The sequence below is a fragment of the Mercenaria mercenaria genome, chromosome 7 (assembly GCF_021730395.1).
Source record: "Mercenaria mercenaria strain notata chromosome 7, MADL_Memer_1, whole genome shotgun sequence".
Classification (NCBI taxonomy): domain Eukaryota; kingdom Metazoa; phylum Mollusca; class Bivalvia; order Venerida; family Veneridae; genus Mercenaria; species Mercenaria mercenaria.
In genome coordinates, this window is record NC_069367.1 from 87,097,939 (window position 1) to 87,170,027 (window position 72,089).

Here is a 72,089-nt window from a genome sequence, read left to right on the forward strand (position 1 = left end):
GTTCCCCATCAATAACTTGAGAACCTCTTGACCCAGAATGTTAAAAACTTCATAGGATAATTGGACATGCAGAGTAAATGACCCCAATTAATTTTGGGGTCACAATTTAAGGTCAAGGTCACAAGAGCCTGACCATGGAAAACTGTTTCCGGTCAGTAACTCGAGAACCACTCAACCCAGAATGTTGAAACTTCATAGGATGATTGTTTATGCAGAGTAAATGAGCCATATTGTTTTTGGGGTCACTCGGTTAAAGGTCAAGGTCACAGGGGCCATTTCCGATCAATAACTTGAGAACATCTTGATCCAGAATGTTGAAACTTCATAGGATGACTGAACATGCAGAGTAGACGACCCCTATCGATTTTTGGGTCACTCTGTTAAAAGTCAAGGTCACAGGAGCCTGAACATGGAAAACAAATTCCGATCAATAACTTGAGAACCACTTGACTTAGAATGTTGAACCTTAATAGGATGATTGGACATGCAGAGTAGATGACCCCTATTTATTTTGAAGTCACTTGATCAAAGGTCAATGTCACAGGAGCCTGAACAGTGAATTGAGAACCACTAGGCCAAGAGTGTTGAAACTTAGCGGGATGACTGGACATGCCAAGTAGATGATCCCTATTGCAGCCAACCATCAGTGTCTCTTTGACTTTCGCTCCTGACCCCTATTGACTTCTTGCCTATTTTCTGGTTCAAAGTTGTTTTTGACCGGATTTTTATGCCCCCGAAGGGAAGCATATAGTTTTTTAACCATCTGTCGGTCTGTCAGTCTGTCGGTCTGTCAGTCTGTCCGCAATTTTCATGTCCGGTCCACATCTTCGTCATCGATGGATGGATTTTCAAATAACTTGGCATGAATGTGTACCACAGTAAGACGACGTGTCATGCGCAAGACCCAGGTCCGTAGCTCAAAGGTCAAGGTCACACTTAGACATTAAAGGATAGTGCATTGATGGGCGTGCCCGGTCCATCTTTGTCACGATGGATGGATTTTCAAATAACTTGGCGTGAATGTGTACCACAGTAAGACGACGTGTCGCGCGCAAGACCCAGGTCCGTAGCTCAAAGGTCAAGGTCACACTTAGACATTAAAGGATAGTGCATTGATGGGCGTTTCCGGACCATATCTTTGTCATCGATGGATGGATTTTCAAATAACTTGGCATGAATGTGTACCACAGTAAGACGATGTGTCGCGTGCAAGACCCAGGTCCGTAGCTCAAAGGTCAAGGTCACACTTAGACGTTAAAGGATAGTGGATTGATGGGCGTGTCCGGTCCATATCTTTGTCATCGATGGATGGATTTTCAAATAACTTGGCATGAATGTGTACCACAGTAAGACGAAGTGTCGCGCGCAAGACCCAGGTCAGTAGCTCAAAGGTCAAGGTCACACTTAGACGTTAAAGGATAGTGCATTGATGGGCGTGTCCGGTCCATATCTTTGTCATCGATGGATGGATTTTTAAATAACTTGGCATGAATGTGTACCACAGTAAGACGACGTGTCGCACGCAAGACCCAGGTCCGTAGCTCAAAGGTCAAGGTCACACTTAGACATTAAAGGTCATTTTTCATGATAGTGCATTGATGGGCGTGTCCGGTCCATATCATTGTCATTCATGCATGGATTTTAAAATAACTACGCATGAATGTGTGACACAGTAAGACGACGTGTCGTGCGAAAGACCCAGCTCCGTAGGTCAAAGGTCTTAAACTCTAAAATCAGCCATAACTATTCATTCAAAGTGCCATCGGGGGCATGTGTCATCCTATGGAGACAGCTCTTGTTTTTTTTAACCGCGAGATAACTTTGACCTATTAGCATCAAGAACAACTGGAGATCCAGCTATTGACTGGAAATAGTTTTCAGATTATACCACAAAAATCATTGCCAGCTTTCATAGCCAAATCGCTGGCTTATCGATGAAATTGTCTCCCTTGAAAATACGCTATCGGCGTTATCGATTTCTCGATCCGATTGATTTTGTTACTATAGATATATATAGGAAATGATTTTTTAAATTGTAATAACTTTTTCATTTTTTAAGCCACATAATTTATCCACATATGAGCACAAACTTTAATCTTTCATTATTATAATGATGTAAAAACTTTTGTGATTTAATAGCATCTTAATGCTTCCCTGCTCGTTATAAAATTGATACTATCACTCCCTATTCCCATAATAGAAAACACGAGGAAAAGAGCCATTTTTCATAAATAACCATTTTTAAAATAGAAATTTCGTATTTTTATAATTTAAGTACAAAATTTATCCACATCTGTGCACAAACTACAAAGTATAAGGATTAAAATGCTGTTTTTAAAAATGAAATTTATTTTGATCTTAATGCTTCCCTGATCAATTTAAATCAGTCATGGAGAAAATGTTCAGATATCATAACATTTATATAGGTCTGTCCCTATATAGGCCCTATCCCAGTGTATGTAACGACCAGCAACAACGTGACATCCTGCTGGTCTCGACTGATTCTGCCTTTGCGGCCAGTGCAGATCATACGTGCATTCTGATCATGATCTGCACTGTACGCCATTCAATCAGTATGTTTTTTGTAAGCACCCCTTTAAACAGTTCCTGGTACTGTCCAAACTGAAGGAAGGACAAGTTCATTATAGAAATGTAGCAGGGTAAGATCTACTTCAGCTTCTAAATTCTAATTGGCTGTTTGACTCACACTACATGAAAATAACATTGAAATCTCCATCAAACTTACGCGTCAAAAATGTTATAAGGTTTTACCTGGTGAAAGATTCTTGTTCCGATTATGGAATTTATTTTGTGAAAATCTTCAATGTTTTTTTTCTATTTGTTACAATAATCTATATTGACATTCACCGTATTCTTTTCATTTGAACAGCAAAACGAAAGGGGCGGATGGTTACGTAAACGCTGCTTAGTGGTAACATACCGCTGTTTTGACGACGTCTGCGTTTAGTCAGGGAGAACGTTCTTGATCCTTAATTTGCTATGAGAATGATCATATAGCAAATAAATTTAAAGCTTTCGTCCTACATCTGTTTCCGTAGAATCACAAGCGATCGGAGACCTTGAAATGTGCGCATTTATAATCAATGACTAGATGAGTCGAAACAAACTGAAAATGAACACTTCCAAAACTGAATTTATTATGTTTGGTAGCAGACCTCAACTGAATAAATGGTTTACAAATTCCATTAACATTGCTGGTGATGATATGTCAAACGTGAAAGCACAATTTTTTTATATATCTCGGTGCATACCTTGAACTTTAAAGATCATTTAAATCGCACATGCCGTTGAATTACCTGCAAATTAAGAACTTCCGAAAATACGTAACAAAAGCAGCCGCTGAAATTTTAGTTTTGTGTCTAGATATTTCACATTTGGATTATTGCAATGTCATACTATATGGTGTAGCTTAGACTGTGAGGTGAGTAAGATGTAACGTATTCAAATCATGTGAACAAAACTTGTCCTTAACAGGAGGAAATTTGACAGTCTTAAACAAACAGTGTAGGCTACCACTTACATTCGTTGCCGGTGGAAGCAAGAACTGAGTTCAAGATACTCTAGCTCTTTCATTTATAGCTGTCACACTGGCAGAGCACCTCTGTACTTAACAGAATTGCTTAGAGTATATTCCTAGAATACAATTACTTGAATGTCGGTAAATTTATAGAGCTAAATATTATGTCGGTAACTTATGTTTTCTGTTTATATATGCACCAACTTTAAATGAGTCGCGCCATGAGAAAACCAACATAATGCGTAAACTTGCGACCAGCATGGATCAAGACCAGCCTGTGCTCCCGCACTATTGTCAGGACCCATGTTGTTCGCTTTCAAAGCCTATATGAATTAGAGATACTAGCGGACAGCATGGATCCTCGCAGGCTGGTTTGGATTCATGCTGTCGCAAATTACGCCCCCAAATTGAAAGCGTCCAAAGGAGAGCCGCTTGTTGGATCAAGACTGACTACGACCGTACTTCCAGTGTAACAGATATGCTACACTCCCTAAACCTTCGTCGACTGGATTTAAGGCGTATAGATTCTAGGTTATCACGCTTCTATAAGATTCATCATGATCTGGTTGCTATCCCAATCGTAGATTACCATCCCCAATGACCCGTTGTGTCCGCTATGGCCATTCCCTAAGTTATAGGTTAATTACTGCAACCACCAACTATTACAAGTTCTCTTATTTTCCGAGAACTGTGTACCATTGGAACCAACTTCCCACCAGTGTCGCCCACCTCCCTACCCTAGAGCAGTTCAGTGCCGCAGTTTGCAGCCTTGAACATGTCTCGCCCTAGTTATCCTGCAAACTCAAATTTTAACCTTTTTATTTCACTAAAGTTATTTTTTAGTTTCTTCAACTCTAAATTTTTATCACTATATTCTTTCTCTTTATGATTTTGACGCGCAAAACGTCTATGTCCCCGCAAGGGGTTCGGCGGTTACGGAAGATAAGATAGATAGAATTACTCTGTTGGTTTTCACATGGCGCGGCTCAAATAAAATTTGCATAGCCGCACGTGAAAGCTGGTATGACGTCACGTCCGGATAAACCAATGCGCTGAAGGTCCGCACGTATATTTTGTAGCTTAATTTCTATGTTAAACATGCTATATGGAAAGGTGACAGCGATTGAAACGAATAAAATTCAATCCATACTTATTAACAAAACCGACGATTCGGGTTGACAATGAGAAGTATAAGTAAAAGCGATACAACTAGCTGGAGTCAATCTGGGTCGCAAGACGCACATAAAAGGTATCAAAGCTGTCAATCTAGCTTCCACTTGAACAAACGTCGATGAAACGAGTGTCACAAAAGATATTTTTTGTTAATTTTACCGCAACAATTCGAAGAAAGGTTAGAGCTGTTGAAGTGTCTAGGGCTACGGATCTTAGTCCAAATAATAAGATGTTTCGGGACAGCATGATAACTTTTTACTAGATCTACAGACTGTACAGTACAGCCCGATATGGGTAGCCAAATTCAGAGCTCTGTGTATAGATCAAAGCTGAGGGATGACTGCTAGAAAATCAGTCTTTATCAGATCATAAAATATGTCATCCCAATAAGCCAAATGAGTAAGACTGTGGTAGCCTGGGAATCCAGTCTGACAATTTCTAACTTTTTTTTCTACCTTGCTGCAAATTGACAGCATGGGGAAGCCTCTTTTCCGACCGCAGCGCCACCTAAATTTGCGTCATTGCAGGAAGGTCTAATACGGGGAGTAGAAACTCCGTATAAATCAATACATTTATCTGTATGATGCGGTCGTCCAAACCTGTAAATATCGACCAGTCGTTAGCGATCGATATTTTGTTTCCGCCACTATCGATTAGCGTGTAATTAGCATATGACCTCATGTTAATCATGGAGCTATAACACTTATTGTTCAAAGGGTTTACCAGTCACATGTTAAGTGGCGATAATTAGATGATCAGAGATTGATCTAAAGGGATTCTGAAGCAAAAACAGCATGCAACTGTATGTGGTGATATGCTTAATTATTATGAATTAACTCGAGCTCACTTCCCTGAAGAAATATTTTACCACGTAACTTCAAACCTTTATCAAAGGGCCGATTTTTGTTGGATATGAATAAAAAAAAATGGAAAATAACAGAAAGCTGACACTTTTCTTAATCTTGTAGAGCCATAATGTTTATAATGTCAGATTTCTACATACAGAAACATTCTTCTTGAACGTACGGAATGTTTCAAACGAAATTGTTGTTTAAACTCCAAAAATTAGTTTAATAAATTTAATCTTAAAACTGATGTGTGAAAAATACAATGTATTTAAATTAGGGCTGTCATTGATTGGGTCTTTGGCATATCGACGATACCGATATATCGGAAGACAAATATCGACGATACATCGATATATCGATTATTAAGTTAGATTAAAAACCTGTTTGTTCATGGGCATGCTATATACCTTCTTGTTAATGTTATGTTTAGTTTTATTGCCTACTTTTTATATTACTGTTTGATTGTGTTGTATTTGTATCTGTGAAATAAATAAAATAAATGAAAATTAATGAAATCTTTTATAGATCTTCATTGTGCCTTCACTCCTCTTTTGCATTTATCCTACTTTACAACCTAGTGAACTATAATACCAGGCACTGGAGTCGGGTTTCAAACAGCTAAAATTCTGCATTTTTCTTCCACAGATATCTATTTATTTATTAAATTTATTAATTTATTTATTTACCATGTTTTTATTTATTTTTAGCCTGTTTCATACCCTGTCTAATTTTTACCTTGCACTTACATTCGGTACTGGCATCGCGTGTTTTTGTTTTTTGTTTTGTTTTTTAGCTCACCTGTCACAAAGTGACAAGGTGAGCTTTTGTGATCGCGCGGTGTCCGTCGTCCGTGCGTGCGTCAGTCCGTAAACTTTTGCTTGTGACCACTCTAGAGGTCACATTCTTCATGGGATCTTTATGAAAGTTGGTCAGAATGTTCACCTTGATGATATCTAGGTCAAGTTCGAAACTGGGTCACGTGCCATCAAAAACTAGGTCAGTAGGTCTAAAAATAGAAAAACCTTGTGACCTCTCTAGAGGCCATATATTTCACAAGATCTTCATGAAAATTGGTCAGAATGTTCACCTTGATGATATCTAGGTCAAGTTCGAAACTGGGTCACGTGCCATCAAAAACTAGGTCAGTAGGTCAAATAATAGAAAAACCTTGTGACCTCTCTAAAGGCCATATTTTTCATGGGATCTGTATGAAAGTTGGTCTGAATGTTCATCTTGATGATATCTAGATCAAGTTCGAAACTGGGTCACGTGCGGTCAAAAACTAGGTCAGTAGGTCTAAAAATAGAAAAACCTTGTGACCTCTCTAGAGGCCATATATTTCATGAGATCTTCATGAAAATTGGTCAGAATGTTCACCTTGATGATATCTAGGTCAAGTTCAAAAGTGGGTCACGTGCCTTCAAAAACTAGGTCAGTAGGTCAAATAATAGAAAAACCTTGTGACCTCTCTATAGGCCATATTTTTCATGGGATCTATATGAAAGTCGGTCTGAATGTTCATCTTGATGATATCTAGGTCGAGTTCGAAAGTGGGTCACATGCCATCATAAACTAGGTCAGTAGGTCAAATAATAGAAAAACCTTGTGACCTCTCTAAAGGCCATATTTTTCATGGGATCTGTATGAAAGTTGGTCTGATTGTTCATCTTGATGATATCTAGGTCAAGTTCGAAACAGGGTCATGTGCGGTCAAAAACTAGGTCAGTAGGTCTAAAAATAGAAAAACCTTGTGACCTCTCTAGAGGCCATACTTGTGAATGGAACTCCATAAAAATTGGTCAGAATGTTCAGCTTGATGATATCTAGGTCAAGTTCGAAAGTGGGTCACGTGCCATCAAAAAGTAGGTCAGTAGGTCAAATAATGAAAAAACGTTGTGACCTCTCTAGAGGCCATATTTTTCATGGGATCTGTATGAAAGTTGATCTGAATGTTTATCTTGATGATATATAGGTCAAGTTTGAAACTGGGTCAACTGCGCTCAAAAACTAGGTCAGTAGGTCTAAAAATAGAAAAACCTTGTGACCTCTCTAGAATTGGTCAGAATGTTCAACTTGATGATATCTAGGTCAAGTTTGAAACTGGGTCACGTGCCATAAAAAACTAGGTCAGTAGGTCAAATAATAAAAAAAACTTGTGACCTCTCTAGAGGCCATACTTTTCATGGGATCTGTATGAAAGTTGGTCTGAATGTTCATCTTGATGATCTCTAGGTCAGGTTTGAAACTGGGTCAACTGTGGTCAAAAACTAGGTCAGTAGGTCTAAAATTATTAAAATCTTTTGACCTCTCTAGAGGCCATATTTTTCAATGGATCTTCATGAAAATTGATCTGAATGTTCACCTTGATGATATCTAGGTCATTTTCGAAACTGGGTCACGTGCGGTCAAAAACTAGGCCAGTAGGTATAAAAATAGAAAAACCTTGTGACCTCTCTAGAGGCCATATTTTTCATGAGATCTTCATGAAAATTAGTGAGAATGTTCACCTTGATATCTAGGTAAAGTTCAAAACAGGGTCACATATATTTGAAAACTAGGTCAATAGGTCAAATAATAGAAAAACCTTGTGACCTCTCTAGAGACCATATTTTTCAATGGATCTTCATGAAAATTGGTCAGAATTTTTATCTTGATAATATCTAGGTCAAGTTCAAAACTGGGTCACATGAGCTCAAAAACTAGGTCACTATGTCAAATAATAGAAAAAACGACGTCATACTCAAAACTGGGTCATGTGGGAAGAGGTGAGCGATTCAGGACCATCATGGTCCTCTTGTTTTTTTTTTTGGTTTTCTTTTTTAACTTTTGCCCACGTTTTCGATGGGCCTCAAATGTGTAGTGTTTGGCTGTTTGTTTGTTGTACTGAAAGACATGTTTAAGCAACACCTTGTGTTTCTACGAACCCAAACAAAGCTTTTCTTTCCGTCTTTCGACTCTTTTTCCACTATTTAAGCCAGCGACGGCTTCCTCTTCGGCCATTTTTAGCTCGACTATTCGAAGAATAGTCTAGCTATTCTACTCACCCTGGTGTCGGCGTCGGCGTCACACCTTGGTTAAGTTTTTGCATGCAAGTACATACAGCTATCATTTAAAGGCATATAGCTTTGAAACTTATTTATTCTTTTTCTAGGTCAATTACCAACCTCACTGGGTCAAGTTCCATAACTCTAACATGTATTTTGAGCAAATTATGCCCCCTTTTGGACTTAGAAAATTCTGGTTAAAGTTTTACATGCAAGTTACTATCTCCAAAACTAATGCAGATATTGAATTGAAACTTCACATGTGTCTTTGGGGTTATAAAACTAGTTGATAGCACCAAGTCCCATAACTCTGACCTTCATTTTGGCCAAATTATGCCCCCTTTTGTACTTAGAAAATTTTGGTTAAAGTTTTGCGTGCAAGTACATACAGCTATTACTAAAAGGCATATAGATTTGAAACTTATTTTTTCTTTTTCTAGATCAATTACCTACCTCACTGGGTCAAGTCCCATAACTCTGACATGTATTTTGGCCAAATTATGCCCCCTTTTGGACTTAGAAAATTCTGGTTAAAGTTTTGCGTGCAAGTACATACAGCTATTACTAAAAGGCATATTGATTTGAAACTTATTTTTTCTTTTTCTAGATCAATTACCTACCTCACTGGGCCAAGTCCCATAACTCTGACATGTATTTTGAGCAAATTATGCCCCCTTTTGGACTTAGAAAATCCTGGTTAAAGTTTTACATGCAAGTTACTATCTCCAAAACTAATGCAGATATTAAATTGAAACTTCACATGTGTCTTCGGGGTTATAAAACTAGTTGATAGAATCAAGTCCCATAACTCTGACATGTATTTTGGGCAAATTATGCCCCCTTTTGGACTTAGAAAATCCTGGTTAAAGTTTTGCGTACAAGTACATACAGCTATTACCAAAAGGCATATAGCTTTGAAACTTATTTATTCTTTTTCTAGGTCAGTTACCAACCTCACTGGGTCAAGTTCCATAACTCTTAACATGTATTTTGAGCAAATTATGCCCCCTTTTGGACTTAGAAAATTCTGGTTAAAGTTTTACATGCAAGTTACTATCTCCAAAACTAATGCAGATATGGAATTGAAACTTCACATGTTTCTTCGGGGTTATTAAACTAGTTGATAGCATCAAGTCCCATAACTGATATGCATTTTGGTCAAATTATGTCCCGTTTCGAACTTAAAACTCTTTTGATATTTAACATTTTGGGTAATAATTTCCTGCTTCTGTGACAATATTTCGAATAGTCGAGCTTGGCTGTCTTACGGACAGCTCTTGTTGATTGTTATTGTTACGGACACTAGCTAAATTCTGTACCTTTCTACTGAGTGATCAGCTATACGCGAACAAGCAAAAAGCCGAGATTGCAGGCACATGTCCAGGTGGGGGGCCAGGGGGCCCGGGCCCCCCCAGCTGGCTGGCTAGTTACGATTTTTATTACTATGGGCCCCTCAATTAACAAATTTATACACCAGCGCAACTGGCTTGATTTGACAGGAAAACACAGGCTAAAGAGCCATAAAACCGTGTCCAGTAGTGGAAATTAGCCCCAGGCATGTCACAGGTAAAAGTTTATCTGTGCATGCTTCATTGATCGCTTGATCGGTACTTGATTGGGTAGTGGAGAAACTATTATGTTTTTTACTCTTTGGAAGTGTTATAAAATGAGCATTACATTGTTGGTTTTGTTAAGTAAATCATAAAATGAATTTGAAAATTGAAACATTATGATGGTTGTATTTTTTTTTTTACATTAAGGCACATTCCCCAAATTTATTAAATTGATACATATTTATCCTATCTTTTTATTTTACAACAATTATGAATTTGAAACTACTGTATCAATTTTACTCTTTTGGGTCCAATAACCTTACTTAAAAACTCTCATAGTTTTAAAAATAGTTTCTCAGTAAATCTTACAAAACGTATCTAAAACTCGTTACTTATGAGAGGTTTTATACATAAAAATATTTAATATGTGCTGTGATGTTATAGTTTGTACAGTCAAAGAAGTATAAAATACACATCTTTTTATTTTTATAGATCTTTGGTACAGTTAAGAGTTCATTGTCATTTGAAATCTGTGATGTAAATAGTAATTGTCATAATTCTTCGTTTGTTTTGTTGGAAATCTAAAAACATTTGGCCATTTTGCAAATAGGATACCTTTAATAATTAGACTAGCCACTAGACTGATAATTACGATATTTCTATGATTTTTTTTTCTTTTTTATGTTCATAGAGACAAAAGCCAGTCTATTCTAGAGATTTTCTAAGAGGACTGATGTTAAAATTGTAATATTGGACATAGTATATAGACTGGCTCAGTTCACTACATGAAATCATAAAAATGTGAAAAAAAAATCATCATAGTCTAGGAGCTAGTCTACTTAATAATCATCTTAAAACTTCAACATTTTTTTTCAACTGGGTATCATACAGAAAAATAAGTCCATACACTGTGACTGTACAATCATACATACATTGAAAAGGCTTGATGAAATGATTAAAAAGTAGACTTTTCCTTAAATGTATAATACATTCATGCATCCTTAAAGGTGTTTCAGGCAGCAGGAAAATGCATCTATTCATGTGCCATATTAAAAAATTTTCACAATCGGGAGGGGGTACCCCTCCCGAACCCACCCCCAGGTTTGGCCCCCCAGCAATCAAATCCTGCACACGGGCCTGGATTGACGTAGAAACAGTATATACACTATGTTTTTACATGCACAAACAACGAAGCGACCTTTCAAGACAGGACAACGTAACTTTTTGCAAATAGATTCTGAAGTTGAGCCCTTTTTACTTCTACCCATATAGGTAGTGCCGGCTAGTGGGAAAAGACTGCTATGGTACAAGTTTAGACATGACCTTTTTTGACAACTTCCGTTACTTACGGCACATTTTTGCAGGCAGAAAAAGTTGTTTTAGAGGGTCTGAGTGTTTATCTAGACAGTTGTTTTTTCTCTCTGTAAAATATCGATTTTTGAAAATGGGAATCGATAATCGATCAACCAAAAAATATCGTTGATACATCGATATCGTTTCTATCGATGACAGCCCTAATTTAAATTAAAATAACAATATTTTTTTTAAAAAAGGCCGACAACGAAGTTACATTTAGTATTCCGAACTTTTAGATAAAACTGCAGAAAATCATCTAGGTTTAACACGCATTTAAATGGTGAAGAACAAAGCAATATCATAAACAAATATTTTCAGGCAACAGTTTACAGTTTTGACTTGCTATTTTCATTAAAATATGTCCTAATTTTTTTGTTCTAAATACTCTTGAATCAACAAGGCAAATATCATGTGAAAAACAACATCTTTCTCTCTGGGTAAGACAAGTCTAGATTTAGCCATTTTCACAGGGCGAAAAGTAACATTAATGTAGATATTTTCCATTTAAAAACAGATGCAGGCAATAATTTCATGGCAGAACTTTTGTTTTCAACAAAAAATTCAACAAATGCTTTCCCAGATTTTCACTGAAAGGACGAGTTAAACTGTAAGGCGTAAGTGTTTGAGTAATAGCAGAATAACCTACAGCATACGCTTCGATTGGACGACAGCATAAGATAAAATAAATGCCGGTTTCCAGTCCCCGTATCAGTTGTTCCAGGTCATAGCTATCAAGATGTTATATTAATGCAGACCTAGTGATCTACAAAAATTAATTGCCGAAATTTCGGCAGCATTGCCTGGTTTTCGATTCAAACAAGCGCAAATATGATCACATGTTAATTAGGCTAATTATAGAAAATCGATAATCTGTATTTACATGGAAACTCCTTCATATTTTCCCAGGATATTATGATAATATCAGAAACTCGATGAATGCCAATTAACACTAATTAGCTCAAATAAAGTGATATCTTTAATGAATAAATATTAGGTATGATTTCTTCTGACAAAGCACAAATATTATCAACAGCTTCCCAGGCTAAGACTGTGGATTCCTATCCCTAGACATGTCAAAGAGCTATTCTACTCACCCCACATGTGCTTGATGCCTGGCCCTTGGTTAAATTTTTGTATGCAAGTACAAATTACTATCGTCAAAAGCTACATGTATGACATCCTTCCCATCCAAGGTCAATGTAATACCAAGTTGGAGAATTCTTGTTAAGGGGGAGAGCTTGTTTTCCTACTAATAACTGGAACCACTTGACCTAGAAGCTTGAAACCTCATAGGATGATAGGCTTATGGCGTATACAGTTAAAGGTCAAGGTCACTGGAGCCTGAAAATGGTAAACCATTTCCAATCCACTTGACCCAGAATGTCGAAACTTTATATGATGATTGGACATGCAGAGCAGATGACCCCTAATGATTTTGAAGTCACTGTTCAAGGTCAAGGTCACAGGGTCTGAACATGGAAGACCATTTCTTATCAATAATTTGAGAACCACTTTACCAAGAATGTTCAAATTTCATAGGATGATTGGACATGTAATATAACTAACCCTAACCCTTATTGATTTTGGGGTGACTGTTAAAAGTCAAGGTCACAGCAGCTAGAATATGGAAATCCATTTCCTGTCAGTAACTTGAGAACCATTTGACCTAGAAGCTTCAAACTTCATAGGGTGATAGGAATTACAGAGTAAATGACCTCTATTGTTTTTTTGTCACTTAATCAAAGGTCAACATCACAGGGGCCATCTCTCTGTAACACTTAATTTTTTTCAATAACTGGAGAACCGTTTGACCTAGAACCTTAAAACTTCATACACATGCATGTTGATAGGGTCTGTAATAATTTTAGGGTAGTAGATCAAAGGTCAAGGTCACAGGGGCCTGAACAATCATGGAAACCTGTTGCTGATAAAAAACTAGAGAACCACCTTATTGTACGGAGCAGGTAAAAGTGGAGTGTGGGCAAGCAAAAAATTATACTCAGTTGCCCCAACAGACAAGTGAAATATTTGAAATGTTTGAAAGATCCCCAAAAATTAGTCTATGGGCAAGTGCTCAACAGCCTCAGTAAAGCCGATCCCTGAGGTAGAATTTTCTTAGTACATAATTTCATGTTTACAAAATAACTTTCTTAAATTATTGAAAAAATACTATACAGAGATCAGTATTTTGGAAACAGTGTAAATAATCTGCAGAACTTGTAATGAAATATAATGGATGCATGTCTTTAAATTCAGACAGGACATATTGTTATTTTGAGAAGCAAACTGTCTGACATTGTACCAAGGAGCAGTCAAGAAAAAAGATTCTAAAAAATATATATACACACAGTCCGTACAGCTGCTTTGCTTTGCCTTATATACAGAAGAATTTCCATTATAGACTTCTCATAAGCATCCATTTACAGATACATCAAGAACAGACCAGATACCTCACAAGACAGAAAGTGTATGTCTAGCAAAGCATTCTATGGTTGAAGCTCTAGTATCAGGTAACTTGTAAAGCATTTTTGTTAGATCTCCAGCACCTAATCAGGCAATCTAACATATGTCTGCACTGCCAAAAAGCTTGGCCACCTCTCCTTCCTACATTATGCTGGATGGATACATTATACTGCTGAAATGCCAAGCAAGAACTTTAGAAGGTGGTTCTGGATCAGACTGATGTGAAACCTCCAGAGCTTTTATTAAAGTATGCAAATATACTGCACTGCCGCTGCGCTTGGCGCAAAGGCAGATTCACTTGCCACCAGCAGACTAAAGATTATATTTATACTTAGTAACAGTTACTAAGTATAAATATAATCTTTTTAAACACAAATGGAATTTAAGGGTCAGCAAATGCTGAAGTGTCGAGTGTCACAATATTTAGTCCTTTCAGTAATAACCAAATGAAGCATCAATACTCTAATTAAACACTCATGAATATTCTAGATGTATTCTGAACTTTGAATGTTGGGGTCTGTGTAGATGAATGGTTAAGGCTGCTGGCTTCAGATCACTTGCCTCACATCGATGTTGGTTCGAGCCTCACTCGGAGCATTGAATTCATGTGAGGAAGCCATCCAGCTGGATTTTGGGAAGTCAGTGGTTCTACTCAGGTGCCGCTCTTGGTGAAATAATGCACAGAGGATTTTCATCCACCATCAAAGCTGGAAAGTCGCCATATGATCTGTAATTTTGTCGGTGCAACGTTAAAACCCAACAAAATGAATAAATAAAATGAACTTTGAATGTGTTATGGGCTGGCTCATGTAGTTCTTATACATTATAGCTTGGGTGGAAAGACATAAGTTAATGAGATATGATAAACTGGAAGCTCGGTGAGGATGTTATACAAAAATATGATAAGTGGACTTGATATTTTGCTAATAGGTTTTTAGCTAGTGAACAGAAAATTGAAATTCCAGTATGAGTTTAGGTCACAGGATAACAATCTGGCTTCATAGGTGCCTATTTTGGACATACTTGCATGTCCAGTCATCTGTAAATACATTAAAACCATTTTCTTGAATGAAAGACATTTGACTTCATAGAATGACTGCTGATTTTTATCATATATACTGCCTGTGTCAGATGGACCATTCTAGGTGACAAAATTAATATAAAATATATTTTTAGCTCACCTGAGCCAAAGGCTCATGGTGAGCTATTGTGACCGCTCAATGTCCGTCGTGTGTTGTCCGTCCGTCAACATTTTCTAAAAAAATCTTCTTGAATACCACTTGGCAGAATTACACCTAACTTCACAGGAATGATCCTTGGGTGGTCCCTTTTCAAAATTGTTCAAAGAATTTCATTCCATGCAGAACTCGGTTGCCATGGCAACCAAAAGGAAAAACTTTAAAAATCTTCTTGTCCAAAAGCACAGGACCTAGGGCTTTGATATCTGGTGTGTAGCATCATCTAGTGGTCCTCTACCAAAATTGTTCAAATTATCCCCCTAGGGTCAAATATGGCCCCGCCCCAGGGGTCACATGGTTTATATAGACTTATATAGGGAAAACTTTGAAAATCTTCTTGTACAAAATCACATGGCCTAGGGCTTTGATATTTGGTATGTAGCATCATCTAGTGGTCCTCTACCAAGTTTGTTCAAATTATTCCCCTAGGGTCAAATATGGCCCCACCCCGGGGGTCACATGGTTTATATAGACTTATATAGGGAAAACTTTGAAAATCTTCTTGTACAAAACCACATTGCCTAAGGCTTTGATATTTGTTATGTAGCATCACCTAGTGGTCCTCTACCAAGATTGTCCAAATTATCCCCCTAGGATCAAATATGGCCACGCCCCGGGGGTCCCAAGTTTTACATAGACTTGTATAGGAAAAAAGTTTAAAAATCTTCTTGTCTGAAACCACAACACTTAGACCTTTGATATTTGTAATGTAGCATTGTCTTATGGTCCTCAGTCAAAATTGTTTAAATTGTACCCCTGGGGTGAAAAGAGGCCCAAAACCACATGGCCTAGGGCTTTGATATTTGGTATGTAGCATCATCTAGTTGTCCTCTACCAAGATTGTTCAAATTATCCCCCTTGGATCAAATATGGCCCCGCCCCGGGGGTCGCAAGTTTTACATAGACTTATATAGGAAAAAAAGTTTAAAAATCTTCTTGTCTAAAACCACAACACTTAGACCTTTGATGTTTGGTTTTTAGCATTGTCTTATGGTCCTCTACCAAGATTGTTCAAATTATCCCTCTAGGGTCAAATATGGCCCTGCCCTGGGGGTCCCAAGTTTTATATAGACTTATATAGGAAAAAACTTGAACAATTTTCTTGTCTGAAACCATACGACCTAGGCTTTTGATATTTGGTATGATGCATTGTCTGGTAGTCCTCTACCAAAAGTGTTCAAATTATGCCCCTGGGATTAAAAGAGGCCCCGCCCTGGCTGTGGTCACTTAATTATTATGCGAGTTTTATAGGAAAAATACTTAAAAATCATCTGATCCTATTTCCAAGACTGTTTAATTATAATTATCTGATGACCCCAAGTATTATGATGTCACTTGACTGTGATCTTGACCTACTGACCTACTTTCTTGTTTTTTAGCTCACCTGTCACATAGTGACAAGGTGAGCTTTTGTGATCACGCAGCGTCTGTCGTCCGTCCATCCGTCCGTGCGTGCGTCCGTAAACTTTTGCTTGTGACCACTCTTGAGGTCACATTTTGTGTGGGATCTTTATGGAAGTTGGTCAGAATGTTCAGCTTGATGATATCTAGGTCAAGTTCGAAACTGGGTAACGTGCCATCAAAAACTAGGTCAGTAGGTCTAAAAATAGAAAAACCTTGTGACCTCTCTAGAGGCCATATAGTTCACAAGATCTTCATGAAAATTGGTCAGAATGTTCACCTTGATGATATCTAGGTCAAGTTCGAAACTGGGTTACGTGCCTTCAAAAAATAGGTCAGTAGGTCAAATAATAGAAAAACCTTGTGACCTCTCTAAAGGCCATATTTTTCATGGGATCTGTATGAAAATTGGTCTGAATGTTCATCTTGATGATATCTAGGTCAAGTTCGAAACTGGGTCATGTATGATCCAAGGGGGGTATTCGATCTACTCCTTACCACCGAAACAAAATGGCCGCCAAAACTGAAAATGTGAGTTTTTCTTACTTTTTATCTTTTTCAAAGATTTCTAGACCATGACACATGGCTATCAACCTGCTCCACTGTTTTTTCTATCTATCAGTACCTTTAACTTTGGAAACAGTGCTGAAATTTGTCTGGAATGCTGGTCATGGGATTTGAATCGATAGAAAATCCTCCTGAAAACACGGGATAAGGAATAGTGCGATTAGCAAAAATGGTCTTTTTCCCTAATTATTCAAATAGTTGTGAGCTATTTTTCTGATAAGAAGTAAAATTTCAATATATATTTCCATCATGGTTAGTCTGGAGCCGATTAAAAGTCGTAATTTTAAATTACACAGTTTTTTGTCTGATGGTAAGGAACAGTGTACAAAAATAAGAGGATAAGGTGCAGTTCACTTCTTCAAGCGACTTTCTTCTTCACTCTTTTCAGAGACAATCAAGTAAAATTCTGTTACAATAATATTATGGTGATCATTTATAACTATCTCTTGCTCAATGTAGGAAGATTTAAAAGGTATACGCCTGCCTATCAGACACGTGATGTACTGAAAGCCAAAAGTTTAGCAAGTACTTAATATAGTATCCCTCGCCAACATTTAAGTAGCTATAAATTTCTATTTGGTATAGCGCCCAAAGTCGTTAATAACAAGCAATTGCCTTACAAAAATGTTGAAATATTTTTGTCTTAAAAAGTTAAACCTACTTAAAATACAATGTGTTCTACTTATAAAGATAGTGAAAAATCAGCAACACCACTTAACTTGTTTAGGCGTTATGCATTGTTGAAATATACCGCTCTTCTTTGTAATTTTGCGTTAATATACATACGTTATGCGACATTTAGGCGCACTAATTCACGATTTTATGGATACATACAGACAAGAAATTATTCGTGGTTGAAGCTTTAACTATGCATACGACTTTTCATAATTATGGTTAAATCTTACATTATAAGTTAACGTTGGCTTAGAGTTATTACGGGATATTACCTCGCAAGTTTCGCTAGTAGATTATTGAATGAACATTTAACCGTTACAATACATATTTAACATTGAAAAAAGGCAAATCGCAAACATAATTAGCTCATAAAATCATATATATACTCTTATGATGCCATTAACATATACATTTGGAAGAGCAATCTGAATATTTTATGTGTCCTGCTTGTATCTTGAGCTCACTACCAAAGTCACGTATCATTACACTGAATTACATGGGTATGAGAAAAAATACATTCAAGTTAGGCTTAATATGTGGCAATATGATTGTTATTTACCAACATTATGCATCTTAAACCACGAATTTAAGTTCATTTAATTATCAAGCTTTTCTTGGAAACATTTATGTCAATCAACTATAACATGTATTAAACTTGTCAAAACATAAAATATGCAACTTTACTATAATACTTTTAAACAACAAATATTGTGGTTATTCCTTTGTAGTAAAACCGTTGACATATAATCAGCATAATCTTATGCACAATATGACTGTACAATCTTGGTAACCATCTGATCAGAAATATGCTGATGGTAACGTATGTATCGCAAATTAAGAATAACGAATCAATTCATTTTCGGGCACCAAAATCCGTGTTCAAGATTGCCATCAAATTGAAGCCGACCATTGTAAATCAAAAGCACAAATACTTAATTATTCAAATTAATTATTTCTTACGATTGTCAAATTAATTATTCATAATTTCAAAGGCTGTGTTGATAATCTCGTTCTCTTGTATATTTGTAAGGTGGCAGCCCTTATAACAAGTGCTTTTGTCATTGAATCCATGAATCACACAACATTAAGTTGTATATAAGAAGAAAAAGTGCTTATTCAAATATTAAAATTTAAATGTAACCACAAGTCACCATGTCGGAACTTTTCCAAAAAAAATGAAGAAAAGATCATTTTATTTGAGTACAACAACATTCATGAACCAAGCATCAACAGAAACCGACAATTCTACATATAAAATTTCATTCAGAATTAACAGTTCTATTAAGTCTGTCTTTACTGTAAAGACTTTTTCAAATATATTTACAGTCTCGTAAAAAATATTTCAAGATATATCACGGTTGGAACAAAATTTTATGCCCTTTTACTGTAAGATTTTTACCTTAACAGTAACCCCAAGTCAACAGTGAGTTATTATTACTGATATACGCACACATACACCAATAACCTATGTATTGATACATGCGTTACCGATCACTGTGCTATGGGTACCAATGGTATGCTGTTTCCATTCATTTTGTATTCCAAAAAAATGTCAAACATCTATCTTTATGATAATGATGAAAATGCTATGACATATGACCAATTCTGTAAACAAACTTTTTTAACAAGAAATTAATATTAAAGCATATATTATCAGATTTTAAAAATATAATTTGCATGACGTTTTGAACAAAAATAGTAATAAAAACAAAACTTTTCAGGAAATTAAAACGCTCGAGCGTTTTATCTTGGAACCTTGACTTCAAAAAATAAAAGAAGCCTCATGTTGTATAAAATGGTCAGTCAGTAAGATATCAAGTACGAAAGGATACATACGTTACCATACGTAACGTATGTATCAATAGTTTGTACTGTGTTTATAGCGTATTCAATATGTATAACAACATAAATTTAATTGAAACAAAAAATATAATTGTCATATAATCACAAATAGGTTTTACTTTAAGGAATATCAAATTAGCTTCCTATATAAACTGAACATTACCAGCGGAGCCCGTTGAACATTTTCAGAAAAAGACAACACGTCTTCAAGGACAAATGTGCGACTTTACATGTGTGAAATCTGCATCTTATGACGTAGACGATACAAACTGATGACACTGTCAATTAAAACAGAGTGACACTTTCTTGTTTATGTTAATTTAAATAAGACTGGTAACGCTTGTATCGATCACGTATCATTTTGCCATTTCTTATGCCATTTAAATTAAGAAGGACCTCTGCTTCATAATAGATTTATTGAAAATGCATGCACAGTTTTGGCGTGAAAAAAAAACACTACTTTTAGCTCAACATGAATTGCTGTGATTTTCAATGTCTTAGAATAAAGGTAACGTTTGTATCATAGAAAGTGGAATCTTTACATATGGAAGATTTAAGTGAAAAATATATCACTACTAAGTGTATCTTGTATCAAATGTTATAACATGTTAGAGATAACCTTTAAAGACATAAAAACACTATTCTTTGTATGTCAAGCTCATATATTCATAGTAGGAATTAGATCCATAACGTAAGTATCCCTTCATCAGCGTCATATCTGTTTTATTGTTTAGGAATCGTAATAACACAAACATACATATTATGATGCAGTTATTAGTAATTAGGGAATATGTATTCTTTGCATTTAATAAAAAATCCATCATTAACTATAAAAGCGATCTAGCGTTGTGAATTTTTGTATAAAACTTGCACATGGCATCAGTAACGTATGTATTATTTTGAATTGTCTCTAGTACATTTTTTGGATTATGGATCTGATAAATCCATTTGACATTAGGTAACAAGTATAAACATGTATTCATTGAAATTACAGTATGTTTAATTTGCTTCTGGAGCCTATTTTTAAACGACCACAATAATGAACACTCGATTGTTTGTCATGACTTTTAACGAGGGAAGGGTTAACACTATGGGGTTCATCTGCAGTATTAATGTAGTTTAACAGCAAGGGTCACGATTCAGACTTCTTTAATTATTACATGGTAGAGAAATGTCAACTGGTTATCTCAGAAACAATGAGAGAAAACTGTAAAATCCGTTTGAAAAAAATTGCACTGCACCTTATCCTCTAATTTTCGCACACTGTTCCTTACCATCAGACAAAAATTGTGTTTTTGTGAAAGTACGAACTGTGATCTGCTCAAAACCAACAGTATTAGATAAGTATGTGGAAATATACCTTCAAATCGGAAAAACAGCTTACAACCTGCGGTATATTAGGTAAAAAAGACCATTTTTGCAAGTTGCACTATTGCTTATCCCGTGTTTACCGGAGGATTTTCCATCCATTCGAATCTCATGACCAGCATTCCAGACAAATTACAGTACTGTTTCCAAAGTGAAAGGTCCCGGTAGATAGAGAAAACAGTGGAGCAGGTTGAAAGACATGTGTTATTGTCTAGATATCCTTGAAAAAGAAAAAATGTAAGAAAAACTCAAATTTTCAGTTTTGGCCGCCATTTTTTTTCCATGGTAAGGAGTAGATCGAATACCCCCCTTGATGATCAAAAACTAGGTCAGTAGGTCTAAAAATAGAAAAACCTTGTGGCCTCTCTAGAGGCCATATATTTCATGAGATCTTCATGGAAATTGGTCAGAATGTTCACCTTGATGATATCTAGATCAAGTTCGAAAGTGGGTCAGGTGCCTTCAAAAACTAGGTCAGTAGGTCAAATAATAGAAAAACCTTGTGACCTCTCTAGAGGCCATATTTTACATGGGATCTGTATGAAAGTTGGTCTAAATGTTCATCTTGATGATATCTAGGTCAAGTACCAAAGTGGGTCACGTGCCATCAAAAACTAGGTCAGTAGGTCAAATAATAGAAAAACCTTGTGACCTCTCTAAAGGCCATATTTTTCATGGGATCTGTATGAAAGATGGTCTGAATGTTCATCTTGATGATGTCTAGGTCAAGTTCGAAACAGTGTCATGTGCGATCAAAAACTAGGTCAGTAGGTCTGAAAATAGAAAAACCTTGTGACCTCTCTAGAGGTTATACTTGTGAATGGATCTCCATAAAAATTGGTCAGAATGTTCATCTTGATGATATCTAGGTTAAGTTTGAAAGTGGGTCACGTGCCATCAAAAAGTAGGTCAGTAAGTCAAATAATGAAAAACCGTTGTGACCTCTCTAGAGGCCATATTTTTCATGGGATCTGTATGAAAGTTGGTCTGAATTTTTATCTTCATGATATATAGGTCAGGTTTGAAACTGGGTCAACTGCAATCAAAAACTAGGTCAGTAGGTCTTGAAATAAAAAAACCGTGTGACCTCTCTAGAGGTCATACCCTTGAATGGATCTTCATGAAAATTGGTCAGAATGTTCACCTTGATGATATCTAGGTCAAGTTTGAAACTGGTTCACGTGCCTTAAAAAACTAGGTCAGTAGGTCAAATAATAAAAAAACCTTGTGACCTCTCTAGGGGCCATACTTTTCATGGGATCTGTATGAAAGTTGGTCTGAATGTTCATCTTGATGATATCTAGGTCAAGTTTTAAACTGGGTCAACTGCGGTCAAAAACTAGGTCAGTAGGTCTAAAATTATTAAAATCTTTTGACCTCTCTAGAGGCCATATTTTTCAATGGATCTTCATGAAAATTGATTTGAATTTTCACCTTGATGATATCTAGGTCATTTTCGAAACTGGGTCACATGCAGTCAAAAACTAGGCCAGAAGGTATAAACCTTGTGACCTCTCTAGAGGCCATATTTTTCATGAGATCTTCATGAAAATTAGTGAGAATGTTCACCCTGATGATATCTAGGTAAAGTTCAAAACAGGGTCACGTACCTTCAAAAACTATGTCAATAGGTCAAATAATAGAGAAACCTTGTGACCTCTCTAGAGACCATATTTTTCAATGGATCTTCATGAAAATTGGTCAGAATTTTTATCTTGATAGTATCTAGGTCAAGTTCAAAACTGAGTCACGTGAGCTCAAAAACTAGGTCACTATGTCAAATAATAGAAAAAACGACGTCATACTCAAAACTGAGTCATGTGGGAAGAGGTGAGCGAGTCAGGACCATCATGGTCCTCTTGTTTAATATGCAGCCTTGAAATTTTGATGACATACACAGTTTTGTACACAAATTGTAAAACTGAATTTTATTGTCCATGAATGTGACCTTAATATTTTATTATCATTTTGACATTTGAAACATGTAGCTCATATTACTCAGGTGAGCGATCCAGGGTCATCATGACCCTCTTGTTTATATTCTACTATATTACACGTGTTTCATCAAAATGTCTTTAACTCTTGGACATCAGAACTTAAGTATTTACTTGTGACTGCTTGTGAAAATATTGTATCAGATGTTCTCTTGATGAAAGATATTTTGAACTGTATTTTGTAAATACTTTTTCAAAACATTTGATAAATTATGCTGCTACTATAACCTAACATGAAGAGGTTTTATAAATTGTATTTTCAGGTTGTAAGTGTTTTGGTACAGACACAGAAGAGAGAAGGCGGCTAAAAAAACTGCAGTTCAGGTGTGAGTTGTTACAGTTTGAAGAAAATGTGATTGAAAAGTGATTGTACTTTGTTCTGTGTGAGTCTGCTACAGTTTTGTTAGTTCCCTACTAATTCCTAGACAGATTATTAAGATCACAGGCACTTTTCCATCCATCCAGCATTCTGTCAGACTCCATATTTTTGTCCTATATGTAACTTCCTAAGACAAAGGCCAATTCTCAAACAACTTGGAACAAATTTTGACCATATCAAGGTGACTTTCACGTTCATAACCCAGAGTTGTGCCATGAAGGTCAAGTTTACAATAAACTGACATACATCAGTGACTTATAATATATCTTGGCGTAAATATAAGACACATTTTGTAAGAGAAGTTAGTTTATAAGCCAGTAGGGTCGGTCTTTACCATCCTTGGGGATCAATTCTCATAGTTATTTTTTTGGATGTAAAAAATTGAACGATGGTAGCTTTTTATGTTTTTTAGAAAATCTTTGTTAAAAGTTTTGCATGCAAGTTCATACGCTATTACTAAAAGTCATATAGATTTGAATTTTCTTTTTCTAGATCAATTATCAACCAGACTGGGTCAAGTCCCATAACTCTGTGATGTATTTTTGGCAAATTATGCCCCCTTTCCTTTTGGACTTGGGGAAACTGTGGTTGAAGATTTATATGCAAGTTACTTAAACTAATGCAGATATTGAATTGAAACTTCATGTGTGTCTTCAGGGTTATAAAACTAGTTGATAGCATCCAGTCCCATAACTCTGACCTGCATTTTGGCCAAATTATGCCCCTTTTGGACAGAAAATCCTGTTTAAAGTTTTGTGTTCAAGTACATACAGCTATTACTTAAAGGCATATATGTTTGAAACTAATTTTTTATATTTTCTAGATCAATTACTAACCTCACTGGATCAAGTCCCATAACTCTGACATGTATTTTGGGCAAATTATGCCCACTTTTGGACTTAGAAAATCCTTATTAAAGTTTTACATGAGAGTTACTATCCCAAAACAAATGCAGATATTGAATTTAAACTTCACATGTGTCTTCGGGGTTATAGAACTAGCTGATAGCATTAAATCCCATAACTCTGACCTGCATTTTGGCCAAATTATGCCCCGTTTGGACTTGGAAAACCCAGGTTTAAAGTTTTACATGCAAGTATATACTTACTTAAAGGCATATAAATCTGAAACTTATTTTTCATTTTTCTAGATCAATTACCATCCTCATTGGATCAAGTGCCATAACCTTGACATGTATTTTGGGCAAATTATGCCTTCTTTTATACTAAGAAAATTTTGGTTAAAGTTTTACGTGCAAGTTACTATCTGCAGAACGAATGCAGATACTTAATTGAAACTTCACATGTACCTTCAGGGTTATAAAACTAATTAATTGTATCAAGTCCCATAACTCTGACATACATTTTGGTCAAATTATGTCCCCTCTTGAACATAAAACTTCCGGTTAAGTTTTGCATGCAGTTACTATCTCCAAAACTAATGCAGATACTGCATTGAAACTCTATAGATATTTTAACTTTTTGGAGTAACATTTTCCTGCTTCTGGGACAAGAATTGTTGAGCATTGGCTGTCTTATGGACAGCTCTTGTTGTCTTTACTTTTAAAGCTACATAAAAACACTGATGGACCTAAAAACATATTTAACACTTTTACCATTATGGTTAATCTGGGTACATAATATTAGACCATTTACGTTCATTTTCAAATAGACTATTAGCGTTGTAAAACTAAAAAATCTAAACAGAGTTGAATATCTAAAGTCTTGATCCGAAGCTTCTGTTAGCTGTCTTTGCCTTGTGTTTCCTGTACATCCAACATGTCCTCAAATTTCTGTCATTTTCACTAAATGTTAGAAACTTAGAAACATTCAAAATGAAGAAAAACTAAAGAAAAAATACTAAGCCACTTTTTACTGTTGCATAGATTTGGATTGGTGAATAATCAGACTTTTTGATAAACTGTTTTTTGTATAGAAATTATTCAATTGAACACTTAAAAGTCAGTATTTTATTACAAAAAATATACTTCTGTCTTATTTTCAGAGGGATGAAAATCTGATCTGATACTTTGTTGTGGAAAGGGTAAAATTCATGTGGAACTCTGAAGAAGACAAATACCAGAAACTTAGGTAAGTTGATTATTTCACGACTTCATTAAATAAATGAGAATATGAATTTTTCAGAGAAATATACAGTGTTTCAGAAATATTTTTCACTGCAGTGAAATTTTCCTATTAGGTGTTCTAAACTAATTAAAATTGACATTATATACATGACGTAATGTATGTTGCTGAAATAAACACATTTGTAATTATGCAGCTATATTAGTTAATTTTTGAAACAGTGTTTACAAAGTGTTTTTGGCTGTTCTAAAACCAAAGTATTTTTGGGAAGTCTAGCATACTGTTTAGCTGTTACAACATGTTGCTGTAAATCCTGAGAATATAATCTGACTGCAAACAATGGTTGTAACTAGTTTCTCAGCAACAAAATGTATTTTGTTCTTGTCTGTTGCTAAATCTGGATTAAAATATAGATTATTATTATGCAGTTATAGATTTACTCCTCAGTTCTTGTATTTCAGAGGGTTAGAAGTTAACAGTACATGTTCATATTTCCATGAGGCGAAAGGTTTGAGCTGCGAACACCAAAGCAAAAGGTATAATTTCCTTGTCAGTTTTTATTTTGTTCTAAAGTTATAATAATAATAACGACTTTATTTTACGTGGATAACATATTTGGTGTTTAATCAATTTTTTAATATGGTCCACATTATCAAACAAAAAATACAAAATTAATTACAAAATTTACAAATCAGAGAACATAATGATTGATAAAATATACAGCTGAGAAACAAACCTGAAAAGAAAGTTTGATAATGAACAAATGTAGCATAAAACACAACAAGATAATAAAAGAAACAGCAAAGGCATGCCTATATACACATATATATTACAAACTTAAGAAAATTTTGCTTAAACCATAAAATTACATATTAAAATTGGTGGTCCCAGCCTGAGAGTACTTCCATTGAAGGTAGGAGTTTTTGAATTTTTGAATATTTGAATTTCGAATATATGCTGGAATAGCATTCCAGATTACAGGTCCAGAGTATGATAGGGATTTGGGAAAGAATTCCATGCGTGGTTTGGGGACAGCCGGTTAGCATTATCTCTGGATCTAAGTTCAAGCTCACATGAATTTTGCAGGTACTGAAATTTATGTTCTCCATAGTTTCTTCAAAGAACGACACCAAGCCAATTTCAACCATATCTCCAAAGAATGTTCCTTTGATTGTCACATTTCAGATTCCTTCAAATTTAAGTCAGCCTTTGAGAAGTTTTGTTGCCATGGCAACCAAAAGGAAAGGCTTTAAAATCTTTTTTGCCCAAAAACTTCTGGTACGATTTAGAAATAAGTCCTCGGAAATGTTCCTGGGGTGACCCACTACTAAATTCCTTCAAGCTCCCGCCCACATTACCCCCCAGTCTCCCAAACCACCTCAACCCATACAGAGCTTAAGATAGAAATGCATTTAAAAGACTTATTCTCGTATACTGCTTGACAGATCTTTACCATCATGATAGGGTCCTCTCCCACATTTGTTCAAATGGGAGATGAGGTGCTAGGCCCTTTTTAGGAGACCACTAAAGCTAAAAATAGAAATATCTTTTCATAAACGGCTTGATGGCTCTTCATCAAAACATGGTCTGTAGCATTTGTGTAAGTTCCTCTCTCAAGTTTGTTCAAATAGGGTTCATATCCCCTTTAGGGTCGCCAGAGCTATAAATAGAAAAGTGTTTAAATGATTTCTTCTCCTGAATTGTTTGATGGATCTTCATGAAACTTGGTCTGTAGCATCCTTATAGATAATCTTCTAACTTTATCTAAATGGTGGCACTTGGCCCCTTTTAGGGGCTACTGGTTTATACAAAACACATTTATTACCATTTATGATTCAGTAAGTCATACATGTATTCAAGGTTAGCAACCAAGGTCAACTGTGGCTCTCTTTCTTTTTATGCCCCCGAAGGGAGGCATATAGTTTTTGAACCGTCTGTCGGTCTGTCAGTCTGTCCGCAGTTTTCGTGTCCGGTCCATATCTTTGTCATCGATGGATAGATTTTCAAATAACTTGGCATGAATGTGTACCACAGTAAGACGACGTGTCGCGCGCAAGACCCAGGTCCGTAGCTCAAAGGTCAAGGTCACACTTAGACATTAAAGGATAGTGCATTGATGGGCGTGTCCGGTCCATATCTTTGTCATCGATGGATGGATTTTCAAATAACTTGGCATGAATGTGTACCACAGTAAGACGACGTGTCGCGCTCAAGACCCAGGTCCATAGCTCAAAGGTCCTAAACTCTAACATCGGCCATAACTATTCATTCAAAGTGCCATCGGGGGCATGTGTCATCCTATGGAGACAGCTCTTGTTTACTTTTAGTTTATTATGTTTATAATAATAGTAATAATAACTTTATTTTATGAGGATACACATTTGGATTATCTAATATTCAATTTAGGCCTCAAGGTACTGGTGCTTGATATGTTACAGTACATTTGTATTTACCGGTACATTGTGGTAACACAGAACCTTGACATTGTCTATAATTACCATATTATCATTCCCTGTACCCACATTATCCTTGTACATCTAGAACTTTTTACGCTTTAATAAACACTGAAAAAAAATGTCTCTTATTTTGAAGGGAAATGTATGAAGTTCAGTTGTAATGGTAATGAGATGCAGGTCTTTGTCCTACATGGTGAGCGAAACGGTATATGGCATTTTTGGAAAACATGTAATAGGTAAGTAGATCATTAAATTTTGTATTTAGAATCATTTTTCACTAATCCATCTGCACTAAGAAAAAAGTAAACTGAAAAAAAAACAAGACAAATTTTATATAAAACCCATTTTACAATTGAAGGGAGGTAACTCAATTTTGAAAAAAAACACTAAAATTCCCTTGCTAATTTGATATGTTAGTAAACTAGTTTTTAGCTCATCTGATTTTTTGAAAAAAAATGATGAGTTATTGTCATCACTTGAGCGGTTGTCGGCGTCGGCGTCGGCGTCGGCGTTGCCTGGTTAAGTTTTATGTTTAGGTCAGCTTTTCTCCTAAACTATCAAAGCTATTGCTTTGAAACTTGGAATACTTGTTCACCATCATAAGCTGACCCTGTATAGCAAGAAACATAACTCCATCTTGCTTTTTGCAAGATTTATGGCCCCTTTTGTACTTAGAAAATATCAGATTTCTTGGTTAAGTTTTATGTTTAGGTCAACTTTTCTCCTAAACTATTAAAGCTTTTGCTTTGAAACTTGGAATACTTGTTCACCATCATAAGCAGACCCTGTACATCAAGAAACATAACTCCATCTTGCTTTTTGCAAGAATTATTGCCCCTTTTGGACTTAGAAAATCAGTTTTCTTGGTTAAGTTTTATGTTTAGGTCAGCTTTTATCCTAAACTATCAAAGCTATTCCTTTAAAACTTGCAACACTTGTTCACCATCATAAGCTGACCCTGTACAGCAAGAAACATAACTCCATCCTGCTTTTTGCAAGAATTATTGCCCCTTTTGGACTTAGAAAATCAGTTTTCTTGGTTAAGTTTTATGTTTAGGTCAGCTTTTATCCTAAACTATCAAAGCTATTCCTTTAAAACTTGCAACACTTGTTCACCATCATAAGCTGACCCTGTACAGCAAGAAACATAACTCCATCCTGCTTTTTGCAAGATTTAACGCCCGTTTTGGACTTACAAAATAACATATTTCTTGGTTAAGTTTTATGTTTAGGTCAACTTTTTCTCTTAAACTATCAAAGCCATTGCTTTAAAACTTGCAACACTTGTTCACCATCATAAGCTGACCCTGTACAGCAAGCAACATAACTCCATCCTGCTTTTTGCAATAATTATTGCCCCTTTTGGACTTAGAAAAATCATTTTCTTGGTTGAATATTATGTTTAAGTCAACTTTTCTCATAAACTATCAAAGCTATTGCTTTAAAACTTGCAACAGTTTTTCACCATCATAAGTGGACACTGTACATCAAGAAACATAACTCTATCCTGCTTTTTGCAAGAGTGATGGCCCTTTTTAGACTTAGAAAATCATGGGTAGGACAATATTTCTATTATACAAAAAAAATCAGATGAGCGTCAGCACCCGCAAGGCGGTGCTCTTGTTAGCTTGGCAACAGAGCTGTTTCACTGACTTGTCCATCAATTTACGTGACAGCTTCTGTGTCCTGGACTCCATATCTTTGATTTAGTTAAGATTTTATATGTAAGCTGATGTCATTTTTGGGAATCGATAATACTTTGCACACTTGTTCACTGTGATAATCTGACATGCGGTACTCCGGTAACATAACTCCCTTTTGGGTTTTTACTAAGTTATGGCTGCCCACTTAGCTCAATAGGAAGAGTGCAGATCTATGTATAGTGAGGTTTTATGTTCGATCCCCAGGCTTTTTGCATGTTTTCCATGACAATTTGATAAAAGAAATTGTGTCTGAAGTCATTCTTACTTCACCTCTTATTCATGTGGGGAAGTTGGCAATTTTCTTTCAGAGAACAGGTTTGTACTGGTACAGAATCCAGTTAGGCTAACTGCCCGCCATTACATAACTGAAAAACTGTTGAAGAAATGCGTTAAACCCAAAACAAACACAAACACATACATGTATGCAAGAAAGTTATGCTTAAGTTTTTAGCTCATCTTTACGAAGTATAAAGAGAGCTATCCCACTTGACCTGGTGTCGGCGTCTTTCAGCAGCCCTACCTTGGTTAAAGTTTTTTTACACTTTCTCTTTTTTTCATCATATCTCTGTAATTACTTAATGGATTTGATTCAAACTTTAAGTAGTTATTCCTCATTGTCACCCACATCATCTGACATAGGGCCATTACTCTTGCATCAATATTTCATGATTTTCACTTAGTTTTTGAGGTTATTTTAAGGTTTGATGCACTTTCACCTTATCTCAGTTATTACTGAATGGATTTGATTCAAACTTAAAATAGTTGTTCAACATCATCACCCACATTATATGACACAAACTGCATAATTCAGGCACAAATTTATCATGAATTATTCCCCCTTTTTACTTAGAATTGCTGGTTAAAGTTTTGATGCATTTTCACTCTATCTTTGTCATTACTGAAAGGATTTCATTCAAACTTAAAATAATTGTTTAATATCATCACTCACATCATATGACACAAGTTGCATAACTCTGGCACCAATTTTTCATGAATTATACCCCCTTTTTATACGCTCGTTGGGATGTATTATGGGAACGCCCATGGCGGGCGGGCGGCGTCCACAGACTTTGTCCGGAGTATATCTTCTACATGCATGGAGGGACTTTGAAGAAACTTGGCACAGTTGTTCACCATCGCAAGACGGAGTGTCATGCGCAAGAACCAGGTCCCTAGATCTAAGGTCAAGGTCACACTTAGAGGTCAAAGGTCAAATTCAAGAATGACTTTGTCCGGAGCATATCTTCTTCATGCATGGAGGGATTTTGATGAAAGTCAGCTCAATTGTTCATCATCATGAGACGGAGTGTGGTGCACAAGAACCAGGTCCCTAGGTCAAAGGTCAAGGTCACACTTAGAGGTCAAAGGATACAAGAATGAAAACTTTGTCCGGAGCATTTCTTCTTCATGCATGGAGGGATTTTGATATATCTTGGCACAAATGTTCACCACCATGAGGTGGAGTGTCATGCATGAGAACCAGGTGCCTAGGTCTAAGGTCAAGGTCACACTTAGAGGTCAAAGGATACAAGAATGAAAACCTTGTCCGGAGCATTTCTTCTTCATGCATAGAGGGATTTTGATATAACTTGGCACAAATGTTCACCACTACGAGACGGAGTGTCGTGCACAAAAACCAGGTCCCTAGGTCTAAGGTCAAGGTCAAACTTAGAGGCCAAAGGTCAGATACAAGAATGACTTTGTCCGAAGCATTTCTTCTTCATGCATGGAGGGATTTTGATGTAACTTGGCACAATTATACACCATCATAAGACGAAGTGTCATGCGCAGTTCCCTTCTTTAGAATTACTTCCCTTTGTTGTTGCTATAAATAGCTTATATTGTAACTTTTTCATTACTAGTCGTAGGGAAAAATTGAGACCACTTTTCTGTAGTACAATATGCATGCTACATCCAATTTTGAGGTCTATTTTGACCAATTTCTACCTGGTAAAGATTTTTGTGTGGACTTTTTTTTTTAAGATTAACTTCCCTTAGTTGTTACTATAAATAACTTATATTGTAACTTTTTTTATAATTGACCGTAGGGAAAAACCAAGACCACTTTCCTGTGGTACAACATAGATGTTACTTTCCAATTTTTGGTGTATTTTAAGGTATCTCTACAGTCTGGCACTCTTGTTCCTAAGAATTTCAGGTTTAAGTTGTGCTGCACTTTCACTCTATCTCAATTATTACTGAATGGATTTGATTCATACTTAATTAAAGTAATTGTTCAACATCATCACCCACATCATATGACTCAAGGTTCATAACTCTGGGACAAATTTTTATGAATTATTCCCCCTTTTTACTTAAAATTTTAGGTTAAAGCTTTAATGCACTTTTACTCTATCTCTGTTATTACTAAATTGATTTGATTCATACTTAAAAGTAGTTGTTCACCATCATCACCCACATCATATGACACAAGGTGCATAACGCTAGCACTAATTATTATATTCCCCCCCCCCCCCCCCCCCCCCCCCCCCCCCCCCCCCCCTCTTTGGGAGAGACATATTGTTTTTGCCCTGTCTGTCCGTCCATACCTTACACTTCATTTCTGAGCTATAACTGGAGAACCATTTGACCTAGAACCTTCAAACTTCATAGGTTGGTAGGGCTTATTGAGGAGACGACCCCTATTCTTTTTGGGGTCACTCGTCAAAGGTCAAGGTCACAGGGGCCTGAACATGGAAAACCATTTCCGATCAATAACTCGAGAACGACTTGACCCAGAATGTTGAAACTTCATAGGATGAGTGGTCATGCAAAGTAAATGACCCCTATTGATTTTGGGGTCACTCCATCGAAAGTCAAGGTCATAGGGGCCTGAACATGGAAAACCATTTCCGATCAATAACTTAAGAACGACTTGACCCACAATGTTAAAACTTCATAGGATGATTGGTCATGTAGAGTAGATGACCCGTATTGATTTTGAGGTCACTTTGTCGAAGGTCAAGGTCACAGGGGCCTGAACATTGAAAACCGTTTCCAGTCAGTAACTTCAGAACCACTTGACCCATAATGTTTAAACTTCGTAGGATGATTGTTCCTGCAGAGTAAATGACCCTATTTGTTTTTGGGGTCACTCTGTTAAAGGTCAAGGTCACAGGGGTCTTAACATTGATAACCATTTCCGATCAGTAACTTGAGAACCTCTTGACCCAGAATGTTGAAACTTCATAGGATGATTGAACATGCAGAGTAAATGACCCCTATGGACTGTGGGGCCACTCTGTTAAAGGTCAAGGTCACAGGAGCCTGAACATGGAAAACAATTTCCGATCAATAACTTGAGAACCACTTGACCCAGAATGTTGAAACTTCATAGGATGATTGAACATGCAGAGTAGATGACCCCTATTGATTTTTGGGTCAGTCTATTAAAGGTCAAGGTCACAGGGGCCTGGTCATGTAAAATAATTTCCGGAAAATAACTTGAGAACCACTTGACCTAGAATGTTGAAACTTAATAGGATGATTGGACATGCAGTGTAGATGACCTCTATTTATTTTGGGTCCACTTGATCAAAGGTCAAGGTCAAAGGAGCCTGAACAGTGACTTGAGAACCACTAGGCCAAGAGTGTTGAAATTTAGCGGGATGACTGGACATGCCAAGTAGATGATCCCTATTGCAGCCAACCATCAGTGTCTCTTTGACTTTCGTTCCTGACCCCTATTGACTTCTTGCCTATAGAACTTTGCATTGGGGGAGACATGCGCTTTTTTACAAAAGCAATTTCTAGTTATGAAATTGGTGCCAGAGTAATGCACCTTGTGTCATATGTGTGTGATGCATTTTCACTATATTTCAGTTATTACTGAATGGATTTGATTCAAACTTGAAGTAGTTGTTCTACATCATCACCCTCATCATATGACACAAGGTGCATAACTCTTGCACCCAATTCCCGCTTTGACAGTGGTCTTCACCTGTTCAAAGGAAGCTATTTCACCAGTTTTAAGAACTGGCCAAGTAGTCTTAATGAAGAATAAGGTAGCTCTATCATCTAAAAAAAAAGAAGTTTCTTTTACAAACATTTACTAATAACTTCCTGTTTTTATATCAGAGTATTGTCTTAATTATCAAATACTTTAATCTTCATTCAAATTGAAAGAGAAAAAGTGTTGTTGTCAGTGCAAGCACATGCTGATGAAATGCAAACATAGGCTTACTGTATTTTTTTAAATTTTAGAAGATTTTGCTGACATGGAGCTGGTGGACATAGCTCAGAGTTGTGAGTCTGCTCTCAAGGCATATAATAGCGATTTGGTGGTTGAATCCATAGAATAAGAGTGGATCAGGTTTAAGAGGGAAATTTACCACGGGTAATATCACTTATGTACACACATATATTTATGATATAAAATGATAATCCAGTAAATCTTCAGCTGTATTATAATAATTATGCCCCCTTCAAAGAAGGACAGAATTAGACCAATCTGTTTCTGGATGATAACTCAAGAACGCTTGGGCCTAGGATCATGAAAGTTGATAGGGAGGTTGGTCATTACCAGCAGATGACCCCTTTTGATTTTGAGGTCTGTATGTCAAAGGTCAAGGTCACAGTGACCCTGAATAGTAAAACAGTTTCCGGATGGTGACTCAAGAACACTTGGGCCTAGGATCATGAAAGTTGATAGGGAGGTTGGTCATGTTCAGCAGATGACTCCTATTGATTTTGAGATTAGTATGTCAAAGGTCAAGGTCACAGTGACCAGGAACAGTAAAATGGTTTCCGGGCAATAACTCAAGAACGCTTGAGCCTAGTGTCAGGAAAATTGATAGTAAGGTTGGCCATGATCAGCAGATGACCCTGTTGATTTTGAGGTCATTAGCTTGAAGGTCAAGGTCACATTGGCCAGGAACAATTAAACGGTTTCTGATCTTCTTGTCCAAAACCATTGGCCATAGGGCTTTGATATTTGGTATGTAGCAAATCTAGTGGTCCTCTACCAAGATGATTGTTCAGATTATTTCCCTGGGGTCAAATATGGCCGGGGAGCGGGTGGAGAGGGGGTGGGGGTGCTCACATGGTTTATAAAGACTAACATAGGAAAAAAAATTGAAAAAGCTCTTGTCCAAAACCACAGGGCCTAGGGCTTTGATATCTTGTATATGACATCATCTAGTGGTCCTCTACTAAGATTGTTCAAATTATTCCCCTAGGGTCAAATATGGCTCCGCCCTGGGGATCACATAGACTTATATAGGGAAAAATTTTGAAAATCTTCTTGTCCAAACCAGAAAGACTATGGTTTTGATATTTTGTAATGTAGCATCATCTAGTGGTTCTCTACCAAATTTGTTCAAATTATCCCTCTAGGGTCAAATATGGTCCCGCCCCAGGGGTCACATGGTTCATATTGACTTACAATATAGGGAAAAACTTAGATTCTTCATGTCCACAACTTACATCATTCAAATTTGGACCACATGGTATTGTATAGTTTTGAGTGGCAAGATGAACTTTGACATGAGTTGACCTTGATCTTGACCTAGTGACCTACTTTCACATTTCTGTAGCTACAGCCTTCAAATTTGGACCACATGCATAGGTTTGTGTACTGAAACAAACTTTGACCTTGTTATTGACCTAGTGACCTACTTTCACATTTTTGAAGGTACAGGCTTCAAATTTGAACCACATGCGTAGTTTTTTGTTCCAAAAAATAAAAAATAAAATTTTGACCTTGATTTGGACCTAGTGACCTACTTTCTCATTTCTGAAGGTACAGGCTTCAAATTTGAACCACAAGCATGGTTTTGTGTACTGAAATGAACTTTGATCTTGATATTGACCTAGTGACCTACTTTCACATTTTTGAAGGTACAGGCTTCATTTGGATCACTTGCATAGTTTTGTGTTCAAAAATAAAATTTGACATTGATTTTGACCTAGTGACCTACTTTCACATTTCTCAAGCTGCAGCCATCAAATTTGAACCACATGCATAGTTTTGTGAACCGAAATGAACTTTGATCTTGAGATTGGCCTAGTGACCTACTTTCACATTTCTGAAGCTACAGGCTTCAAATTTGGACTGCATGCATAGTTTTGTGTTCTGAATTGAAATTTGACACTGATTTTTACCTATTACCTACTTTCACATTTCTCAAGCTACAGCCTCCAAATTTGAAGCGCATTCATAGTTCTGTCTACCGAAATGAACTTTGACCTTGAAATTGATCTAGTGACCTACTTTCACATTTCACAAGCCACAGCTTTCAAATTTGGACCACATACACATTGTTTTGTACCGAAAAGAAATTTGACCTTGATTTTGACCTTGAGCTGGTCTTCAAATTTGGAACCCTCAAAAATGGCTCAGTGGATGGCGCCAAGATCACTCTGTAATCTCTTGTGAGGTTAATAGGTTAAAGGTCAAGGTCAGATTAAACCAGAATGGTCGAACTTTGTTTACAGTAAACATATAATTTCTGTTCCTTGTGCAATTACTATATGCATCAAGGGGGGCATTTCGTGTTTGACAAGCTCATTTGTCAAGCCCGCTTGTGGAAGTGAAGATATGGTTGTCCAAATGGATGTTAGGTGTATGTGCATGTGTGTGCATCTGCCTGGATTTGTTTGTCGGGACCATAACTTTGACAGCTTATATTGTAACATTTTTATTACTGGTCATAGGGAAAAATCAAGACCACTTTTCTACAGTACAATATGCATGTTACATCCAATTTTGACGTGTATTTTGACCTATCTTTACTGGTAAGGATTTTTGTGTGGACTTAGATATTTTTCAAAGATTTACTTCCATTTGTTATTACTATAAATAACTTATAGTGTAACTTTTTGCAGTCATTTTTTATTTGGCATAAATGTTTGCCTCATTGAGACAGGGTGTCATGTGCAACTCCTAGTCCTTTTGATCAGCTTGCGGGCTCGACATGTTGCCTGTGGGCATCTAATGTTAGCCCCCTGTCACACAGTGATATGGTGAGCTTTCGTGATCACCTTTCGTCTGTTGTCTGTCGCCAGTCCCTCCATCTGTGCGTGATCATTTTCTTGTCTGCAAGATAGTGGTTTCATTTATGATTTTAATTTAACCAAACTTGCACACAACTTGTATCACCATAAGATCTTGGTTCCTTTCTTGAACTGGCCAGATCCCATTATGGGTTCCAAAATAAGCTACTTTGACCTTGTCTGCACAATAGCAGCTTTATTTATGATTTGACTTTTAAGCTTTTGTGATCACCCTTCGTCTGTTGTCCGTAGCCAGTCCGTCCGTCTGTGCATCTTCATTTTCTTGTCTGCACGATAGTGGTTTCATTTATGATTTTATTTTAACCAAACTTGCACACAACTTGTATCACCATAAGATCTTGGCTCCTTTGTTGAAATGGCCAGATTCCATTATGGGTTCCAGTTAGGCCCTTGAAAGGGCCAGAATTAGCTATTTTTAGCTCACCTGAGCCAAAGGCTCATGGTGAGCTATTGTGACCGCTCAATGTTCGGCGTGCGTCGTCCATCCGTCAACATTTCCTAAAAAAATCTTCTTCTTGAAAACCACTGGGCAGAATTACACCAAACTTCACAGGAATGATCCTTGGGTGGCCCCCTTTCAAAATTATTCAAAGAATTGAATTCCATGCAGAACTCTGGTTGCCATGGCAACCGAAAGGAAAAATTTAAAAAATCTTCTTGTCCAAAACCACAGGGCCTAGGGCTTTGATACATTCTACCAAAATTGTTCATATTATCCCCCTAAGGTCAAATATGGCCCCGCCCCGGGGGTCACATGGTTTATATAGAGTTATATAGTGAAAACTTTGAAAATCTTCTTGTACAAAACCACATGGCCTAGGGCTTTGATATTTGGTATGTAGCATTATCGAGTGGTCCTCTACCAAGATTTTTCAAATTATCCCCCTAGGGTCAAATATGGCCCCGCCCCGGGGGTCACAAGTTTTACATAGACTTGTATAGGAAAACATTTTAAAAATCTTCTTGTCTGAAACCACAACACTTAGACCTTTGATGTTTGGTTTTTAGCATTGTCTTATGGTCCTCTACCAAGATTATTCAAATTATCTCCCTAGGGTCAAATATGGCCCTGCCCTGGGGGTCCCAAGTTTTATATAGACTTATATAGGAAAAAGCTTTAAAAATCTTCTTGTCAGAAACCATACGACCTAGGCTTTTGATATTTGGTATGATGCATTGTCTAGTAGTCCTCTACCAAAATTGTTCAAATTATGCCCCTTGGGTTAAAAGAGGCCCCGCCCTGGGGTCACTTAGTTATAATGTGAGTTATATAGGAAAAATACTTAAAAAATCATCTGATCCTATTTCCAAGACTATTTAATTATAATTACCTGATGACCCCAAGTAATATGATGTCACTTGATTGTGACCTTGACCTACTGACCTACTTTCTTGTTTTTTAAGATACAGCCTTGAAATATTGATGACTTACACAGTTTTGCACACAAATCGTAAAACTGAATTTCATTGACCATGAATGTGCCATACTGACTTTCTTAATATTTTATCATCATTTTGACATTTGAAACATGTAGCTCATATTACTCAGGTGCAATCCAGGGTCATCATGACCCTCTTGTTAGCTTTTCTGCACAATTGCAGTTTCATTTAAGATTTTATTTTAACCAAACTTGCACAAAACATGTATCACCATAAGATCTTGGTTCCTTCTTGAACCTGCCAGATTCCATTTTGGGTTCCAGAGTGAATGCCCCTGAAAGGGCCAGAATTGGCTATTTTGACCTTATCTGCACAATAGCAGCTTCATTTATGATTTGAATTTAATCAAACTTGCACAAAACTTGTGTCGATCTTCACCGAACACCAATGATGGATTCTATTTCTCACTTACCACAACAGAAACAATAAAAACAAGCATAAAAATATGAAACTACTTAAAACGCGGGAAATTGGCGTCCGTAAGCAGAAGTGACGTCGTGATATTTCAGTGACGCACAATAACAAAGTTCCGCTTTAGTTTTATCGTTTGTAACGTAACGGTACGTTCTTATCATAAAGTAATGAATTTTGAATCGAGAAATACACTATAAGGAACGGAGAGAAAAGATAAAGGTACCTGATTTTTAATTATTTTACATAAATAATATGTATATTCAGCGCATGAAGGAGTCCGTCACAGGAGTGTGGGATAACCCATGTGAGATAAGATTTTCCAGCACTTCTAAAAATAGAGATTTTTCTGTCCGATAAGTGAGAAAAGATTTTCCAGCAATTCTAAAAATAGATATTTTTCTGTCCGATAAGTGAGAAATAGAGGATATTACATGAGTGTCTTTACATATTGAATTTATTAAACGAGTTGAATAAAATTATATAATGCGAGGCTCTGCCGAGCATTTTATCAATTTTATTTAAAGAGTTTAATAAATTCAATGTGGAAAGTCACAAATGTAATATTCTTTTTATCACATGATAATTTTTCCTGCCGAGCATCAAAAATTCTTCTTTCTTTAGCTATCAAAACAAGTCAATTTGACCAACGTCTCCTATACTTTAAACGACGTCGACGTCAAAGGTTTATTACACTAGTGTATTATCATTTTTATGTAATGGCTTTATTACATTCCCGCGACGTCAATCATGTGATAATAACGAATATCCAACAGTTACAGCCAAAACAGCAGATCATAAGTTTGAAATTCCAGTTTTTGTTCAGTAATAAGGGCTTGTAAAAGTTACTAAATTACCTTCAATACTATATTTGTCCCGAATCACCCTTTAATTAATTAGAAAACTTAATTTGTATTGTTATAGCTTTTGAAAATGTCGATAGCCGCTTGACCCAAGATTCGAGTCCAACTGAGGTCACGATCGAGCCTAATCATAATTCACCAGTACTGGTCTTTCCAGGGAGAGGACTCAAGAGTGTACGATCAATACTTCTACTACTACTACTACTACTACTACTACCACTACTCTGCTACTGCTTCTGCTGCTGCTGCTGCTGGTACTACTACTACTGCTACTTCTACTACTATTACTACTGCTGCTGCTGTTATTACTACTACTACTACTGCTACTTTTACTACTACAGCTGCTACTGTTACTGCTACTGCTAGTACTACTGCTACTGCTTCTGCTACTACACTGCTACTGCTGCTGTTTCTACTTCTACTACTTCTACTGCTACCGCTGTTACTACTCTGCTACTGCTGCTGCTTCAACTGCTGCTGCCACTGCTACTGCTACTGCTTCTGCTACTACTACTACTACTATTACTACTGCTGCTGCTGCTACTACTGCTACTACTACTGCTACTGCTACTTCTACTACTACTGCTGCTACTGTTATTGCTACTGCTAGTGACTAATTTTAGTGACATACATCGTCACAGATAGCTACGTGAAATATTTTTAGTGCAGGCTTCTACAGTGAGTGTATCAGCATCGTCACAGATAGCCACGTGAAATGTCATCAGTGCATGCTTTTACAATAGACATATGTTTTTACATACATAGCCGCGTGAAATATCATCCGTGCATGCTTCCACAATGAGTATATCTACTATTCTGCTACTGCTGCTGCTGCTACTGGTACTACTCTGCTACTGCTGCTGCTGCTGCTTCTGCTACTACTGATACTGCTACTACTGGTACTACTCTGCTCCTGCTGCTGCTACTACTACTGCTACTACTCTGTTGTTGCTGCTGCAGCTGCTACTACTGCTACTACTACCACTGGTACTTCTCTTCTGCTACTGCTGCTACTACTACTGCTACTACAACAGCTAGTACTGCTACTGCTGCTGCTGCTGCTGCTACTGCTACTACTGTTACTACTACTGCTACTGCTACTACTGCTACTACTACTCTGCTGCTGCTGCTACTACTACTGCTACTACTGTGCTACTGCTGCTACTACTACTGCTACTACAACTGCTAGTACTGCTACTGCTGCTGCTACTACTGTTACTACTACTGCTACTACTCTGCTGCTGCTGCTACTACTACTCTGCTGCTGCTGCTACTACTACTCTGCTGCTGCTGCTGCTACTACTGCATCTACTACTGCTACTGCTGCTGCTGCTGCTGCTGCTGTTGCTGCTACTACTACTGCTAATACTACTGCTAATACTCTGCTGCTGCTACTGCTACTACAGTTACTACTACTGCTACTACTCTGCTGCTGCTGCTGCTACTACTACTGCTACTACTCTGTTGTTGCTGCTGTAGCTGCTACTACTGCTACTACTACCACTGGTACTTCTCTTCTGATACTGCTGCTACTACTACTGCTACAACAACTGCTAGTACTGCTACAGCTGCTTCTGCTGCTGCTACTGCTACCACTGTTACTACTACTGCTACTGCTCTGCTGCTGCTGCTACTACTACTGCTACTACTGTGCTACTGCTGCTACTACTACTGCTACTACAACTGCTAGTACTGCTACTGCTTCTGCTACTACTGTTACTACTACTACTACTACTGCTAATACTCTGCTGCTGCTGCTACTACTACTGCTAATACTCTGCTGCTGCTGCTACTACTACTGCTACTACTCTGCTACTGCTGCTGCTGCTACTGCTACTGCTACCGCTTCTACACTACTACTACTACTACTGCTGCTGCTGCTACCGCTATTATTACTACCGCTACTACTTCTGCTACTGTTGCAACTACTACTATATACAAAATGGTTACTGTCAAATGCTAAATTTTATACAAACTAATTCTTATAGTCAAATGATAAATGGTAATTCTCAAATTATTGAGCTTTATACATATATGATCAGTTTTGTTTTCTACTAATGAATGTCACTTTACTCCTTTGAAAAAAATCTACCTGACTGATTTGAAGCAGTAATATGTTGCACCTATTATGGGGACATGGAACCGTAACTTCTTGCTGTAAAATGCTTACTAAAATATCACATAGAGCGATGAACAATGAGTATATACTATATAAAGAATGCATTCATCCACTGATATTGTCAGCTATTTACTCAGCAATAAGCATTTAGCGTTTATTGTTTCAACAGTTAGCATTTACCATTGACAATTACCGTTTGACAGCCAATATATGATTCAAGCATTTGGTAAAAAGCATTTTTCAGTAACGATTTGCCAATTAGAAAGGCGCATCGGCCTTCCACAGGCACATGTATATAGCATTTGGTATGTTGCATTATGAAAGGCCAATGTACCATGGTAATGGCCAGTTGATAAATGCTCAATAACCAATGATAAATTCAACTACTTAATCCGAAATGGCATTTTTTAACGCTAAATGCCAAATACTTAATGCTCAATATTACATACATTGCATTTATTATTACATATTTGTCATTTTTTTTTGCATTACGTAATTAGATGTAGCATCGTTTTCGAAATATTCTTCATAAGGTATTTGGCAATTGACAATTAGCATGGCGCACTGGACTTCCATTACAAGATAAGCAACACTTCCGTAGATAGGTCAGATGTTGTTATTGAGACACGGCTTTGGATAGGTTGAACAAATGTAGGAAACCCGTTAAATTCAAGGCATGAGCTGATTGGAAGAAAAGGTAATAATTAAGATAGAGTCAGATTCAAGCAATACAATGTTTTATGTGAAACTTGGAATATTAGTATTTTACAAGTGTTTGACTGAATGTCTGACTTTTCAATTTGGCCTTTGCTAGACGTCTAGTAATAACACTCTATGACGGGGTAGGGGTAAGGAAATGGGTGAGTGATGATACGGGAATCTAAGACACAAATAGTAAAAAAAATAAGGGGGGCAGCGGGGAGGGGGCTGGGCAGTAAATTTGTAGGGATGGAAAGGGAGAGTTAGGGAATATTGTCGGTAGTGATGATCATCGGATAATGAGTTACTATGGCCTTGATTGTATAATTCAAACAAAGAAATAGAACCCATGATCAATTAATAGGTATTCATTCGTTTTCTACTACTGCACGGTACAAAACACAGGAACGATGATAGGTTAATTGACTGCGGGCATATACAATTAATATATAATTGATAATACGAACAGGTTGAAGTCTCCCTTGTGCACGTCTTTATATGAACAAGCGTTATCAAAGTCGGTGGAATTTCGTATTACTCGCATGTCCATCAATTTATGACTGGTTGTCTTTCAACATATCAGGGTTCGATCCTTCGGTGGCAAGGCCGTTTCATGTCGCATTTATCAAACATTTCCCTATTACAAAAATATAACTTGTTGCAGCTTTTACTTAAACGAATCAGACCGGACTGGGTTGGGCTACTAAAGCCTTCTTTTTTTGACAGGTCAATTGTCTTTTTTAAATGTATCGTGTATGAAAGTTATCGGCGACTACGTCATGATTTTTAAATTAAATTATTACGAGCAATCGAAATAAAATTTCGTGTGATCGAAATAAGACATCGTCAATTCGAAAAAGGATCCCGTGCGTTCGAGATAAGATATTGGTGCTCGAGATAAAATGTTGTAGTGTAGCTTAGACCTAAAACAATTCTAAGTACCGCGGCGAGTACCGCATCCAGGCCCAAACCTTTAAAAATCGAATCAATTACATTGAAAAACAAACATGCAGTTCAGAACAGTATGTAATTTCTAAACCCTTTCAATAGTCCACTCAGTGCATACTTTGGCACGCACGTACACACTTTATCTTATCTCAGGTTGTTATGACCCCTGAACATACCTTAGTTATTTCTTTCGTTATTTACTGTGTGGTGTTGCTACAAATAACGATGGGCAAGTTCTTGCGACATATGTAACGTTAAAGGTGCGACATACAGCGGCAGATGATTTTGTGACATTTAACACTGCTGCGACATTAAGCGGTGTTGCGACATTTGACTGGGGACATTCGTATGCTATCGACAGAATTCTAGTTTTGTTTGTGCAGAAGCCCCTACAAAAACAACGCAGTAACCCTCTTTAAAAGAACTCGTGATAATGGATAATGTCACGATGTTTCAACGGTAACTTAATTTTCTAACCGGTCTGTCATTCTCTATCAAATGCCTCACATTGAGCATGACCGTCAGGTGCGGGTTTCAAACCCGACATTCATTTTTTGCTTGTTTTTGCTAAATCTTTTTGTTCAGTCAAATATAAAAATTGATGCTAGTGGCCGTGCTCGGTTTTCGTTTTTCACTATATAAATACGAATGCTTAGTTCTAATCCTAGAGCCATCGTCTCACACATTACTGAAAAAAAATGTGGATACGGACTATTCTATATTTAAAGTTGCTTTTTAGAAATCAGTCTCAATATCTTAAATCATATAAATGAATTACTAGTAACAACTACGTGGTCATGTTGCAACAAGACCGGGGAGCTATATGCGGAACATTTTTCATATCACTCTCTCAGGAATGCAATATCTACATAATGTCATATTACAAATGACAAAATCTTCACCACAAAAAATTAAAACCTATGACAAAAATAACATAGATCAATGAATAACAAATATAAAACCAGATTTTAGATTGACAAAAATGATGAAATGAAGTTTTTTTTCTTCAATTAAATTTCAAAAAGAATGAAAGGTGAGTATTACCACTATTTTTCTAAGACAATTTGTTCAAAAGATATTAAAGAAGTAAATAATGCATTTTTTCTTTTCTTTTCAGTGTATTATAACAAACGTTATGTTATTATTATTTATATTTTTATTGTATTTGTATTTCGTGCCATTTATTTGATCTTGCTTACGTAACATTTTTCCTTTTTTGCAATCAATAATAATAATCTTAAGTGATTGTTGCAGTGATTCAGGTATATGGCTATATATGCATTCTCAACAGATACGTTATTTTGCCTAGGACAAGTGTCTGCAGCTGGAAATCAATTTTGATTTTGAAATTTCAGGCTTGTTGTCTCGTCAGCATGATGTCCCATTAAGAATCAGATAATGTGTATTTATGGCACTGGCCATCTGATAAGCTTGGAACCTGGTACATATGCGCATTAATGTTTAAAAGCAACTAATTAAGCCTCATAAGCGAATATTTAACCAATTGATCATTTACACCGTTTTGTGTACGCGTATCAAATACACCATTTACTATATCCCTCACACGATCAAGGAAACTTGAAAGCGACATTTTATGATAACTGTTTTCAAGATTTCAAAATTTTATTTCAACTGACCTATGGTGGCCTCTGGATATAGACGATTATGTACAGGAAAATGTAACACCTGATTTCATTGGTCAGTGAATTTGGTGCATTCTGGTATTTTGTCCGAGGGTCATACTAATTCAATTGTCTTAAAGCTAAATAATATGTCTTTAAGTTAATTCAATTTAGTACGACCCAGGGTCATACTAATTGGAATATGTCCGACCCTGGGTCGTACTAAAGATGGCGGCTGTAATTGAGGGTCATACTAATTCGGAATTGTCTTAAAGCTTATTAGAATATGTCCGACCCAGGGTCATACTAATTGGAATATGTCCGACCCTGGGTCGTACAAAAGATGGCTGCTGTAATTGAGGGTCATACTAATTCGGAATTGTCTTAAAGCTAATTGGAATATGTCCGACCCAGGGTCATACTAATTGTAAATATGTCCGACCCAGGGTCATACTAATTGGAATATGTCCGACCCAGGGTCGTACTAAAGATGGCTGCTGTAATTGAGGGTCATACTAATTCCGAATTGTCTTAAAGCTAATTGGAATATATCTGACCCAGGGTCATACTAATTGGAATATGTCCGACCCAGGGTCGTACTAATTCGAATTGTCTTAAAGCTAAATAGATTTATCTTAATTCAGGGTCATACTAATTCCGAATTATCTTAAAGCTTATTGGAATATGTCTGACCCAGGGTCATACTAATTGGAATATGTCCGACCCAGGGTCGTACTAATTCGAATTGTCTTAAAGCTAAATAGATTTATCTTAATTCAGGGTCATACTATTTCGGAATTAGCTTAAAGCTAATTGGAATATGTCTGACCCAGGGTCATACTAATTGGAATATGTCCGACCCAGGGTCGTACTAATTCGAATTGTCTTAAAGCTAAATAGATTTGTCTTAATTCAGGGTCGTACTAATTCGATTTAGTATCATACAAATTGAAATTGTCTGACCCAGGGTCGTACTAAATGAAATAGCTTTAAGCTAATTCTCAACCAGGGTCATACTTATTGGAATATGTCCGACCCTGGGTCGTACTAAATCGAATTGTCTTAAAGCTAAATCGGCATTTTCGACCCTAACGGTACGCCATATAAAAATGGTAACATTTTTGTGTGTGTGTAAAAAGGCCCCTGATTACGTTTGCATCATAGCGTAAGTGTGATTACGTTTGCACCATAGCGTAAGTATGACACTATCAGACAATAACCATTTCCTTGTTGTCGGTGAGTTGTCAGTGCGGGTATATAAAATAACAGACCAAATATGGTTGCAGCGCAGTGGGTGGCGGATACAACCGGGAAATTTATGGTTTGTCCGATTCTTTTAATATCAGTTCTGGGTTTTAAACTTAAAAAACTGCACTTTTTTTCCCGGGATTTACTTTGGTTACGATCGTTACAATATTCTGACGAGTGTAACACAACGTTTAGGAAATGATTTAATAATTTACTCAAACCTTTTGATCACGATACTGCCATGGTCAGTTGGTCACGCGGCATTATATATCGTATGGATATGACGGTATTTGGGTTCATCAAATTTTTGTTTTGCGATAATGCAATATATAGATCTATCATTCAAAGATACATTCACTGAGATGAAGAAACCGCTTGCAGTCATTGAGTTTCCTCACAAAACGTTGGCTGCTTTACATACATTTTTTTTGTAAATTCGTGCATGACACTGCACATAATTATACAAAATAGAAGGTAGAAAAATGATGAAATGATGGCTTAAAATTAACATTTGAAGAATATATATATATATTCTGTTTCTAGTATTTTTATTAGAGTAAAATGTGTACATGCCCTTCTTATTGTACTAAGTATACAAAGAAGGATATCTTCTTCTAACATTAGTAACTGAGTTTGACAAGGCCTCTTTTCTCGGAAACCATGCTGCAATTCATAGAACATATCGTTCTTTGTGAAGTGTTTTGTTATGCTAGAGGATACAGTGTGTTCCAGGGTTTGACACAAGATACTGGTAAGAGAGATCGGGCGATAGTTGGCTGGGTCTGACGTAGAACCTTTCTTAAAGATGGGAGCAACATTTGCCATTTTCCATATATCTGGCAGAGTACTGGACAGCAGGGATTTTTGGAAGAGTTTTGTAAGGACAAAGAGCTATAAAAATAAACAGCTGTGTATTTTATACTTCTTTGGTAAGGTTAATATTCTACGACCGGTCTTATTTGGTCGGGCCCTGCAGCTTTATGGGGATTAAGGTTGTTGAGAAGTTCGTCGATACCTTGTGTTGAAATTTCAATATCAGACACAGCATAGGTTTGTGTAGGCTGAACGTTTCTTTTCCGGGGATCTCTTTACCTGTATCTGCGATATCATCGTTTTCATAGAGCATGGGCGTAGGAGCGAGTTTAACTTCGGGGGGCCAAACCTTTTCGACCGGCGGTTTGTCGGGGGGGGGGAGTGTGATAGCGGCAATGTATCCTCGGTGCATTATTCGTGACAAAGACTCAAAGCCTTGTACAGTGATTAATTGGGCCATAGGCCCCTCAAACCTTTATGTTTTAGCAATCATTGAGTTATTCTGATGATACACACACGACTAGGCACTGAACTGTCTTAATCAGTCATATTATGTATTGTTCTAATTAAGTGTGCCATTTTTTTACATTCTTCTGTTGAAACCCTGGACATACAATCAGTTAGCACTGCATTTGTCTAATTGTGGTATAAAGTTGTGGAAATATCATTTCCCTTGAATGGACAATGAAAAACAAAAAAAATACATAACGTTTACATGCGTAAACAGGCTTAATAGTTAGGCCTACATTGATTTTGCAGACGCTCAAACCGGAACTGTAGTGATTGCGCTCAATGATATATTATTTTTATAAAATGTAAAAAATTCTTGGCGTGGCGCGTACAGATTTCAGTACTCACACTACGGAAAGAGACATTTTTAGTCAGAATACAAGGGAAGGCCAAATGCAAATCAGAAATCAGGTTGAAAAGAATTATATGATGCTAAGTAAATGTTATATTAGACTGCAATTTATATCTCTTTTCCAAAATATTCGGGGGGCCAAACTATACTTTGGCCCCCCCTCTCCTTGCTTTGGGGGGGGGGGGGGGGGGGGGGGGGCCTGGTCCCCGCTGGCCCCTCCCTGCTCCTACGCCTATATAATTAACGCTCATAGAGCACAGGAATCTGAAATTCTATCAATAAGACCCAAGAAGCTAGTCTGCCTTTATAAAAAATACCCCCTATCCAGTATATATAAAATAATATTATGGTTAAAAGTTGTCAACAACAAGCATATTATTTGCCCTGATGTAAAACTATTATCTATATCGGTTATTGGCAGGAGTATGGGGTTTTGACAGCGCACAGTTACTGCCCTTTAACCAAATGCGCCATTTGCACAGAAGGTAGAGATTAATTCGTCGTATGAGCAGTTAAACAATACATAACTTATAAGCACATGACTTTAAAGTTACATAAGGATTTTAAATGAGGGCTACAACATTGTGCTAATTAGTGTCAGGATATACAGTACTGTACTGGTTCGGAACCAGTAGCCGGACAGATTTTCATATTTCGGCGCCATTCATGTTTCATCTTTTGTCTTTTCCGCCTTATGAGACGAACCGCATATAAATTATGCGTCAAATCCTTCACCATAATTTACATATTTACAATATCACCACCATTATTTACAAGTGTCTGACAGGTGCAGACTAATTGAAGAGACAGATACTGACATACAAGGGAATCCGGGTACCAGACCCTAGCTCTTCTTCTTCCCGTTATGGAGTGAACTCGTTACTCGAACTGAACTCGTTACTCAAGTGAACTCTTTTTGAATAGACCCCTTGGTTCTTTAACGTGCCCGGTGTATAGCACCAATACACGCGAGGATTGCCTGGGTTTCTGACCAGTACACCTCTAGTTGGGTGGGAAACACTGAAAAGCATTTCTGAAAATTCCTGAGGCATCTGTTTGGGATTGAACCCCGGACCTCTGGATTGGAAAGCCAGCGTGCAAACCACTGAGCTATCCGTCCACCCATTATTCCCGCTAAACTATACTGGTTTCGAAGCAGTTTCCGTCGGCTAGTAGTATCCGTCAACGCGTTATTTTACGTTTTGTGACGTTCTTCACAATGAAGTTGAGATTGTTTCCATAACGCTACCATGCAATCCAGAGCTCTGTGAAATTTCAGCAACAAAGGGTAAAAACTTTCCAAGAAAACTTGAATTGTTCATTACATAATTGTTTTGTTTACATTCCGGACATGGAGGATTTCACATGCAACTAATGTGCATGCGCAAAGAATAACTCCATAATCCCCAATTAAGTTGAACGTTCCTCCTTTTGGCAGTCGAAACCAGATGATTTGCCAAAAATACATAATAAAGATAAAAATGAGTCATTTTTGTGCATCAACAATAATTTGTTTTCACAATTAAGAAGGCAAAAAACCAAAATGAAATATAGATGATTAGGTTACCCCTGCCAGATTTTCTTATCCAAGGGGAGTAACTGGTCACATACTATGTGCTATACAAAGTTACGGTTGTATCCTTTACGTAGTATATGTGTATATAAGATATATAAATTGTCGCTATGATGTCAACTGGCCGATTAGCTCAATCGGTAGAACATCGGCTTCACAAGCATGAGATTGCGAGTTCGAGTCTCGGGTTTTGCTTTTTTTTTACCTCCTATTTTCAACAAGCCTAATTTAACACCTGAACCTTCAAACTTCTTAAAATTGTATTAATTAATTTCACCAGAAAGATTTAAAAAAAACACGAATGGTGCTTTTCTAGTCATATTCACTGTAAAAATGTACATAAATATTAAAACAAAAATTGATGACGGAAACTGCTTCTGTAGTCAACTGATTCAGCTCTATTTATTCACCCCATTTGGAGCCCCTCGTGAGTTATCACGTGGGCTAGACACTATTGATATTTATGTTTTCGTAAAGCAGAAGAGCTAAGGTGTTCTCTTTACGGAACTGAAACGTTCAAGAAAAAAGATATTTTAAAAACCTTCATTTTATGACGGAAACTGCTTCGAAACCGGTAGTGAGCGTCATTGAAAAGTTACCACTTAATATATACCTCTCTACTTTTTTATACAATATCGGCGTCATTGTCATGGCCTGTGCGCGGTCTATTACCCAGAGACCCTGCCTGATCATGTCTTGTAACCCATTTCATGACAGTTGAGTGAGAACAGCACATATAACGTGCAATTTCTCGACATGAAAGTTCAGCGTCAACCATGCCAATGGCCTGATTGCGTTGATCGTGCCTTAAACGTGGCATTCTTAGCAAGGATATTCTTTTTTCTTAACATATTCCTTTTAGTCTGCTAACTTTCAAGTGCGCTGAATGATTTGCGATAGAATTTTCGTACATATCCACATTGCTGGAAAAAGTCATTTTGCACATCCAGCCCGTGCCTCAAATGGAGTTAATCGAATTTGACAAATCGACGCCTCAGAATAAGAAGGGCATAAGACCTAGTGTTACTTACGCCCTTTTATGAATCATACATTTTTTGAAACTACACACCAATGGGCATAATTCTGTAAAAAAAATATTTTGTCACAAACTGCTGTGTTGACCATATTCACCAATAATAAAAGGGCGTAAGTGAAAAGTTTTCAGAATCCCAGTAATAGAAAGGCGTATCTGCACTTAATTGTTGTACCAGAAAAGTCCACTATCTGTCATAGACGGTTTTTTTCATTTTGCCGAAAACTATGATTTTCCACTTACGCCCTTCTAATTCTGAGGCTTCGAAATCTTTACACCAGTAACGTCTCAGATGCGTCAAAAATGTAGTTGTGTTATGCTTCTGATGCAGTCCAATGCGATTTTTAAAATATAAGACCCGTTAGGGTGGTAACTTTTCAGTGACGCCGAGTATATTTGACAAAAATGAAGCCCAAACTGTACAAACTTCAGCTCCTTCTGCATGCAGTGTTGTAATCAACATCACACTGTGATGTAAAATATATGTTCCACGGGGCCTCAAATGGGGTACCCAAAAAGAAGTTATTTTCCTCATGAGGTAAACCAGTAGCCACACAAATATTTTGACAATGTTTTGCTGTTATTTTGATATCTTGTCCAACTAATTTGACGCGATCCTAGGAAATATTGAGATATTTTTTTCATATGGGCAATATCCCCACTTGCGTCAAACACTCGAAAGACCAAAATAGTCGAAGCAACTTCCAATGAAATTTTCATCGCTGCTGACACTTTACATGCTATAGGTTTAAATGCCAATTATTTCACTAACTGGCCATAAATTAAAATAAAATTTACGTTTCAACGGGGATTCAGTTCCTCATTAATCTGTGTACAAATTATCAAATAATATTCAAAATTACGAATTTTCTGGTGATTTAAACTTTTGTATGTACTGTACACGATCAACGTTTACCGTGTGTTTACACGCAATATAAAACCAATAACTTTACATGACTGTGTACTGTGATTTAACTTTTATTGACTTTGGTCTTGATGTGGACTACTTTTTGCGTTCAATGAGTTATCTTGGTCCTTCAAAGTTTTGACTTTAGATTGCTTGTCACAAATATAAAACAATCTGAACATCGAATTATTTTGACTATTTGATGTCGAAATAAGTAATTAAACTATTAGATAAACTAAATTACACATTTCTTTGTCCTTAATCTCTTTAAAAATGCAGTAGCAGCTACGAAAGCAACGAGAGGCCAACTACAGAAAATTTAAATTTTGTTTAATTCGAATTCTTGGTAATTCATACAGATATAGAATAAAATTAGTGCGATATTCGACAGCCTTGTATTTTATGTAACTATTAATACCATGAAGTTAAAAGTAGTGCATTTTATCAGCAGACAATTAATATGTAGTTTAATTATTTGTTCCCCACTTGATACATTGACAAGTGTAAACTACTGTGCATATGCTATGCTATCTTCATGCCCTGTTAAGACGGAAAGTTGTTTTGTAAACACAGGTGAGGTATCATCATAAAACCTAGCATTATACAGCCTTGTTAAACAGTGGTTAGTTGGAGACATGAAGAATAAACATGCAAATGATCCAGATGAAACACCTGTGTGAATAACGCCAAAATAAAGTGTTTACTACATGTGTCTGGAAACTGGTCCTGTGCAGATACTGGTGCCAAACCAGTACAGATGTTGTGTACCAGTAAGCTGTATTTGCTCTTTATTGAACAGTAAAGAAGGCACAGAGTGTTACAGACACAAGGGTAGTTCTGGCTAATATAACTTAACTGGCGCTGTTTTTTTTTCTGATGGTCGCGTCCAGATTTTAAATTTTGAATCCTTTGAGTATATGTAGTTATTTAATAAAATTGTCTTGGGGCCAATACAACTGCCCTAAGACAAGTAAGAGGGCCAATATCAAACCACTTATTTATTAAACATATAATGCTAGTATGAGCTGCGTCATGAGTAAACCAACTTAGTACATTTGCGGATGCGCAGGCTGGTCTGGATCCATGCTGTTCGCTTTCAAACCCTATTGCTGTAAGAAAAACCGTTAGCAAAAAGCATGGATCCTGACCAGACTGCGTGGATGGGCAGGCTGGTCTGGATCCATGCTGGTCGCACTATGTTGGTTTTCTCATGGTGCAGCTGATGTAAATTTGCATGAAAAATTGCAGTTACATGTGTTATATTAATATACTTTGTATTTATTAACTAACATTTATGTACCTTATTAGATGTTATATAGGGAAACATTTCTTTTGTATGGCAGATCATGCTGCAGTGAGAAATGAAGAAATTCCTGTTGTTGTGTGCCATGGAGTGCCATGGAAAAAGGATATGGAAAATACAGGGATGAGGATGTGGTATGTACTTGTTGATAAAATTGCTGGAATCAACATTATTTAGTTGTTTTACTTTGTACACTATCATAGCAGCTTTGAGTTGTGAAAATCATTTACAATATTTATTTAAATAGAAGGCATATTTTAGTTAAGTCATTTTCCAGTGTGTGGTCTTAACCTAGAGATTATATTTCATATATAGGGACTGACTTTATTAAATAGAAAATGATTGAAGGGAGGTAACTCAATTTCAAATTTTCTTACAAAATTTCATTATGGTATTGTGTGTACCTGTTTTGATTATTTTTGAAAAATGTGTCCTTTTATAGTGAAGCTGCAGGAAAGCAAGTTGGAAGTTATATACCCAGAATTCCAAGAGAAAAGGGGCTGTACGTCTGTGAAGGGTATTGTTATGAGATTAGGGAGTTGCTCAACAGATTGAATTGTTAATGTAAGGGAATAAGTATTAAAAAAATGCTGATCTAAATTCAAAATAATTTCACAGCAGTGTTCTTTAGGTGATCTACCAAATTCAATCCACTAAAGTAATGGCAGATGGGCCAAGCTAGTTTTCTCTCTATGGCTATTTTGAAAACTCAGAAAATACCACAGGCTCGATTTCAAAATTTCTGCTTTCCTTCAAATCATTCTGTTTTATTTAAAATGATAGGGCAAGTTTTCCCTTTTCTGAAAAAAATCTTTTCTTCTGAAACTGCTGGTTTGATAGTACAATAATTTTACACAGATGTTTTTATGCCCCAGGTGGGCATATCAAAATCGCACTGTCTGTCCATCTATGTGTCCGTGTAAATTCTTGCCTATGTTGTAACTCTGTTATCCATTAAGGGATTTTGAAATACTCGGTATAAATATTCACCATAGTAGCAACATGTCATGCGCTAGACTCAGACCCCTAGCTCCAAGGTCAAGGTCACATTTAGAGGTCAAAGGTTAACGGGGTCTGTTTGTGCCCGGTCTATAGCTCTGCCATCCATGAAGGGATTTTGAAATAACTTGGCATCAATTTTAACCTTTTTACCATAATGAGATGACGTGTCATGTGGGAGAACCAGACTCCAAGGTCAAGGTCATACTTAGACGTCAAAGGTTAAGAGGGTCTGTTTTGTGTCCAGTCCATAACTCTGCCATCCATGAAGGGATTTTGAAATATCTTGGCATAATTTTTTTTACCTTTTTACCATAATGAGACGATGTGTCATGTGCGAGACCCAGACTCCAAGGTCAAGGTCATACTTAGATGTCAAATGTTGATGAAGTCCGTTTTGTGTCCGGTCTATAACTCTGCTACAGATGAAGGGATTTTTAAAATTTCTTGGTATAAATGTTCCCTATATTAAAATGACATGTCAGATTGTTCTTGTTAAAGATATTTCTTGTTTTATGTAAGCTGGAATGTCAGTATCCACAAATGATATTGGATTGAAAGAATCCGATATGCAATGGGGAAACATTAGTCAGTTACTTCCCCTTATTATGTCCAAGAAGTAGATTGGTCCTTCTTCGGTTTTTATCATTGACTTCTTTTCAAAAGCAATACAGTCGAACTTTGATGGCTCGAACTCGAGGGTTCCGTGGAAATTAGTTCAAGTTTTCTGTTGTTCGAGCCATCCAAATGGCGGCCATTTTGAATTTGGGAATTCAAGAGCATGATGTGTTACAAACCTTACATCGCAATATATTGTCATATTTTACCAAAATTTGTGTATGATACGGATGATAAATAAAAAACGAACGCTGAAATATTTTTTATAATTTATTTTCAAACAAAAAAAAAACACATATAAAACATTATTATAATTACAAGAATTCGATGATGGCGTTATATTTTGTTTCTAATGTTTTGGGATCTAATTTTCGTTTTGTACCTTGCTTTCCAGCAGCCGACTTAGCTATCCCCCCGTTTCCGGGTCCTTTACTAAGTTGTTCAGCCTTGCTAAAGCAGTATAAAAAATGACATCAGATCTCCTGTTTTTATGCAGAAAAATAGACAGACATTGCTCAATTATCGGCAATAATTTTTTTTGTGATAATCAAAGCCCACTAAAGCATTGCAGTGAGCGAAAGTCACTTTGTCTAATTTGTTTGTCGTATACCGACACTAATTACATAAGCGTGTGAAAATTACGCACGCGCTGGTTAAAGGGGAAGCTTGGCGAATGAATGTCAGGCAGAGGTGTGAAAAACTTTGTAAACACAAGCCATTCCGGCGACAAATTGTCTGTCGACTGAATAGGAGTAATTATCACTGTAATTGAGCCGATGGGACCACCAAATGAGTTCGAGAGTTCGAATTTTCGAAGTTCGAGCGATCCGAGGTAGAACTATATAGAATAAAGAAGGAATAAATTCGGGACCGGGCAAAGAGTTCGAGCGATCCCGGGTGTTCGAAAGATCCGAGTTCGAGCCATTGAAGTTCAACTGTATCTATACTAAATTTCATTGGATTGGAAAATGATTAAGGACAGGTTTTCTTTTAGTGGCCCTCTGTTAAATTTAGGTTGGATTTAGACAAGCTTACTGTTGCTGAGTGACTGCTTTTTAATTTCTGACTTTTGCAGCCACCGCGACGTTACAGTTTGACCGTCACAATATAAAAACAAACTGTATATGTCGGATTAGTTCGACTAGGTTGGATTAATCATTTTATTTAGAAACCTACTCGTAAAAAGCATATTTTTTTTGATGAACCGCAACCTATTCATAAAAAGCATATTTATTTTGATAAACCGCAACATCTTGGATAAAGGTTATAAGGAAAAAATCAGAGGAATCAAACTGAAAGGGACCAATGTAATATTTGGTTCTCCTTGCACTTTATCATAAAACTTCTCAAGGGAAGTATCAAGCTAATGTTCCTCATTCTACAGTTACACAAATCTGTTTTGCTTTTCCTCAAAGTTGTTCACCATTTGTTAAATTGATTTTTACTCAGTGTTCATTATCTGAAATTATTTAGTGACAAGGCTTTTAACCCAAACCCTGCTGAATTTCTATAATGAACTTGTCCATCTTTGAATTTGGACAGTACAATTAGCTGTTAGAAGGGATGCTTACCAAAAAAGATACTCACTGAATAGCAAACATACTCAAACCCTAGGTTCCTATCTCAAAGATCAAGGTCACAGCTGGAGGTCAAAGGTCAGATCTTGTCCGGCCCATAACTTTGACATGCATTGAGGAATCTTGATTATATCTGGCATGAATGTTTAACTCAATGAGAAAGACTCTATCTTAAAGGTCAAGGTCACAGGGGTCAAAGGGCGAGCATGTTGTCTGTGGGCATCTAGTTTCTTCTGGTGAACAAGTTTGCAGTATATGGAATTTCACATAGCTGAAATACTTTTAGGTTGTATGGAAGGTCAAGTGACATGTTAAGCCGAGGACTTGTTTAGTTTGATCATTTTTGTTTTGCATGACTGGCTGTTTAATAACCTTGCATAAAATTTCTTCTCTAATTTTAAGATACAGGTCATGAATGTTAGGTTGTTATTATTAAATTGCTCAATAACTTCTTTTAGTTACATCTAGTAGTCTATATATTTTCTGAACAGTTAGAAAAGAGAAGTTTTTTCTTTTGTAGTGTGAAATAGCAGTGAGGCAGAATGGCTACAAAATATGGACTTCAGAAGAGAAGGCCTGTATTCTACATGCTGATTTGAGGGAACAATATTGGATTTTCAGATTTCATGCAAATGATAGAAAACATTTAACAAGTAAATAGATCATTTGTATTAAGAATAGTTATGGTTGGCATTTAATCTCCCGCATTGAGTGTATGCACACCTTAAACGTACACTATTAAACTTATTACAAACCCTTGTCCTAACCTTTAGTCAGTATATAGTACACTCAGTATGAACTTCAGGTTGAAGTTTTGGTGCAGTTATTTCTAAATGGATTCAAACTTAAAACAGTTGTTCCAAATCCTCCCACATCATATGACACAAGGTACATATCTCTGGCACCAATTTTTCATGAATTATGCCCCCTTTTACATAGAATTAAAAGTTGATTTTGATGCATTTTCACTATATCTGTTACTGCAGAAAGGATTTGACTCACCCTTAAAATTATTGTTCAGCATCATCACTCATTAATATGACACAAGCGTCATAACTCTTGCACGTATTTCATAAATTATCCTCTTTTTAGCACATCTGATGTTTTGGAAAAAATTGATGAGTTATTGTCATCACTTGGTCGGCATCGGCGTCAGCGTTGCCTGGTTAAATTTTATGTTTAGGTCAGCTTTTCTCTGTCAACTGTCAAAGGTATTGCTTTGAAACTTGCAACACTTGTTCACCATCAGTAGCTGACCCTGTACAGCAAGAAACATAACTCCATCCTGCTTTTTGCAAGAATTATGGCCCCTTTTGGACTTAAGAAATATCAGATTTCGTGGTTAAGTTTTATGTTTAGGTAAACTTTTCTCCTAAACTATCAAAGCTATTGCTTTGAAACTTGCAGCACTTGTTCACCATCATAAACTGACCCTGTACAGCAAGAAACATAACTCCATCCTGCTTTTTGCAAGAATTATGGCTCCTTTTGGAATTTGAAAATCAGATTTCTTGGTGAAGTTTTGTGTTTAGGTCAGCTTTTTGCAAGAATTATGGCCCCTTTTGGACTTAAGAAATATCAGATTTCTTGGTTAAGTTTTATGTTTAGGTAAACTTTTCTCCTAAACTGTCAAAGCTATTGCTTTGAAATTGACAACACTTATTCAGCATCAAAAGCTGACCCTGTACAGCAAGAAACATAACTCCAGCCAGCTTTTTGCAAGAATTATGGCTCCTTTTGGACTTAGAAAATCAGATTTCTTGGTGAAGTTTTGTGTTTAGGTCAGCTTTTCTCCTAAACTGTCAAAGCTATTGCTTTGAAATTGGCAACACTTATTCACCATCAAAAGCTGACCCTGTACAGCAATCAACATAACTCCAGTCTGCTTTTTATAAGAATTATGGCCCTTTTTGGACTTAAAAATATCAGATTTATTGGTTAAGTTTTATGTTTAGGTAAACTTTTCTCCTAAACTATCAAAGCTATTACTTTGAAACTTGCAACAGTTGTTCACCATCATAAGCTGACTCTGTACAGGAAGAAACAATCCTACCTATTTGCAAGAATTGTGGCGCTTTTTGGACTTAGAAAATCATGAGTAGGATAATATTTCTATTATACAGAGACAAAAAAATCCGATGAGCGTCTGCACCTGCAAGGCGGTGCTCTTGTTTACTTAGGCTTTATCTTGGTTACTAAATGGATTTGATTTAAACTTAAAGTAGTCGTTCCACATCACTTGACACAAGGGCAGTCACTCTTGAATCAATATTTCGTGAATTATGCCCCCTTTTTGCTAAGAATTTAGTTTAATTTTGATGTATTTTCCCTACGTCCCTAATATATTTATTCAATGTTTTGATAGACTTTATCTCTCTTACTACTTAATATTGTAACACAGACTCAAACTATTGTCCAGTATCTTCATTCACATTAAAGTCTGGCAGCTCCAGCTTCTTCAGATATGCCCAGTTTCACTATCTAGCATTGAAATAGTCGAGCATGCTGTCTCCGGTGACAGCTCTTGTTTAGCAAGTAGCAATGCCATGATTGTGTCTTAGCTTACCTTACATATAATACCATTCTTCATGTGAGGAAGCCACCCAGCTGGCTTACGGAAGGTCGGTGGTTCTACCCAGGTGCCCGCTCGTGATGAAATAATGCACGGAGGGGCACCTGGGGTCTTCCTCCACCATCAAAGCTGGAATGTCGCCATATGACCTAAATTGTGTCGGTGCGACGTTAAACCAAAAACAAAAAAAAAAAAAAAAAAAAAAAAAAAAAAATATAATACCATATGCTTGAGCTTGATTTGGACCTCTGTGGCTGAGTGGTTAATATAGGTGACTTAGAATTACTTGCACTGGACCTCTGTTAGGTCTAGCTCTGCTGCGGTCATTATACGAGAATGTCATGCTGCTGACTTGCATAAGGTCTGGTTCTATTTAGATCCCTGCCTATGTCTGAAATAATTATCACAAAAGCAGCTTGGATTTTCTTCCACAAAGCTGGAATGTGGCTGTGTGACTTTATACCAAACAATCTTTCATTATTTTTGAAAGGTTTATACTGGGTACTGAACAATATGGTGTACAGAAGTTTGCATTGTTTTGGCTGGATAGTTTGTACAGTATGGTGAAACTAGAGGATGAAAGCTCACATACAAGTATGTATATAATTGTAATCAGTAATTTGTAATCTGTAGATTTTATTCAGTAATTTGTAATTGGTAAATTGTAATCAGTAATTTGTAATCTGCAATGCCTTACTTACTAGCATGAAATAATGCCCAGGGATTTCATTAGGTTGTCCACCAGTTTTAATGCTGAAGTTAGAAAAAAAATCACCAGATGACAATGTTACAATGAATTGAAAAAACAAAAGCATTGAAAACCAAAGAGAAAATCTAGTTTAATTATAAATAAAATTTAGGTTACGTACCCTAACAAGGACGAAATAACATTTCAGTAACTTGAAGATACATGTACATTACTAGAGCTGGTTTAGTAATAAAGTTGAATTTCCACATCAGTTCCATTATTGTATCATCAGACACTAACCATTGAAGTAACTGAAGTTACATTTTGTAAACAAACCGATTTCAGTATTGACAGTTCATAGCCTAAGCGCTTTAATGTAATTGAAATTACGTCACTAATCCTTGTTCATTTATTGTACCCCCGACAACAAAGTTGTAAGGGGGGTGGGGGGGTTATACTGGTGTCAGGTAGTCTGTCTGTCTGTTCGTCTGTCCATAGACACACCATCTTTCCTCATCCACTTGACACAATTTAATGAAACTTCACACAAGTGATCAGTAACAACAGTAGTGGTGCATGGGGCATGTTAGGTTCTTTCAGAAAAAAAAATTGCAGAGTTATGGGACTTTGTTTTTGTTATTATACTATATACATAGACACAATCTTGTGCGCACCATCTCTCCTCATCCCCTTGACACAATTAAATGAAACTTCACACAAGTGATCAGTAACAACAGTAGTTGTGCATGGGGTATGTTAGATTCTTTTAGATAAATATTCTGCATAGTTATGGGACTTTGTTTTTTGTTACTATACTGTATACTTACAGTCTATATACATACAGTCCACATAATTATGCAATCTTTTGTGCGTCAAATTGCAATGTACTGTGTCATTGCATGCGGGGGGTACGTTCATCACCTTTAGTGATAGCTTTAGTTTTAGTAACATATCCCAACTGTTCCAAAACTAAGGCATGTTCATTTGAAGTTACTGAAACAAAAGCAGATTTTGAAATTATATGAACAAAAGCAGGTTAAATTATAACTTCAAAATACTGTTTAAAAATATCATACAATAATCCCAGTATTTTGAATAGAATGAGAAAATCACCTAATCTATTCCAGGTAGCAAGTTCTCAGTTTCTAGTTAGGATGAGTTGACAGTGTTCGTGCAAGAGAATGCCTTGTCAACAGTTACGATTGGTCAGTGTCATCTGAACGTGTCTAGCACCACAGTCCATAGAGTACAGAAACTTCTCACTGCTGCATACAACTATGACTATGAGCCTTACTCAAAACCCCATAAAGGTAATGTATTATGTCTCCCCCCCCCCTCCTCTGGGGGAGACGTATTGTTTTTGCCCTGTTCGTCTGTCCATACGTCACACTTCATTTCCAATCAATAACTTGAGAACCATTTGATCTAGAACCTTCAAACTTCATAGGTGAGTAGGGCTGCTGGAGTAGACGACCCCTTTTATTTTTGGGGTCACTCCGTCAAAGGTCAAGGTCACAGGGGCCTGAACATTGAAAACCATTTCGAATCGATAACTAGAGAACCACTTGATCCAGAATGTTGGAACTTCATAGGATGATTGGTCATGTAGAGTAGATGACCCATATTGTTTTTGGGGTCACTCTGTCAAAGGTCAAGGTCACAGGGGCCTGAACATTGAAAACCATTTCCTGTCAGTAACTGGAGAACCACTTGACCCAGAATGTTGAAACTTCATAGGATGATTGGTCATGCAGAGTAGATGACCCCTATCTATTTTGGGGTCACACTGTTAAAGGTCAAGGTCACAGGGGCCTGAACAAATTTTTTAGCCCACCTGAGCACAAAGTGCTCAGGGTGAGGTATTGTGATCGCTCACCGTCCCACGTCCGTCCGGCGTCAGGCCACACTTTCCTTTAAACAACATCTCCTCCTAAACCAACAGGCCAATTTTGATGAAACTTCACAGGGATGTTACTTGGAGGGTCTTCTTTAAAAATTGATCAAAGAATTGAATTCCATGCAGAACTCTGGTTGCCATGGCAACAGAAAAGAAAAACTTTAGAAATCTTCTTCTCAAAAACCAGAAGCCCTAGAGCTTAGATATATGGTTTGAAGCATTGCCTAGTGGACCTCTACCAAGTTTGTTCAAATCATGACCCCGGGGTCAAAATTGACCCCGCCCCAGGGGTCACTTGATTTTACATAGGAAAATCTTAAAAAAAACTTTCTAAAAAAAACCCAGAAGGCCTAGAGCTTAGATATTTGACATGTAGCATTGCCTAGTGGACCTCTACAAAATTCATTCATAATAATGACCCCCGGGGTCAAAATTGACCCCGCCCCAGGGGTCACTTGATTTTACATAGGAAAATCTTCAAAAAATTTCTAAAAATAAACCAGAAGGCCTAGAGCTTAGATATTTTACGTGTAGCATTGCCTAGTGGACCTCTACAAAATTTGTTCAAATCATGACCCCAGGGTCAAAATTGACCCCGCCCCAGGGGTCACTTGATTTTACATAGGAAAATCTTCAAAAATTTTCTAAAAATAAACCAGAAGGCCTAGATCTTAGATATTTAACATGTAGCATTGCCTAGTAGACTTCTACAACATTTGCTCAAATCATGACCCCAGGATCAAATTGACCCCGCCCCATGGGGTTACTTGATTGTACATAGAAAAATCTTCAAATTTTTCTAAAAATAAACCAGAAGGCCTAGATCTTAGATATTTGACATGTAGCATTGCCTAGTGGACCCCCAAGTTGTCAAACCTTGACCCCCCCCCCCCCCCCCCCCCCTCAGGGTCAAATTGACCCAGTCCCAGGGGTTACTTGATTGTATATAGGGAAATCTTCATAAATTTGCTAAAAATAAACCAGAAGGCCTAGATCTTAGATATTTGATACGTTACATTGCCTAGTAGACTTCTACAAACCTTGTTCCATTCATGACCCCCCGGGGTAAACTTGGCCTCGCCCCAGGGTTACTTGATTGTACATCAGAAAATCTTCCAAAAAATTTCTAAAAATCATCAGTTTGACATTTGAAACATGTAGCTCATATTACTCTGGTGAGCGATCCAGGGTCATCATGACCCTCTTGTTTTTTAGCTCGACTATTCGAAGAATAGGGGAGCTATCCTACTCGCCCCGGTGTCGGCGTGAGTGTGAGCGTCACACAAATGTTAAAGTTTGCGTACCACCCCAAATATTTTCAAAGTCCATTGAGATATTGCTTTCTTATTTTGCATACTTGTTTACCATCATGACCCCAGTCTGTAAAAAGGAGAAGGCAACTCTATCAAGCCTTTTTGACTGAATTATGGCCCCTTTTCGACATAGAATAAATGTTAAAGTTTGCGTACCACCCCAAATATTTACAAAGTCCATTAAGATATTGCTTTCATAATTTGCATACTTGTTTACCATCATGACCCCAGTCTGTAAAAAGGGGGAGGCAACTCTATCAAGCATTTTGACTGAATTATGGCCCCTTTTCGACTTAGAATATGCTTATTGTAATGTTATAAAGTTTTACTCATTGCTTATATTATACTATCAAGCACTGAGAATAGTCGAATGCGCTGTCCACTGACAGGTCTTGTTTAAAAATCTTCTTGTCTGAAAGTTCAAGACCTAGGCCTTTGCTACTTGGTATGTGGCATTGCCTAGTGGATCTCTAACAAGATTGTTCAAATTATGCCCCTGGGGTGAAGAGGCCCTGCACCAGAGGTCACTTGTTATATGAGTTATATAGGAAATAATACTTTCGAAAAATATTTCCTTTACTGTTTAATTATAATTACCTGATGACCCAGGTAATTAGGGGTCCCCTGACTTTGACCTTGACCTACTTTCTTGTTTTTTAATATACAGCCTTGAAATTTTGATGACATACACAGTTTTGCACACCAATCGTAAAACTGAATTTCATTGATCATGAATGTGACCTGTTGACTTTCCTAATATTTTAGCATCAGTTTGACATTTGAAACATGTAGCTCATATTACTCAGGTGAGCGATCCAGGGTCATCATGACCCTCTTGTTTTTAGATGGCCCATGATTTAGTCCAAAATATGCATTAAAGGTATGAAAGCCAGTGTCCCTAGTTTCTCAGAATGTTTTTGACTTAGAGACATAAAGCATTTTAACAGGGGATTGTTATATATCATGTGAAGTTGTGCATCTGGTGTTCATTTTCAGATTTCACTCAGCTAGACTGAATACTGGTTCTTGACTTAGTGAAAAATACACATGAAAATGTTTATAAGTTTGTGTTGAATATAATTTAAAAAAATATTACACCTAGAGTCGTGGACAGGACATGGGGGGCACAGATTTAGTTTTTCCTTATGTTCCAGAAAAGAAATTTTCCGGATTATAATTCACATTTATGTCCTTTGTTTATCATTGTATAAATCCTACATAATATTTTTTTATCCCCCGAAGAAGTCAGAGGGATATAGTTTTGGCGTTGTCCGTCTTTACGTCCGTCCGGAGCCATATCTAGGAAGTGGTTGGGAATATTTAAATAAAACTTCATATACATGTTTACCACTATGAAGTTATGCGGTCCGTTAAGTTTCAATCAGAATGCCCAAGTAACACCAGAGTAATGGCCCTTAGAAGTTTATAGTGTTAACTGTAAGGGTACTATAAATATGGCAATTTCTGCTTCATAACTTGTGATATATTTGACATAGAACTATGAAACTTAAATTGAATTTAGATCACCATAATATGGTTGTGGACACACAATTTTGTCCGGATTCCTTTTATAAATTCAGAGTTATTGCCTTTTGATTGTTTGGTACCATTTCATAACCAGGTACCCTATTGGTAAAGTAATAGAACCCGGTACTCCGTTAGTACCACAATTAAACCAGGTACGCCAACGGTACCATAATAACACCAGGTACCCCACTGGTACCAATATAGAAACACTGGCACAACGTTGTGTAATTTCTAGTATACCTACTATCAGGAAGGTCTAATACGGGGAGTAGAAACTCCGTATAAATCAATACATTTATCTGTACTATGCTGTCGTCCATACCTGTAAATATCGACCAGTCGTTAGCGATCGATATTTTGTTTTTGCCACTATCGATTAGCGCGTAATTAGCATATTACCTCATGTTAATCATGGAGCTATAACACTTATTGTTCAAAGGGTTTACCAGTCACATGTTAAGTGGCGATAATTAGATGATCAGAGATTGATCTAAAGGGATTCTGAAGCAAAAACAGCATGCGACTCCATGTGGTGATATGCTTAATTATTATGAATTAACTCGAGCTCACTTCCCTGAAGAAATATTTTACCACGTAACTTCAAACCTTTATCAAAGGGCCGATTTTTGTTGGATTTGAATAAAAAAAAAATGGAAAATAACAGAAAGCTGACACTTTGCTTAATCTTGTAGAGCCATAATTATAATTATTGTTTATAATGTCAGATTTCTACATACAGAAACAAACATTCTTCTTGAACGTAGGGAATGTTTCAAACGAAATTGTTGTTTAAACTCCAAAAATTAGTTTAATAAATTTAATCTTAAAACTGATGTGTGAAAAATACAATGTATTTAAATTAAAATAACAATATTTTTTTTTAAAAAAGGCCGACAACGAAGTTACATTTAGTATTCCGAACTTTTAGATAAAACTGCAGAAAATCATTTAGGGTTAACACGCATTTAAATGGTGAAGAACAGAGCAATATCATAAACAAATATTTTCAGGCAACAGTTTACAGTTTTGACTTGCTATTTTCATTAAAATATGTCCTATTTTTTTTATTCTAAACACTCTGAATCAACAAGGCAAATATCATGTAAAAAACGACATCTTTCTCTCTGGGTAAGACAAGTCTAGATTTAGCCATTTTCACAGGGCGAAAAGTAACATTAATGTAGATATTTTCCATTTAAAAACAGATGCAGGCAATAATTTCATGGCAGAACTTTTGTTTTCAACAAAAAATTCAACAAATGCTTTCCCATATTTTCACTGAAAGGACGAGTTAAACTGTAAGGCGTAAGTGTTTGAGTAATAGCAGAATAACCTACGGCATACGCTTCGATTGGACGACAGCATCAGATAAGATAAATGCCTGTTTCCAGTCCCCGTATCAGTTGTTCCAGCTACTATGAAATACTCCTACAAAAATGGTGGAGTTACTATAAGAACAGCAGAACCTTTTCGCTCTGGCCAGTTCTTAAACCAAAACCTACTAGTCCCAAAAATCTGTAATGTTTTAGCCACATGAGGCCAGTGTCTTTAAAGTTAACAGCTCTGATAGGCTGGGAGACTCATGTGTATGCAAAAAAAGATTTTGAATGTTGTATTTAATGCCCCTGTTCCTATCTGATACCCTCAATCGCCTCCAAACACAAGAATTTTCCGCAGACAATACAGAGAAAGGGAAAGAAGATGGTATGAGTAGTTGAATATGAATGACAAAGTGATGATTAAATCAAATGACATACATCAGTAATATCAATATACATGTATTGAGCATGAATCAACAAATATGACCTTTTACAGTATTATCATATATAGTACATATGAAGCTACACATATATTTCTAGAGTTATTGTTTGTCATATTTAAACCCTAAATCTATTTCAGTTTTCTTAGATATATGAAAGAATTTCACAACATATATTCCAATATTGTCAAAGTTTCCATGGCTCATAAAATTAATATTTCACTTGAAACTGTAGAAAACTTGTACACATACATCTACAAGACTGGCTTTCAAACCACACTGAACTGTAATTGTAATGTTTATACAGACAAGATATATTCACTAAGTAAATCCAGTCAGTGTGAGCTATCCAGTTCCATATTGTTCCGTATCTGATTAACCATAATTTATAGCAGTTCAGCTGTATATGTAATTGGTGTGTGGTAGCTTGCATGTCTCATTATGTGTGCTTCATGTCCATAAAACAATGAACTGAACTATATAAACAAACTGGGCTACAGAATATGCCATAATCATTATTAAAACAGGGGAAAAAACTGAGCTCAGGTTTAAACCAAATTAATAGTAACTCTCAAGGGTGCGGCGGGTGGGTTTATGTTATTTCGGCTTCTAATAAATGGGTTGTGCTTGACAACGTGGCGGTCACATGACCTTTTATACCGGTTTCTATCCCATGAAATATCGCGGGGATATCAATAGAAACGATCCAAGCGTCACTTGAATTATATATTTCTTCCATATATATGTTACTACCTTTCCAGAAAGAAATTGTAACCAGAATAAACTAGATTAATCAAGAATATTAATCCTTATTATTTGCTTCTTAGTAACATCCTTAACTTTTTGCCATATGTATTATTTTGCCATTCCTCACCACAAACCCTTTCAGTGGGGGATACTTATTCATCAAATTTGCTTGTTTTATCCTGCTGTCATCATCCTTCAGCTCAGTTACAGAATAGCTGAAATAATGGTAAAACCTGCTTTTTCTGGAATTTCCGTATCTCTTGTGTGATTCTTGCAACTATGATCAGTATAACAAATAATTAGTAAATACTTCAATTTACAGAACAAATCTCAACAAGCTACAGTATTACATCGGCTGTTTGGTCTGCAGATAACAAGTCAGCGGTTTGACCTCCAGATCACATCAGCAGTGTACCCTCGTAAATTGGTACAGCTTGTGAGCAAGATAGCAGGTCCGTCTATCAACCTACTGCATCACTGCCACTTACACACTCAGATGATGGTAGTTATTAAGATTAATTAGATGTTGTATTTGTTGCATTTGAAGATACAGTTTTAGTTTTACTTTTTGTCAGAGGCTTAGCTCAATAGGGAGAGCACAGATCTACATATCATTGGGTTGTGAGTTTGATCCCAAGTGTATGTTTCCGTGACGATTTGATAAAAGACATTGTGTCAGAAATCATTCCTCCTCCACCTCTTATTCTTGTGGGGAAGTTGGCAGTTACTTGCTGAGAACAGGTTTGTACTGCTAAAAAATCCAGGAACAATGGCTAGGTTAATTGCCTGTTGTTACATAACTGAAATACTGTTGAAAGACGGCACTAAACCCAAACAAGCAAATTGTGATAATCTTGGGTCCCTATGATTGTTTGGTTAATTGCTTTTGATTTTGAATCACTTGCCCATCACCTCTGCTAGCTTAGAACCCAGTGTGTGGTATAGAATTCTTTAATGTGAGGAAATTACCCATTGGCTTATGGAAGGTCTGTGGTTTTACGCAGGTATCAGCTCTTGCCTGAAATACGATTTACTTCTTTATTACAAACTGCTTTTTAGATGGTGTTAGTGTTTAAAGAATACCATTAAAAATACATAAATTTGTAAAAGAAAATTCGTTTGTTTCAGTGTAAGGTTTATATATATGTCACTTGTAAGCACTATAATATACATTTTCAATTAAAACATTGCATTATGTTGTTCACTTTGAGAAAAATATTTCAATCTGACATTGAAACAAACGAATATTCTCTATACATTTTTCTTCATTGATAAAGTTTTCATTATTTGAAGAGGCTCGTGAGAGTGTCAGTGGACCACCTAACTGTTATGATATGACATATACAGAAAACCTGCTTTAGCAGTCACCTCTATTAAGCGGCCAGCCTGTCTTATGCAGCCAGTGTCTCATTTCTCAAAATGGTCATTCATTCTATATATCACCTGTATTAAACAGCTGCCTGTTGTAAGCAGCCACATCTTCCCACTCCATTGGCTGACTGTTTAAGACAGGTTTTACTGTACTCTGAAATCATTAATATTCATGTGGGACTAATTTTCATGTATTTCACAGTTGATTCATTATTTGTTTTGGGTTTTATGCCATCTTTCAACAGTATTTCAGTGATGTAACTAGGGGCAGTTAACTTAACCAGTGTACCTGGATTCTGTACCAGCCTGTTCTCTGCAAGTAACTGCCAGCTTCCCCACATGAAACAGAGGTGAAGGACAAATAGAAATCATCCTTCAGGTCATATATAGAATACATATATTTTTTCTGTTCAAAATTTTGATTAAATAAAGGATATTACACGAATATCTTTTCATACTGAATTTATTAAACGAGTTGAATAAAATAATAAAATGCGAGGCTCTGCCCAGCATTTTGTCAGTTTTATTCAATGAGTTTAAAAACCAGTGAGGAAAGACACAAATGTGATATTCTTTTTGTCACATATAAGCTTTTCCTGTTGAAACATCAAAATTTCTTGTTTCTTTAACTATTATAGACCAAGTAAATACAACCAATGCCTCCTGTAAATAAACAGGGTCTTTAATACACTAGTGTATATTCAAATTTATGTAATGGCTTTATTTCACTCCTGCGGCATCAAACATGTGATAAACAACATTTCAAGTCAATACACCATTTAATTGTTGATATGATCTCACAGTAAATAAAGAAGGAAATAAAAAGTATTTAATAATCAGTAATTAAGGGATAACACACCTAACACTGGTAAAGAAGAAAATCAGTAAATGAGTATAAAAATTAGGTTTACTGTCCTATATTGCCTGTTTGTTTTGAGACAGATTGTGGATCAAAGCATTCAGGATTTGAGATGAAGACATGTAGGAATGATATGGTGACAGTGTGCTCAGCAACAGTCTCCTCTCTACACATACTTCTCTATAAATATGGTATGTTCATGTGTTCATATTCTTTGTTCCTTAGAACATTAGGAAAGTCGTACCATTACTTTGTGTTAAAGGCACGCGCTACAGTTTTTCCGGACGGGTCGATATTTACCTAGGGCTGTCATCGATAGAAACGATATCGATGTATCAACGATATTATTTTGTCGATCGATTATCGATTCCCATTTTCAAAAATCGATATTTTACAGAGAGAAAAAAACTACCCAAATAAACACTCAGGCCCTAAAAAACAACTAAAGTTCAAAAAGTTGTAAATTTGGATAAATGCAAAAAAGGAGTGAAGGCAAAATAAAAATGAAAGATGTTATTAATTTTTATGTATTTCTTTTATTTCATAAATACAAATACAACACAATCAAACAGAAATATGGAAAGTAGGCAATAAAACTTAAAATAGCATTTACATATTGTATGCATATGAATAAATAGGTCGTTAATCTAACTTAATAATCAATATATCGATGTATCGTCGATATTTGTCTTCTGATATATCGGTATCGTCGATACGCCTAAGACCCAATCAATGACAGCTCTATATTTACCCCAACACCATGCCAATTTGGTTGTGTTTCTAATCGATGTAGCTCACTGCAGAGCCGGTGCAGTCTTCTGCGCATGCCCGGAAGTGATTATCTAATGTCGCGTACGGCAAAAATTCGCAAATGATTGTATGTTCGCATGCATTTAATGTACAAAGTGTATAATATACTGACTAAAGGTTAGGGTAAGTATCACCATGATTACAAAATATATACATTTAAAGTACTTTTAGTTCAAATTGCTTCAATCCGACATATACTTGAGTCTGTTATTTATACCAGCGCCCAAACTGCATTGAGTCACAGCTGTTTCTAGTCCGGTACTGTACATTCGTAAACTATAGGTTTTGTTAAAAAAAGGGCGGAAACTTTCATCGTTCTATGCCATCAAAATGCTTCAGAAACACCTTAAAATCCGCTTATTAAGAAATCTGCCATTTGATAATTTTATATAATTATATATTTCTAAGTCAAACACTGAAAGAGTATTTCGTACCAACCTGCGTTATATAAATGCCCGCCACACCCCACCTCATTGTAATTCGATTTAAGCGAAATCTGATATGGTGACCTATCAATTTTCTTTTTGTTTTAGATTAGGTAGACATAACCAGAGGTATGTGCAGAGTTTGATGAAATTCTATTATTTAAGGACCAGAATTATGAATCATAAGAATAATAATAAACACAAATTCTGAAATACACTTCCTTTTAATTTCTCAAACACTGACAAATATTTCATTTACAAATTGGTGATTCAATATCACTTCAAGTTATGCAAATTATTCATTGACAATTTAATAAGTTTGGATAATTTGTGGCCGCATCTTTCTGTCTAAATGTAAGCCTGAATTTTGTCACATAAAATGACCCAGGAAAGACAATGTAATGAAAATTCTAACAACCGAGGACCAATCATGCCTGCACACTTGAATAAACTTTACGCAAAATTTCTGCGGCGCTATATATATCTATCTATCCGGACAGTAGCTATATTTCTGCCGTGTACACTGCACTTTGTCATGTACAATATACGTACCATAATTTCACACCCATTTCAGCCATACAATATGGACTAGTAATACAACAAAAGTACACTGATTTAGCAACATTTCTACCTTGCAAAATACGGACTAGCAATATGTCTGCCGTGTACAATACATGTATAATAAATTAGCAATACTTCTGCCGTGCACAATACGGACTAGCAATATTTCTGCAGTGTACAATACACGTATAATAAATTAGCAATATTTCTGCCGTGCACAATACACGTATAATAAATTAGCAGTACTTCTGCCGTGCAAACTACGGACTAGCAATATATCTGCCGTGTACAATACACGTAAATAATTTAGCAATATTTCAGCTGTGCACCATACGGACTAGCAATATTTTTGCCGTGTACAATACACGTAAATAATTTAGCAATATTTCAGCTGTGCACAATACGGACTAGCAATATGTTTGCCGTGTACAATACACATAAATAATTTAGCAATATTTCAGCCGTGTACAATACACGTACAATAATTTACCAATATTTCTGCCGTACAATACGACACAGACACTAGCATTTTTCTGCGAACACTATATCAATATTCGGTCCTATGGAAAGGAAATTTACAATGCCAAAGAGACACATAGGAGATACCAAGCCTAGCAACAGCTTGTGGGCAAAACCCAGTGCTCACAGAAAAAACTAAATTTTGAAATGTACTCCAGCAACTTCACCAGATCGAAAAATATTACACCTAAGTAAGACCAAAGACCCGGCCAAGTAATTGCTAGGATATTTATTTAACAAAATGATCCCCGGCTGTCAGAATTTTCCCCCACAATAAATATACTTTATAAATTTATCCCCCAAAATTCAAAGCCGGGATAATAGTATATCTAAATTTACCGAATGTAAATTTATACTAAATGTATATCAAAATTACTCAGTCCAAATCCTGAATATCTCAATTAACATCTGTATTAAAAATTCCAGGGGAAGTAGTATACTAATTACAATGAACAAAATAGTTCCCCTAGACCAAATGGACCCTTCGTGAGTGCTAACTAATTAGCCTATTCATAACCAGTAGTTTATCTAGATGCTCCATATGTTATAAATTTCAAACTTATAATGACCTGATGAAAGGTTCATATTGTAATAGTAGCTATCCAGAAGTGAGTTTTTCAAATCCATGTCGGTTTAAAAACTGACAATTTGTTATATAAACTATCAATGTTTAACCTTTATATACATAAAATAATTCTGAATCATTGGATTGACAGCCAAACTGATACTTTACTCAAGAAAGATAATAACATGTTAACTCATTATCATATTATGTATTGGATTTATAAAATTATCATGTTTATGAATATGAAAATATAATTATAAAACCACAAACTTCTATAAGCAACAGCATTGTTACCAATTAAGTTGTACTACCAATTAGAAAACAAATGTGATCAAATCACCACCTGTGTTGTCCAATATTACCAGATAACTTAAAGAACATGCATTATATCAAAACTGGCATCTGTATATTAATCATTTTTAATCACAATACATTGTATAATAACGAACCCTTTATTTTCAGTCACAGAAAAATTATATGAATGATTACGCATCGAGTAACCACAACTTCTCCTTATTTTCACACTGTAACCTTTTAAAGTTTGATGGCACTTATCGATTTAAATAATGATTTCATTTCGACATTTTTTATATTGTGTTCAGTTTAATATGCAATTAAATTGTAACATGTTGAACAAATTTACAGACTAATACAATGGCTGCTATGAGCAGATTTCCAGTAAAAAGTAGCAGATTTCAATTATTTTATAACTGAAATGACATTAATGATTATAGAAGCATTTTAA

General features: G+C 36.5%; 1 long non-coding RNA gene across 6 annotated transcripts; it reads left to right on the plus strand.

The window, feature by feature from the left end:
- Window positions 1-4,577: 4,577 nt before the first annotated feature.
- LOC123541510 (uncharacterized) lies at window positions 4,578-34,611 on the plus strand. Of its 6 annotated transcripts, none has more exons than XR_008371901.1 (8): window positions 4,578-4,787; window positions 13,939-14,022; window positions 23,324-23,384; window positions 25,444-25,529; window positions 25,985-26,059; window positions 26,490-26,609; window positions 28,116-28,215; window positions 33,886-34,109. It is a non-coding gene; the product is annotated as an uncharacterized LOC123541510 (long non-coding RNA). The 6 variants fall into 6 exon arrangements; XR_008371898.1 differs by lacking the exon at window positions 4,578-4,787 and adding an exon at window positions 11,486-11,542 and having other exon boundaries at window positions 23,324-23,443; window positions 33,886-34,611; XR_008371899.1 differs by lacking the exon at window positions 4,578-4,787 and adding an exon at window positions 11,486-11,542 and having other exon boundaries at window positions 26,498-26,609.
- The last annotated feature ends 37,478 nt before the right edge of the window (window positions 34,612-72,089 follow it).